The following is a 72,089-nucleotide window of genomic DNA, read 5'->3' on the forward strand; positions in this document are numbered from 1 at the left end:
AAAATAAAATAAAATAAAAATTATGGTTAATTAAAAAAAAAACCCCAAGATTTCATGCTTATTTCACTTTAAATCCTAATATTTCAATTTCAACAAATTAAACCATGAAATTTTATCCGTATTTCAATTTGTCTCCTCGGTCCATCTCCGTCTGTAAGGTAACAGAGGGGTTTAAAATGAAAAATGTATAAAACCTTGGCATTTTTTGTGTAAACAATCATTTTTTAAAAAAATTAAAGAACTAAAAATAAAAAGGATTATTTACAAAATAAATCCCAAATTTTATGTATTTTTCACTTTAAATTTCAGTATTTTTCATTTTAAACTTCATCTGTTATTGTACACAGAAGGAGATGGAGGGAGGGAGCACCTTGCAATACGTGGAACTTCATAATTTAATTTGTTGAAATTAAAATATTAGAATTTAAAGTGAAAACACCTAAAACTTCATAATTTTTTTTTTTCATAATTAACGCAAAAAATTATGAGTAGTTTAGTGAATGAGTCCTACAATTGATGTGCGGGTGAACACGTCACCAATTTTTTTTATTTTTTTTTATCAGCAAAAAAAGAACAACTTTATTGATGAAATTCAACAAAACAGATGAAACACATCAACAAAGCAGGGAAAATGTGATAACCCTACTCCGTATTACGCTGATTAATCTTAATTACGAATGTGATTATGTGTTTGATATGATTTTGAATGTCATTTATATGAATATATGTGGTTTTGAATTTCTATCTGTTCACTGTAGGAAAATTTGTTTGATTATCTGCTTTAGAATTTAAATTGAAGGCCTTATCGGCCACATAAATCGAAATTGACTACGCCATTGTGATTAACGTAATTTTTATAGCATATGGTGAAATTTAATTGAAAATTGATTTGGGTCGGAATAATTAGATTCAGAACGATTAATTAAGCACTATTATTAATCTTAATCAATTTGATTAAGTGAGAGACTATAAAAGGGGCACTATACACTCACCTTCATTTGGTTTTGAGCTCAAGTCTAAAATTGCATTCTAGAGAGAGAGTGTGTGCCGGTTAGAGAGAGAGAGGGAGCTCAAGTTGGTGAATTGCTCAAGAAGCTTGAAGATCTTGGAGTGTAACTCAAGAATTAGCTATAATTTGAAAGGTTTAAGCCCCTAGGTGAGTAATTGAGCAAAAACTTATGAGTTTAAATTTGTAGTTTTGTGAATTCAAAGTTATATGGCAATTGAGGATATAATTTGAGATGTAATTGATGAATATGGAGCTTGTATGTACATACATGTGCATAATTGCCATGAATTTGTATAATTGAGCATAAATTACATGATCCCTGTTGAATTTTGATTAAAGTTCATGCTTTTGATCATCCTTGCCACCATCAAAGTTAAGAATGGAAGTTACATTCCACATGCAAGCACAATCCATTAAGGTGTAAGCTGTAGTTGCATGAAATTGAAGTGTTGATGATGGGTTTGATATGAATCATGTGTGCATGTAATTGATTCATAGGAATTGAGCTTCATGATGTTGTAAATTTGGTATTTCCATCATATTAGAGCATGAACATGTGAGTTATGGACCATAAAATGCAAGCTATGTCAATTTGAATGCAAGTTGAAGCTCAAAATGGTTGCTGAAAAACCCAGAATTTGGCATGTCCACTAGAGCGAGGAAAGCGCCGCTCGAGCGTGAAATGTGAGCTCCCAGAATTTTTCCAGACATTGATGTCTGCTCGAGTGGAGACATTCACGCTCGAGCGGGGAGCCATATAGTGTGACTTCCAGCTCGAGCGTCCGAATTCACGCTCGAGCATAAAAATAAGGTAACCAGTACTTTTGTAGACCATGAGGGTCCGCTCGAGTGGCAGAACCCACGCTCGAGCGGGGACCCCTGTTTCAGAAATTTTGTAAAGGTGTTATATGTTTCATTTTCCGTTCTCTTTCATTTCTAAGCAATCTTAGGCATGCATTGAGCATCATAAATGAGTTAAAAGGATAAGAAAGAAGCCTAAGAGGGATGTATGAATTAAGAACGAATTGAATTGTTTATGACCCATTGTGTTCATGAAATGTGTAGGGTCGAGTTCCAGGGCAAATCCGCCGGCAGATCACTGTGAGTAATATCTTAGTAAAGATATTTTGAAGTATGTTATTTGTCCAATTGCTTATTCCTATATAAGTCTTATAAGTTTGTTAATTTGAATTATGGACAAATGTTTGTTATGCCATATGGTTGGGCCAAAGGCCATTGGGTACAATTGATTGGGCCGAAGGCCGTTTGATATGAAAGATAGGGCCGAAGGCCGTTTGACATGAATGATTGGGCCGAAGGCCGTTTGACATGAATGAATGGGCCAAAGGCCGTTTGACATTAATGAATGGGCCAAAGGCCGTTGACACGAATGAATGGGTCGAAGGCCGTTCGACACGAATGAATGAGCCAAAGGCCGTCGGACAGGAACGATTGGGCCAAAGGTCGTCGGATATTAATGAATTGGGCTCAAGGCCGTTTGATGTGTTTGGAACCGCAGTCACTTGACCTATATATATATACTAGATAGAAATATGAATTGGGCCCAAAGCCGTCTGATGTATGTTGTTCTAAGTACTGTTTGTGTATCTTCTTTATTTGATATTATTCACTGGACTTTTGCTCATGCTTATTCATGTGTTTGTAGGTGAGCCAAGAGAGGTCCAAACCCAGCCTCAGTGAAGTTTGTGTGAAACAGTCAAGGTTTTGAAGAGTCAGCCTATACGTCTCATGCACGAGACTTGTTTTCGCCCTTTTGCTATTTTGTTATATTTTTCTTTGTCATGTTGGAGAGAACTTTTGATTACGGTTGTATATAGTTTTGATTGGCTGACCATGACTTGAATGATCCTGTTATGTAAAACTTATATGTTAACTTTCCTTGATGTGAGTTATTAATGTATGTTTGTAAAATGTTATGGCGTGCCATGTAAGCACAGCTCAATGGACAAAAGTTTCAAATTGCTTCCGTTTGGCCCCTTAACTCTGTTAAAATATATCTGATTTGGTTTAAGGTCGTAGGTAATCTCATGATTACTGGTCAGTTATGTCCTTAACCCATGGGGGCGGGTTCGGTTAATGACAGAAAAGACCCCCAACAAACACACCAGAGAATGGTGAGATACCAACCAACAAGAAAACAAACAAGCAAAAAGATCAACACCCAAACAGAAAACTAGCAACCAAACTCCAAACAAGCAAAAGACTAGCACCAACACCAACACCAATCTAGTCCTAACACCCCTCATTCCCACCAACTTACAAAGAGAATACAAGCATCCCAAACACCACCAAAGCCCTCCAACCAGCACAACACAGCAGCATCAAGATAGAGACGCATACCTGATTTGTTGCAATTTCCGAATGATGTCCTAGACTGAATAGGAACACTCCTTTGAATGAGCTTTGACCCAAAAAGCCACTCTAGCCATAATCAACTCACAGAAATCTGCAAGGTAGAACTACTTCCCAGTAAAGGCCACTTCATTTCTGAGTTTCCAAGTAAACCATATGACTACCAAATGGAATAACTTTCCAAATTCTAGCTTCAATTTTTCTCCATTTAAATCCCATCCACCAATGTAGCAACCGTTCAACATTACCAGGCAGAACCCACTGTAGCCCCCACCAGTTCAACACTGTAGACCATACTTGCCATATAAAAGGGCACCAAAGAAGAACATGATTAATTGATTCAGCATCATTCCTACAAAGAACACAATTAATGGAAGCACTTTGATTTAGCACGCCAATCTTTTGCAGAAAAACAACTATTTTCAATCTTCTTTTCCATGCCAGCCAACCAAGGAATTGAACTTTCGGTGGAGCCAGATTGTACCATAACAGACCAGTGCTCACTACAAAAGGACTAGCCACAAAGACATTTAGAATGGAGGATATAGAAAATTGCTCTGATGAACTTGCAGCCACTTCAAACAATCTTCACTGTCCACTGCCCCCAACTCATGTTAATCAAATGGAATTAATTGCTAAAGAATTATCCAACGCTGATCACTCTTTGTCGGACAAGATGCAAGTAACAACCATACTTAATAGTCTTCCGTTGTCTTGGGATCATGTTATCACATCTCTAACTCATAGCGGACGAGAGATTTCAATAGTAACATTGCCTGTACTCTTAGTTTTGGAAGAAGAAAGAATGAAGTGCAGGCGTAAAGAAGGTTTGTCTTCTAATTTGTTGATGGCACAATCTTCACCACAACCACAGAATAATACCCACACTCCATTCAACAAGAAAAAGATGACTTTTTTCAAGAAAAAATGAAAGAAGGGATTTCAAAAAGGATGGAAGAAACCACAAGAATGACAAAAACAACAACATCACAAGAATCAAATTGGTCCATGTTACAAATGCGGCCAAAAAGGTCATATCAAAGCCAATTGTCCTCAAAAGAAGCAGACAAAGGAGCATAATCATGTTACAATGACAGTTTCTGAAGCAATGGTGCTTGAACCTTCATCAAATTCATGGTGGATTGATTCTGCTGCAACTAGGCATATTGTGCAAAATAAAGACATGTTCGTGGCATTTACTGAAAAGAAGGTTGGTGAACACAGAATCTACATGGGCAACAACTCCTATAGTGATGTTTTGGGCATCGGCAATTGTCAATTCTCTGTTGATGGAACTTCTATTATGCTTCATGATGTGCTTTATGTACCCAACATTCGGCGAAATTTAATTTCAATTCCGGTGTTAACACAAAAAGGTTTTGAGATTACTTTTAGGTTTCACATAGTATTGATTAAGAAAGGAAGTGTATTAGTGCAAGGTGTAAGAGTAAATGATATGTACTCTCTTCCTATTGATAATAAAGTATATATTTCTGATTATTTGCATGTTTCTACTCATAATAGTTCTTATTTGTGGCATTTAAGGTTAAGTCACATTAATAAAAATAAAATGTCTCGAATGTTTAAAAGTGGCTTATTGCCTAAAGTATGTTCTGATGATTTTGATATATGCGAACCATGTATCAAAGGTAAAATGACTAGCAAGCCATTTTTTAAACATTGGAAATCATCGGAATTACTTGAAATAATTCATTCGGACATTTGTGGGCCTTTAAGAACTAAAACTCATCGAGGCATGGAATACTTTATTACTTTCACTGATGATTTTTCAAGATATGGACATATCTACCTTCTTATACACAAATCAGAAGCAATTGAAAAGTTTAAGGAATATAAATTAGAGGTAGAAAATCAACTTGGTCAATCCATTAAACACTTGAACAATGATCGAGGTGGCGAATATGAAGCTATGGATTCTTTCTGCAAGGAGAATGGCATAAAACATTTGTTTACAATGCCATATACACCACAACAAAATGGGGTCGCAGAAAGACGAAATCGTACTCTCATGGAAATAACAAGGTCTATAATGGCTCATGCTGATCTTCCTATTCATTTTTTGGGGGAAGCCTTGTCCACTGCTGCGTACATCTTGAATAGAGTTGAAACAAAAGCCAAACCTCTAACTTCTTATGAATGCTAGCATGGCACTAAACCTAATATTCAAAATCTCAAAGTTTGGGGATGTAAGGCACATGTACCTATTCCCAAACCTTTAAGGGATAAATTGGGAAGCAAAACTTGGAAATGCAAGTTTATTGGTTATGTCGAAAATGGGAGTGGTTATTGTTTTTACCATCCCGAACGTGGATTGATAGAAAGTTGAGATGCTATTTTTCTTGAATCCACTAATCTTGTTACTCCTATTGAACAAATTGAATTACTCTCTAACGTATCTCTGGATTCTTCTTTTCCTGTTTTGTCATGCTTTACTAGGTCAAACATCAAAACAAGTTGAGAGACTCCATATATATAAAATCTTCAAGGATCTCTGTGAGCTAATCAAAGTTTGAGTGGCCCTTTGGATGAAAACTCACTCATTTGGGCAAGGATACGTGGTGGATGATTTTGTCTTCAATATTTATCAAGTTAGAAGCTACATTTAGTGTGTTTGGTAGGTCTATGTGCACTAGTTGTGCTTTGTTGATCGAATCTCTGCTACCAGTCCTGTTTTATGTGGTGTTGTTGTTGGTTTGTTTGGTGTGGTTTCTTGTTTTTTGTTCACTTTTCCTGGTTGGTTCTCACCAACTCTCTTGGCCTAAGCTAGCACATGATTATGTGTTACTTTTTGGTACCAATCTAGTTGGGATTAGGTTGTTTCACTATGATGTTTTTTACTCTTACCTCTTTTATTGATGTAATTCATATATCTTTCATTTGAGTTCATCAATAAAAGCTTTCTTTTTCTTATCAATATATATATATATATATATATATATAATCTTCAGCTAAACAACTTGGTGGTGATAAAAATTACAATAACTATTGAAAAAGCTGAGATGCGGAAAATTCGCTCTCTTTAAGAAAATTCAAGCCCTCTACGATTAAGTAAAGCCTCACACCGATGTAGCAGAAAAAACATTGACTTGTCTAGCCCAAGATGCAACAGCCCGACTAAAGTCGTATAGTTCACCAATACTGCACAATTGGTTGAACCCAAAGCTTCATCACATGTATCCTTTATTTCTTTGCCTGATAATCTTACACAAAAATAATAAAACAATAAACACTTCTTCTTTTTTTCAAGACAAGAGGTTAGCTCAATTTATAAGAGAGGAAACTTGGTGGGCAAGAAAAAGGGTTTACTTAGAGGAAAAGAAAAGAAAACTTGGAGGGAAAGAAACTTTTCTTAGAGGCAAAGAAAGGTAACTTGGAGAACAAGTTGCTTGGAGCCCAAACAAACAATATAATCTATAATACATTATAATATTAAAATATCTGCTAACACAACTGTTTATATATTCAGTGGTTCTTACTCTCCTTTCTTCGCTAGAATTCTCTCAATGAGCACTTGTAATATTACTTGTGTTATTAATAATAATAAAAGGAATAAGCTAATATCGTTATAGAATTATATAGAACTTTTTATCAAAATAATGTAACACTGGATGTGTAGTACTGTAATTTTAATTCAGAAACAGAAAAAATATCCCAATTTTTTGGGTGGATAGTTCACAATCAAATGGAGCATTATTTTGGGTGTTGGGAAGAGCTAAATATGTAAGAAATTATGAAAGGTGACAAACTCATCTTAATTGTAATAGTAGCTATGTAAAATAAATAAATAAAATTAACTTAAATAATAAAATTTACAATTTAAAAATTAATAAATATGATAAATTATTCATATATATATATATATATAAAGGAGCTTTATTTGAAATTTCTTCCAAGTCTCTAATTGGCGCTGTTTCCACTCATGTATGTTTGGATTGAGGATTAGAGGAGATATTTGGGAAGAGAAGAAAATGTAAAGCAAAGTGAAATCAAGAACTGACATGTATTAATTTAATACATGAAATTTCAAAATCGTGTCCATGTTATCTTTTAATTTTTTTGTATATTATCAATTTAATCCAATTAATTACTTAAAAAATTATAAAGAATGCCGTCCTTCAGTCACTTTGTGGAGAGTGAATGAACAATTTTATTTTACCTCTTAATATAATTAAAATTATAAAAACTTAATTGATAAAAAAGACAAATTACAAAAATTCATCTATAATTTGCCTATTAAAATAGCAAAATCAGAAATACTATAGCAGCATCTAAAACCTTTCCATTCAAGTAGATCTACCCAGTTAATTGCCAGAAAAGGAAGTGACGATCGAAAATGTTTCTTTCCAAAGAAAGGTTTTACATGTGTACGATGTTTACGTGTTCTGATTTTTCTATTACCAAGCCCTATATATTAAATCATTGATAACTATGTTGCGTGTTTTCAAAAAAACCAAAACAATTATGGGTTAATTATTTATTTTTTGTCTTTTTAATTTGATTTAAATTTCATTTTTTATTTTATTATTTTAATTTAAATAATTCAATTTTATTTAGCACATGATAGTTTTTTGAGTAAAATATCAATAAATCTCAAAATGTGATCTTGCGAACTGTTTAGTCTTCCATTTTTTCTAATGAACCTAAAAGTCCCATTAAAGTGAAAAATACAAAAAAAGTGTGGTTTAATTTTCTAAAGATAAAAGTGGGTTTTTTTAAATGTAAAATTACACATTTGGACAATTCGCATGATAGATGTTTTGGATTTTCCTTCCTAGATCAAATCTCACATTACGAAAAAAATCTAATACCGTAATGTAACACTAACGTAACATCCAATGTAAAACACTAAAAAACTCTTTGGTGCACTTTTTTCAAACATAACAACGTAACACTCTAAAAGAAAATTAATTAGTGTACTTTTTCTAAACCTAACACTCCAATATAACACATAAAAAGAACTCCTTAGTGTTTTTTTTTTTCCAAACGTAACATTCCAATCAATATAATCCCAAATGTAACACTCCAATGTAACACACAAAAATACTAAAAAATTCCTTAATATAATTTTTCAAAACGTAACACTCACAATTTGAAATTATACATTTGCTCAAAACTTACTAAGGAATTTTTGCACTTCTTTTGGAATAGTTTGAAAAATCTCACATCCTTCTGGAATGATTTGAAGAATCTCATATCCTTTTTTTGGAGTGTTACATATGGGAAAAGTACACAAAAGAGTTTTTTTTACATGTTACATTGGAATGTTACATTAAGAAATTTTTTTAGAGTATTATATTTGAGTGTTACATTTGGAAAACGTATATTAAGACTTTTTTTTGTTTTTAGTGTTATATTAAAGTGTTACGCTTAAGTGTTATATGAGAGTGTTACAATTTGAAATTATACATTTGCCAAAAGTTTACTAAGAGATTTTTGTACTCCTTTTAAAATATTTGAAAAATCACACATCCTTTTAGAATGTTTGAAGGATTCCACATTTCAAGTCATTTTTGTACTCATTTTGATATATTTTCCAAATAAAAAAAATTTCATATAAAAATTCATCCCAAATTTGATTCTCATAGATTGTGTACATTACATTTCTATCATAAAAGAAAAAAAAAATGAGAAAGAAACATAATAAGGGTATAATTGTGAATTTAATTTCTAAATAATATATTAAATCTATCTTTCCAAAATCAATAAGACTAATTAATCTATAAGAAAATCCTTGGGACTAAATAGATTATCATTCCTCAAAATGGGATTTATAGATAAATTTTTCTAATTTTTTATAATAATTTTATTAATATTACAATATTATAAATTTTATCTCAAATTTTACTAAAAAATATTAATATGCAATTTAGACCACATTATACTTCAGTCTCTACCGTACGACACAATATCACATTTTCACTCGCTACCTACCAGCCCTTTGAACCCAGCAATAGTCACACATAAACCAACGGTTAGAATAAATTTTCTTTTACTTTTCCTATTCAAAATTATTAATCAATTATCCTAGATTATGAGAGTTTTCAAAACTTAATTTTATCTTTATATTTGAATGTTATATTTGGTTTGAATTTTTAAATCATGATTCTAAATCAATTTCAAAATACATTTTGAAAACATGTTTGGTGAAGCAAAACAATTTTTGAATTTTTGGTCTATCCGGTCGTCCGCCCGGACATCCTTCCGGATGTCCAGCCAGTTGGCCAGAATAGTACAATTTTTTTTTTTGTGCAATTACCAATTGTCACCTGTTATTTGAAAAAAAAAGTGTATATTTGTTTTTGATATTTTTAAAATATACAAATTATTTTTTTAGATCAAAATGACCAATTATTTTTTTGAATTGAATTTTAAAAAGAGCTTTGTTATGAATTTTGAATAGAATTTTGAGTTATGTGTTTAGTTATTAGTTATAAGTTTTTGAATTAAGTTTTCAATTTTGAGTTATGTTTTTGAATTTTGAGTTATGAGTTTTGAAAATTCTTTTCAAAACTCATAACCAAACAACTTTTTTCATTTTGTATATCACATCAAAAATTCAAAACTCATAACCAAACAAATTTTCTCTTTTCAAATCATAATTCCAAAACTCACAAACTCAAAAGGATTGTTTGGGGTGTCTTAAATAAGGGCACTTTTTGTCTTTTTGTATTAAAAAGTAGAGGAAAAAAATATGAATGTTTTGGTTAACTTTTGACTTTTTATGGAAAAATGTGTATTAAAAAATTGTATAAAGAAGTGTGCAGAAGAAGATTAGAGATCTGTGTTGTATAGTCGTACAATTTGCACAGCCGAATTTATGGTAATAAATTATGGGCTATTTTGCAGGCATTGCCCTAGACGGTTTTGTTCGGCCCGTGGGGGCCATCACGGGTTCCATTTTGATAATCTGAACCGTGCAATGTGTAGAACTTGTCGAGCACTATATGCCTCTAAAAAATTACGTTGATCGGATATCAATAGCTATCTGATTAGGTTTGTTTTTTTTTCAATCGTTAATTATAACACCATCATTTTTTTTTACAAAACTGATTTGATCATGTAGTTATCGATATCTTATCAATGTAATTTTTTACAGACATATAGTACTCGACGAGTTCTACACATTGAATGGTTAAGATTATCAAAACGGGACCTGTGGTGGGCCCCTATGGGCCGAACAACAGTGTGTGAAAATTGCACCCAAACTGTGCAATGTTTCTTAATAAAATTGCTGAGTTGTACTTTTGTGTAAAAAATTAATTTTTTAATATTTTTTTTGAATAATGATAACTTTTTAACTTTTTGAGTAATTTTTTAATTTTTTATCTTTTTGAAGAGATGTCAAACTTGACCAAAATATAACTCTATTATCAAATCATAATTATAAGACTTTATCAAAAAACTACCATAATTTCTCCACCACACTAGTTTGGAAGCTGTATGACAGTTGACGATATAAAAACACTAAAAATTCCCGTTCTCCATTGCATCAGACACTTGATCCTCGAAGAGAAAATCTCAAACTATCATCCATCAATGGCTTCCCCGTTTGACATTGACGTGTGGAACTTCGTCAGCGACAGTCTCACCGGAAACAACTACCAACAATGGAGACAACAAATGCACAACCTCATTGAAGAACACGGTTTGGTTGGTTCCATCAACGGCACTATTGAGGCTTCACGTGAAAATCACTCTGAGCGTGAGAATTACATGTCCTGGAAAAGATCAGACGATGTGTTATTACAGAAATGGATCCGAGCCACACTTTCCAAAGGCATATGCAAAGAAGTAAAAAACTTCAAAACTGCTAGAGGGTTGTGGGAAATGTTGGAGAAATGGTTCGGTAAGCCAATTATCATCACTTCTTCAACGGCTTCTTCTTCTTCTTCCTCAAGAAATTCCTCATCTAACATTGTGGAATACCCAATAGTGTCGTTTGTGAAGAAAAGTCTGTCAGTCTCTGAAAACAATTACTCGGAGTGGAGACAACAGATGTACAACCTAATTAAGAGTGAAGGATTGGTGGGTTGGGTCAGCGGCGCGGTTGAGACTCCAGCGATGGAGAACAAGGATTACAGCTCATGGAACAGATCAGATGCTCAACTACGGGGATGGATCGGATCTACGCTATCCAGAGATATACCCGAACAAGTGGTGCAGAGTAGAACTGCTAAAGAGATGTGGACCGAGTTGGAGGAAATTTTCGGTATGCTCAACCTTACACCTAGTTTTCAACCATTAATACTATATATCCATAATTTTAACTCAGAAACGTCAATGTCTTTAAATTTGTTTTGTATACAACTTTTATAATATATAATTTAAATTTTAACCACACTTTTCCATTGATGGTAGTTATCTTTTGACAATTTTTCTGAGTTCAATGTAAATAACGGGTGATGCTAACAAAAATAAGAGGTCATGTTAATTACGGGAGATTAGTGACAAAAAAATTAAAATCTTAATATAAATTTTTACACATTTCAATATTTTTTATGCATTTTAATTTAATTATTTTTACTTGTTTGCCAACATTAATGATAACTAGCATTTGGTTACGTTGTGAGTAAGGGTAGGCTTCGTCGGGTCGGGTCGGGTCAGTTCGATACTACATAATAAGAGACTTTGCATTTGTCCAATTCCGACCTGGCCTAACATCGGGCCTCGACATTTACCCAAACCTGACTTAAAAAATAATTATAAATCCCAAGTTCAATTGGGTTATATGTTAAAAATTTAAAACATTTTATAATTAAATTCAATCATACATTATATTTATTAAATAAGTATATTGATATCATTATAAATTGAAATTTTTTTTTGTGTAAATTAAAAGATTTTTTTAAATAAATTCAATCATGCATCACTGTAAATGTGAATTCCAAAAAATCAACAACGATAAAGTTTAGATCCCAAAAGTATATATATTTTAATAAAATTAATTAATTAAATAGTGGTTCGGGCCAGACCGAGCCAAGCTGAGTTGAAAATATAAATCTCACATATCAGGCCAAAAATGTTTCCTGGCCCTATGGGATAAGATAACCTTTTCAAGCCCTTAAAAAAAAAAAGGATTAGGTCAGGCAACCAACGGGCCGATACCCACCCCTAGTTGTGTAGTTACGCATTGGTGGTTGATGTTATAAAACTTTATACTCCCTTCATTCCAAAATATTAGTCCCTTATTCTATTTTTCATTGTCCCAAAATATTAGTCCTTTTTCAAAAATCAAGAACTAAAATAATATGAATTTCCTATTTTATCATTCTTTTAAATTCATTAACAACACAAAAAATACAATTATGATAATTGATATTCTCCAAAAAAATGTACTATCAAAGGATAATTTTTAAAAATTAATTTTTTTAAAGTATAATAATTATACTATTAAAAAAAGTTAGATTCTCTAAAAGAGACTATTATTTTAAGATGAAAAGAGTTGTAAATTTATACATTTTGTGTTAAGATAGCATTTTCCAATAGATAGAAATACAGGTACATATTCAATTGTAATAAAAATAAATAATTAAATAAAGGGTAACTACCCTTTTCACATCCAAATTTTGACTTAAATTTTACTTCCATCACTCATCTTGTAATTACAACAATTAAATTATCAAATTTAAACTCTAGTTTCAATGTGATTCTCCTATCACTCCATATAAGCGAAAGTCAAAATATAAAGGGACTAAAAAAGTAAAATTTGGATGAAAGTTGGAGGGTAAAAGTAAGAACTTCAAATCATTCACTTGTCGTCCTTGTTCAATCTCATCCCATGAGATTCACAATAGACATTAATAATAATAATAATAATAATAACAATAATAATAATAAATGAAATTAAGACTTGTAATCTTTAAAATATGTATTTTGTATCCCTTTAGACACACAAAACTTACATTTAAAATTTCAAGAATGAAATTAAAATTTAAATACCAAAGTGGCACAAAAACATACTTCAGGAACTTTTGTCCATGTTTTACCCAAGGCATTTAAATATGAAGAGTAGGATTTCCAAATGGCGGTGCTACATGTCCCAATTAGTGTACGCATTAATGTATCAACTAGTGTTATGTCATTATTATTGGTCTCATTTCTTAAACAAATTACAAATATCCAAAACTTCAAAAATTATGCCACATCATCTGTTAGTACACTAGTTAGTATATTAATTAGTGCATATAACATTATTCTTTTCCAAAACAACCTCTTCTAGTGATCTGGGACTAGAGGCCAAAACAATAACCTTCTATTAAAGAGTGGAATGTCTCTATCATTAATAGAAAAATGATACATCTCCTAATTTTAGAGTTCTAATGATGCGGCAGAGAATAAAAAAAAATTAAATCAAGGCCAAAATATCACACCACAATTGAAAATAAAATTAAGAACCACTCCCATTAGAGCTCTTTTATTAAAGCTCCCAAGAGAGCATTTGTATGTGTCACCAATGAGATGGCATTCCACATCACAAATGGAAATTAAGCTTTAGCTGGGCTTCATTCATCTATCTAATGGAAATAGGCTATGTGTTCTTTCAGACCCAACAGATGATGTAATTCTAGGTTCGTCCTTGTGCCATAATGTAAAAAGTGAATTTGAAATGCACATTATTTATACCTAACAGCGAAAATTTGAGAATTCCTTGGGCAGGTCATTATGTGCCACTGCACAAAGCAGCAACCGAAGGTGACTGGGAGACAGCCAATGAATTTATAAGACGAGAACCAGATATTGCAATGAGGGCTGGCATAACAGAAGAGTCCGAAACAATGCTCATAGTTGCGGTGAAGTCGAAGCGAAGAAACAATTTTGTGAAGAACCTAGTGAAGCATATGTTACGAGAAGATCTAGCTCTTGGTGACACCAGAAAAAGGACAGCACTTCACAGGGCTGCAGGAGCTGGCAACATTGAGGCTGCCAAACTGTTAGTGAAAGAGAACCCGTACCTGCCAAATGCTCAAAACTACGATAAACAAATTCCTTTGTTTTATGCAGCTGCTCGTGGGGATAGAGAGATGTGTCTTTTCTTGTTAAGGGTCACTATTGTAAATGATGATGATGAGACAAAGCGTACCACCAGTCATTTGTCTCAATTCTTGTCTCGTTCTCTGACTAGTGCCAATCACTTATTGCAATATTCTCAAAATCCAAAACTAATGGAGGATGGTAAGGGGAAAGGGATAGATGATCTCTGGTGGAATCCTACACCGTTTGACGGTGAATCAGGTTTTAAAATTTTGCGTCAGCTGATCTATAGTGGACTTAATGGTGAGTACGTTGTTAACACGATAGGAGAGTTTTAAACCAGAATATATAACTTAATTTCAATTAACTAACTGTTATTTTCATTTTTGTTAATCCTACAGACATTGCTCTAGCTTTGCTTCAAGACAAACCTAAGTTAGCATTCTTCATTCCGGAGAAAGAAAATCATCGTCTTGACCAGAATTTTCTTATGGCAATTGCTCAAAAGCCTTCTTCATTCCGAAGTGGAGCATCCTTCAACTTCTTCCAAAACAAAATCTATTCGTGTTAGTGTATTTGGCCTCTTCACTCTCCTCTCTATGCATTACCTATTCTGCAATTTTTCTCTATTGCTGATTTATTTATTTAATTTTGGGTTACACTTAACATTCATTTTTATTGAAATTAATACACTTTTTTTTTTTAAAATACTTTCACGTATTTTCAAAACATTTCAGACTTTAATTTCAATATTAAACAATGTTCCAGCAACATTCTTTATCACTCATCATGTAATAACTTTTTTTTTTTTTTTTTTTTTTTTGGTTCTCTCTTTTAGGTGTTCCTCTGAAATTCGAAAACATCACAGAGCATAAAAGAAAACCGGATATTGAGAATGCTGCCAAAGGCTGCATTTATGGTGTCTACAGCGGTAAAGCTTTGAATCTCAAATCTCAATGTAGACTTTTTTTTTTTTTTTTTTTTTTTTTTTTTTTTTTTAAGCAAAGAAAAGAAACTTTATTGATGAACAGAAACCTATTACATCAATACAAGAAAAGAAGATGAGTGTAAAAGATCTAATCGAGTTGGTGAGGAGCCAACCACAACATCAAAAACAACCTCATCCAATGAAGAACTAACCATACCTGATACGGACCAAACACCCAAAACACCCAAAACAACCAAAAAGCATAAACATAGAGAGATAAACAAACCGAAACATATTGACAGAACAAAGCTTGAGAAATAAACAAACCACCACAGAGTAGAAACTTTGACAGACCAAACCTGCCCCACACCTCACTCCTTTTATTAGTAGCCCATAGCCCAGCACCTCACTCCTTTTATTAGTAGCCCATAGCCCAGCACCAGTACAAATTAGATTAGCCCAGCAAGACAAACACCCCAACCGTCCACACTGCAGCAGCTCAGGCTAACAGAACAATTCAGCCAGCTTATTAGTTATTTTTAGAAGGCTAACAAAACAATTTAGACTTTTTTAGTTATTTTTAAATGACTAGGGTCAAGTATTCTAAGGTCAAATAATATTGGATAAAGTGAATTTTGCCCTAAAATTTAAACAAACGCAGTCATGAACTTAATACAAGAAAGTCCAAAAGACTAACCTAGACAAAACTCTATAACTAGTGTGGAGCTAATGCAATTCGTGAGTTTATGGTACTAGTAAAGAAACATCTCTAACCTCTCACATGAATAAGAGATAAAATTTCTATATTTTTCAAGTCCATATAAACTACCCAAAAAAAAAAAAAAAACACATTTGGAAAGAAGTTTTTTTTGGCTTTTTAGGTAAAAAAATACTATTAGAAGACAAAATAAATTAAAATAATTAATAAGACAAAATATCATATCAAATCCATAATCATTTCACTTTTTCTCTCACAAATATTATATTCAATTACGAAAAAATTCAATCGTCTTTCCAAACTCAACTATTTTAACCTATGAAAATAATCAAAAACTAAAATAGTTTATGAAAATAGCCAATTTCTCAAACAAGGCCAGTAAAGATTGGGAATTTTGTGAACAGGCATAATAATGATTCAAATACAAATTTAAGATACGTAAATGTTAATTCTCCCTTAGCATCATTAACAATGATCCATCAAAACAATCAAGCCTTTCACAAGCCTGAAAGTAACTTTTATTTTCACTTCTTTTTTCAGGATGCTACAATTAAATCCTACATATAAGAATTGATCATTTAGTGTGTGATTCAAAGATGATAATGTTCTTAAGGGATTGTGTGAGGTATTCTAAATAAGTATACTTTTTGATTTTTATAAAATATGAGTTAGGTATGAATTAGATTTAAAGTGATATGATAGAGAGATAGTTTTTAACTTTTTAATTTTATTAGAAGATGACAAATAAGGCCTAAATATGCAAAAAAATATATATATATATCACAAGAAACACTCACCTTCTTTGATGGTTGAGGCTGAGAAGCAAAAGATGAATCTCTGACACATTTGGATCACCAATCAAATTATTCCCAAACACAACCACCGCCTCAAGAAGCCAATCTACCACCGCACTGCCACCGGGACTTCCGGTTCACAATTCGCCTCAAAGACTCGTTGGACCACACAATTACGTGTTTGAAATCCGCTCCATTTCTGATTGGGTCGGGTCTCCAACTCATTTGGGGTGGTGAAGAAAAGGAGGTAGGAGGCGACGCTTAGGGTGGCTGAGGAGGGCGGGCGGCGTAGGAGTTCATTCGATTCAATCATAATCGCCTCAAGAACTTGGACGGGACTTGTGGTTTCGAGAAATTATTTGGTCGTCATACAACAATACTTTAATTATTTACATTGTCACACTTATTTAATAAATTTTTAAAAACTAATAAAAAAAATAAAATTTATTATCTAAATTAATAATAAAAAAAATTAGGACTCTAATAGATTCCCTTCGTCCAAATCAAAGGCCAAAATATTAAATTTATAAGGATAAACTCACGCAAAATAGTCAAATTATCTTATATATATATATATGTGTGTGTGTGTGTATTTTCGTTTGAAAAAATGAGTTGATTTTTTTGATTTTTTAATTATTTCAGTTTGGGATTAAGAAGTTCCGTTTGGGATGAACTTTTTGATTTTTGAATTATTTTAATTTGGGATTAAAAAATCTCATTTAAGATGAACTTTTTGATTTTTTAAACTTTTGTAAAAGAAATAATGTAATGATTATGAGTTGAAAGTGATATTTTATCTTATTAAACTAAAAAATTTATTTATTTATTTATTTATTTATTTTGACTAAAGTAATCTCAAATCCAACCCAACCCAAGTTGTCTTGCCTTTTGACTTTTTAATTTTTTTAAGCCAAGTTTGGCATATTGCAAAAAAGTCAAAAAGTTACTTAAAAAGTTAAAAAGTTAACACTATTCACCAAAAGTTAACAATTACGACTGCACAATTCTCAATCTTAATTTTTTCCTTCAAATCAATTTTTACAATTTTTTATTACACATTTTTTCATAAAAAAGTCAAAAAAATAACCCAAACATCTATATTTTCTTCCTCAATTTTTTAGTCCAAAAAGATAAAAAATATACTTATTTACGACACTGCAAACAATCCCTTAATCTGGGTTAAAAAGTCTCTTTTGGAAAGGACTTTTACCTTTTTAACTTTTTTGTAAAAGAAAAAAATATAATAATTATAGGTCAAATATGATGTAAAAAATCTATTTTAACTTTTCTGACTATCTTAACTAAAAAAATGCCCAACTTTTTTCTTCCCAACTTTTTTCTTACTATGTTTTATCATATATTTTGCTAGTGTTACGTATCATAAAAAAAATATCATGAAAGATTCTTTATCGTAAGATTATACATACAAAAAAAATATTACACCCTAATCAAAAGAAAAAAAATCTTCATAAAAAATTTCATGACATTACTTTCATGATCCCTAAGACCATCTCCAACGCTTCAGCAAACGTGATATCAAATTCAAAATTTGATGAAAAAGTCACTTTTTTGAGCTCCAACCGTTTCACCAAATCGATATCAAATCCAGAATTCAGCAAATCTTGTACCAAAATGAGAACAGGCGAAGCATTTTACCAAATCACTGTTCCTAACCGTTGGAAGAGACCAACCGATCAACTAGCTGGTTGCCCGGCCGGTTGACCAACCGGTTGACCGCCTAAAGGTTCAAACGGTTCGGAAAAAAGGTTCAAACAGTAAAAAAATAAAAAAATAAATTTTTTTTTTGCCTAACCGGTCGACCAGCCGGTTGACCAGCCGGTCGATCACTAAAAGGTTCAAAAAGTTCAAAAAAAAAAAAAAAAATCAAAAAAAAAAAAAAAAATTCACTTAACCGGTCGACCAACCGGTTGTCCCTGGCACAAATTTGATGAAAGTGCACCGTTGGAGCGAGGGGTATCAAATTGGTAAAATGAGTCATTTTTTACTCAAATTTAATGAAAAATCTGAGTAACCGTTGCAGATGCTATAATATTATTGGATTTGCAAACCAAAGCCTAGAGCAGCCGCTCTCATCTCTCACCCGCTCGTTTATATATATATATATATATATATCTCTTTCCTCCTCCCTCTCCAAATTTGATCAGAGCCTATGACGTGGATGGTTCGTCCTCGACGCCACCGTCCTCAACTCCTCCCTCTACACCGTCGACGGTGGCCAACACGCCGATCGATTTCGCGGCGTCATCGTCGAACTGCCGACCATGGACCACCCAAACATCGTCGATCCGGCTGTTGCTGCGTGTTGGCCTCCATTTTCCTGGCCCCTCCTTCCCATTGTCTCGACCAGAACCATCACCTGCACTGCCCTATCAACTCGAATCCGGTTTTGGGTCCCCAACCTGACCCGAGCTTTCTGGTCGCCGCTGGGCTGATCCATGATTTTCACCGCAGAGAGAGAGAGAGAGAGAGAAATGATTGTCCTCGTCACGGAGAGGTGAGACGGAGCGTAAGGCGGGGCGTGGGGCTTGGGCTTCCAGCTCTCTTATTTTTGGATTTTTAATTTAAATAAGTAGGAATAAAAGAAAATAATAATGAAATTAATAATATAATGTGTACTTAGCTTAAGTGGTATGAGTCCTCGTACTTTAACCCATGGTCATGGGTTCAAGCCTTGCTTATCTCTTTGTTTAACTTTTTTTTTAAAAATAAAAAATACTGCCACATGGCATGAGGAGAGTAAAGCTTTAAGACACCATAAGAGTTTGTGTTCACTTTATAATAGTATAGATAGATATAGATGATTTGGATTACAAAAAAAAAAAAAAAAAAAATTAAAATTGTTTGGTTAACAAATTTTTAAAAGTTCAATTTTTTGTCCTCTCTCCTTTTCTTTTCTTTTTTTTGTTATTTATTATTAATAAATCTATTACTCCCTCCGTCCCAAAATAATGGTCCCTTTTGGGGAATCTAACTTTTTTTGGTAGTACAATTATTACATTTGAAAAAATTTGATTTTCCAAAAATATCCTTTTGATAGTATATTTTTTGGGAATATCAATGCATAATTGTACTTTTTATGTTGTTTATTAATTTAAAAGAAGGACAAAATAGGAAATTTATATTATTTTGTACTTGATTTTTGAAGAGGGACTAATATTTTGGGACAATGAAAAATGGAATAAGGGACTAATATTTTGGGACGGAGGGAGTAATCACTTTTGTATGCTCTTTCATCACTACAAGAAAAAACGTTTTTGACGATTCAAACTTCATTTTTTGTCGCTGAAAGTAGTAGAATTGGCGACTAAAATGGCATTAGTCGCCAAAATTGAACACTTTTGCCGACTAAAAGAGTTTAGTCGCCGAATACAGGGGTTTTAGCGACTAAAAGGCAGTTTAGTTGCCTAATGTAGGGGTTTTAGCGACTAAAGGTTGTTTAGTAGCCAAAAGTGACGGTTTTTGGAGACAAAAAAACATTTTCGTCGCCGATTATAGGTGTTTTGCCGACTAAAAACAGATTGGTCGCTGAAAATGAAGCTTTTTTGCTACAAAAAAAAATTAGTAGCTAAAAACAGTCAATTGGCGACTAAAATTCAGTTTAATAGCCAAAAGGAGACGTTTTTGGCGACTAAAAACAGATTCAGTTGCCAAAACTGCTTATTTTTAATTTGAACTTATTTTTTTAGCGACAAAAAATTAATTAGTAGCCTAAAATAATAGAATTGGCGACTAAATAATGGATTTAGTCGCCAAAAGTGGCCTAAGTTTTTTTTTTAATAAATAATTTATTTTTTACATAAATTATATTGAATAAAAATAATTATATTTATATATATAGTTTTGTATTAATACCGGTCAATATACTATATAAATAATATATATTGCATATATATTCATGTGATGTTGAAGTGGCATAGTGGAGGGAGCCTTTTTGCTAAAGGTGTTGGCGGTTTGAATTTGAGAAAGGTTGGTGGTTCGAATCTTAGAAAAGGCAAAGAAATTGGTTTTTTTTTTTTTTATTTTTATTTTTATTACGGAAGGACCTTTGGCGACGAAAATTTTAGTCGCCAAAAGTGTTTATTTTGGGCGACTAAACCGTTTAGTCGGCAATTCATGGACTATTGGCGACTAAAAGATTAGTCGCCAAATGTGATTTTAAAAAGTGTAAATCACTATTGGCGATTAAAAAGTTGGTCGCTAAAGAGCTATTTTTTGCCGACTAAAAAAATTTTAGTCGCCAATACCTCCGGCGACCATATACAAGCGACAAAAGGAGCGACTAAAAAAATTAGTCGCTGAAAATAAAAACTCGATTTTCGGCGACTAAAAACGGACTACTAAAAATTTAGTCGCCAAAAATGTTTTTTTCTTGTAGTGCATTCTCTTACATTATACATATCAATCAATTAAATTTTTTTTTACATCTATCTATTCAACAAAATAAATAAAAAAAATTACAAATCATTTCAAAATTATTATCAAAATTCATAGTGAAATAATTTTTTAACTTTCAAAACTTTTTTTAACAATTTATCTTTCAAACTTAAAATTCATTTCAAAAACTAAATCGAACGTGGTGGTTGATGAATGTGTGTTATTTTGTTTGTTTGTTCTTTACACAAATCGGTGGTTTGGCTCTTTATTTGATGATGATGATGATAATGTCGTCATACGGATCTGGAAAGGATTGGAAGGATTTGAGTGAGGAAGAGTAGATTAGGAAGGTGTCGAATGAACATTGGGATCATGGAGATTTTTTTTTTCTAGTTATTGTTATTATTGATTATTGTTGATGTGGTACATCTGGATCTCAGATTAGATCTTTTTTTTAGTTTTTTATTACTATTATTATTATTGTTGTTGTTGTTGATGACGACGATGATGAAGAAGAAAAAACGAATTGAAACAAATAAGGGCAGATAGGGAGATAACAGATGATAGTCACAAAAAAAATTGAGGAGCTTAGATCTATTTCAACAGATTAGATCTGTTTAAATAAATAAACAAATTGAAATGCTATTTCAACAAATAAAAAAATTGAACAAATAAGAAATAAACAAACATGAAAAATTGGCTTGGTATTTTAACATATCACTCTTTGAATTTCAACAAATAGCTTTATATTTCAACACAATACAAAATATTTCAATAGATAAGGGAAATTTGAATTGAAAAGATTAAAAAATTAAACAAATAGGGTAAAAAAATTGAATAGATAGGAACAAATTTGAATAGATAGGAATTTTTTTTGAATAGATAGGAAAATTTTAACAGATAGTCAACAAATGTCAACAGATAAATTAAAGAGTAAAATTGGAAACAAAATATTTTCAAAACAAATATAAGGACTTCTCACCAAACTATTTCACAAGGGTGGATTTCTCACCCACAAAAAATATTCACTAAACCTAATACATTATGTCCTCGTTAGCTTGGATTTATCGCCAATTTATTCAAAAATAAATAAATAAATTATTAATTAACATATTAAATGTGCTTGCCTCAAATCCACTACATAATTTCCCAAATAAATTAGGAATTTTGAAATTTCTAATTTTTATTTAAACTTCCAAATGGTTACATTTTTTTTTTAAATGAGATTTTTTATGTGATTTCAGTTGCATAAGTAATCATGATTTAGTTTCTTATTTACAGTTCACTAAAAATAATAAAATGGGATTACAGGCATTAGGTATTGAGCCCTAGGAATGAAGTAGCTTCAATTTGACATTTTAATGAGTAATGATAGATAAATTCTGTCTAAATGATAAAAGCTTGAAATTGAAGTCTTTCAAAGTAAATGTTTCAACACAAAACATCCTTCAAACTCAGTCTTTGAATGAAATTGTCAAAACAAAATGATTAAGACTATCTCAAAATTGGGTAAGAATTGGGAAAAAGTCAGGGAAAATGACAAAAATCGAAATTATTTTTTATTTCTTTCATTTTTTTCGTTCTTTCTATTCATAAATCTCTCTTTAAATGTAAAATCCAAACACAATTTAAAAAATTACTAGACATTTGTTCATCACCATTGTTTTTCCTCTCCGTTTTTGACAAATTTAGTATCATGTACAGTGAAGAAAAGATTTCATGCAACCTTTTGGGAAGTCATAGAAAATTTTGGTAAGAAGTGAATACTATTATATGTTCATACTAGACTATTATCATTATTATTATTACTACATCCTTAAAAAGTCATTTTAATTACAGTGCCATGTATCAAGCACATCCGAGAGAAAAAAATGATACATCATGATGCACATGAGCTTGTCAAATTCATTTGCAAGGAAATCGTACAATCAAATTACTCAAGTGCAGAAAAGATATTTTCACCACCATTATTCCAAGCAGTATCGTCTGGGATTCATGAAATTACCAAAGCGATTTTAAGGTCATACCCTAATGCAATTTATCTTCGAAACCAGAAGAAGCAATCCATATTCCATCATGCAATTGTGTGTCGTTGTGAAAATGTGTTCAACGACCTCATACATCAAGTTGAGGAGTCTAAGACTATATTTTTGTCACAATGGGATGAATCGAAGAACAATGCTTTGCATTTGGCTGGATATTTGGCATCTCCACAACAACTCTATCTTAGAGCCGGTGCAGCTCTTCAGATGCAGCGGGAATTGCAATGGTTTAAGGTAATCTTCCCAAACTCCATGCTAAGTAAATAAAATGATTACCAATAACTTATTACAAGTGTGTAATGCCATATGAAGAGAATTGCTTTATAAAATTATTATACAGAATGATGAATCTATCCAAGTTTGTTGTAAGTCAGAAACTTGTACATGTGACATTTTTTTTTTCAAAAAACATTTTCAAACAATAGATCCATCACGTGCGTTCAAAGTATAAAAAATGTCCCTGCCACATTATTGTTAATGACATGAAAATCATGTTAGCGTTTCATTTTATTTTAAATTATGAAATACTATGTTCATATAGTTTTTTTTTTTTTTTTTAAAAAAATAAAATAAATTATACAGGAAGTGGAAAAACATATTTTGCCTAGAAACAAAGAAGAGAGGAACAATAAGGAAATGACACCTGCAGAAGTATTTACTGATACACATAAGGACTTGGTGAAAGAAGGGGAGCAGTGGATGAAAGGCACAGCCAATGCATGCTCAATTGTAGCAGCTCTCATTGCCACTGTGGTGTTTGCGGCTGCAATTACAGTACCAGGTGGAAACAACGGCAATGGTAGTCCAATTTTTAACAAAAGAGCGTCCTTCTTAATCTTCGGTATATTTGATGCATTCGCTCTTTTCTCATCCATAACTTCTGTGCTGTTGTTCTTGTCCATCCTTACTTCTCGCTATGCAGAAGATGATTTTCTTGTTACCCTTCCAAGAAGATTAATTTTTGGTCTCCTAACCCTATTTCTCTCCATATTATCTACCATGATAGCCTTTGGTGCCACACTCTATCTTGTGTTTGAGGAAAGTTACAAGGCATGGATTATTATCCCTGTTTTTGTATTGCCAGTCATACCTGTGGGTTTTTTTGTATTCTTGCAATCTCCTCTCCTCCTAGACATGTTCAAATCCACTTATTGTAGCATTTTTCTGAAGCAAAGTGATGGAATGCTCTACTAGGTCATAGGCCTGCAAATAAGGAGTCTTTTCCCAATCCCATTTGTGTGAAACAGTGGTGCCAGTGTGTGGATCAAAGCTGCGGGTCAGAATAAGGTGCTCCTTGCTAGTGTGGAGTGGGGTGTTTTTTTTTTTTTGGTAATTAATGCAAGTAATGTGTGTGAGCAAGGTGCTCTTATGTCTGTAAATCATAAACAAGCTTAGAGTGAGCACCTGTAATTTTATTCAAGTATACCTGTGTTACTAGTATTAAATGGAAAATGATATTTTTTTATAAAAGAAATCATATATAATTACTGATTAAAATGATGTGAAAGTGACTTTTTAAAAGTATTAGGAACCTTGTAGATTTGTAAAATTAAAAAAAAAAATCATATCATTCTATATTAATTTTATGTAATATTTTTATTTATATAATAATAGTCGTAATAAAAATGTAATTTTAGAGTGCTGAATTTAAATGTGGGTGGATCATCACTTGAGAGTCGAGCACTAGAAGTTATGTTGGCCATTGGATTGTTGGCTACTACACGGGGACGTGCAACCCTAAGGGGAGTGGATTGTAAGGTCCTAGTGTACTACATCGGGAATGGATGAGGAGTTTCTAGGCTATAAAAGTAAAACCTAGACCCTTATGTAGCATCGAGGCCTTTTCTCGAGTGGTGAAATCCCTAAAAGAACTCCCTAGTTAAGCGTGCTAAGGCTGGAGTAGTTCTGAGATGGGTGACCCACTAGGAAAAACAAATTCGTACTGGGGTGGCCAAAGCGGACAATATTGATGACATGTGAAGAGTTAGGGCGTTACACATATTTCTTTTGAGAAATAAATACGCTATCTTCAACTTGATAGATTTCAATTCCAAGAAAATGATTCAACACACCCATGTCACTCATTTCATATCTTCTCATAATGTCATTTCTAAATTCTTCAATCATTATCTCAGCATTACCGAAAAATAAAAAATCATCAACATACAAGGCAACAATAAGAATTGACATACCTTGATTTTTCACATACCATGAGACTACGTGCTTATTCCAAATACCTCTTTGAATGCCTGTGGATGAAGGATATTTCTCTTATGTTCGGATGATATTGATTAATGTATATATGAGCTTGTTTTTTCAAGTAGCATATATTCAAAACACTTTTTAAGCAAACATGAAATCAAAGCATTCCAAAGTGAGTGACATAGTCTATACTTGAGTGCTTCACATAGTAAGTTAGCATAATAATCAGAACATGAGCATATACTGTCCATAAAAATCACATCATGATTAGTAAAGGTCGATCTTTGATCGGTTGAATGGGGTGCTTAGTTCATGACCTTCCCCCTCTCATACGTAAGTTCCCGAGCCAAGACACTTTGGTTATGATAGACAAGTAGCCTTTGGCACGAGTCAGGGGTTTCCTAAATTTTTCAAAAATATTGAGGTGGCAACTCTGAAATCTGGCAGTGCAGTCCATTTTTGGCATCTCTGATGATTAAATGAATTTTCTAAGATTTGTTAGATTCGGACTCTCATTTTTGTTTTTCTATTTCACGTTGCACTTGTGAAACCAGATTCAGAACCACAGGAATCTGAACTGTAGGACTAGCGTATCTGAGGAGACTAAACCCCTCCAAGGAGCACGAGAAACACCATGTGTCCCGTTCCCAAGGAGTGTGAGCCTTTTTTCACCGAAGGAGTTCTTGATGCAGAGTGTCATCCTGTCCTAGATGCGAAGGGACGACCTGTTACAAGGCAAGCACGCAACTCCCTCCCTCGCATCTCCAAATGATCTGGTATTGGCACTAATAGGCCTTTTGTGGATTACATTGATCATGTAGAGAACTATATGTTCCACCCTTTTACCCAGGCTTTTGCAGGCATTTATGTTGTCCCCTTTTACTTCTTTGAGGCTCACCATGTCAACTTCTCTCTTGGCAGTGTCCAGGCAAACTCTCTCCTTGTGGCCGCTGTAGCTAGTTTTTCGTTGCTCCTCGAAGGGGATTAGTCTCCTCGGATACAATAGCCCTATAGAACGGACTCCTATGGTTCTAAATCTGATTTCATAAGTGCAATATGAAATAGAAATAAATAAAATAAAATAATGAGTCCCGATCCAACCAATCTTTTAGAAAAATCCATTTATAATTAGAAATGCCAAAAATGGATTGCATTGCCAGATTTCAGAGTCGCCACCTAAATATTTTAGGAAAATTTAGGAAACCTGTGACTCGTGCCAAAGGCTACTTGTCCGTCATAACCAAAGTGTCTCGGCTAGGGAACTTAGGTATGAAAAGGGAAGGTCATAAATTGAGCACCCCACTCATCCGATCAAAGATCGGCCTCTACTAATCATGATGTGATTCTTATGTACAGTATATGCTCTTGTTCTGATTATTATGCTATCTTTACTATGTGATGCATACAAGTATAGACTACATCGCCCATTTCGAAATGTTTTGATTTCATGTTTGTTTTGAAAAGAGTTGTGAATATGTGCTACTTGAAAAAGTAAGCTCACATGTACACTAATCAAATCATCCCAACTTAAGCAAAAAAAAAAAGCCTTCATCCACCGGCATTCAAGAGGTATATCAACTAAGCACTTTAGCCTTGTGGTAAACATGCTTGATATGGCAACACTAACACACATACAATATGCTAAAGCAAGAAATGCTCACCTAGTACTCAACCGAGGCAAGCCAAAAGAAATGGAACCATTAGAAAAATGCATGCTCTACTATGCAAGTGACTAATGCAACACATACAAAATGCAACTACGAGGTTTGATCTATTAACATGGCACATGGCTCAACTCAAAGCATGCGATTAATGCACGTATTCAAGCAAGAAATAACAATATGGTTAGAATGATGAACCAAACCCAATGCATGCAAAAATGGGTATTTACACATCATAATGATTTGAAATCAAAATATAGATGCAACCATCGTAAGCGAGTAAATAAAAGGGAGAAAGCAATGGGAGTTAGAAGACATACACAATATTACGAGTTTTCCCTTATGCAAGAGGGTCCGAATAAATGTCCTAATTAGCTAAATATTACAAACACCAAGTGAATGAATAATCCCAATTTAACTAATTATTACAAATTCGAAGGAATTTAATTAACTAGTTACAATACACTAATTGCCAGATTTTGTTATGTTACAACACACTATAACGTCCGATTGAATCCAATTTAATTTTATTACATCTTTCACCACTTTAGGTCCATTTTATTAGCCCTTTTTATTACCTTTCCATTCTTTATTCATTTTTCTCCAAAAGTGATGATTACGTCCACTAATAAAGAGAGTGTCAAAGAAGAAGTTGTCCTTAGCATGAGAAAGATGTAATGCCCTAGTAATGAACCTCTGAAGAGATTAAACAATTAAGCATGAAACATCTCTTTCTCATGCCTTAAACAATGATCCATTATTTGAAACCACTCTTAAACAAAGAAAACCAAGAAAGGATGGAGGTTGCAGAGATGATTATTATAATTGTGAGTATATGTATGAAAACTATGGAATAAAAAAGCTATCAACTCAAATAAATTAGTGTCTAAGGCTTAAACCACCAAATCTATGAGGACTTACAACAATAAGAGCATGATATTCAAAGTATAAACAAAGCAAACAATTAAAATAGCCCCAAAAATAGCAAAAATAGTGCAGAAATTACTTTTGAAAAAGCTAAGAAAAAAAAATAAACAAAATGGAATAGAACAAAAACTAGTAAGCCACCCCTCCACTTTTTGGACCTTAAAACCACATGTTTTAGAATCTAAGAACTCTAAAAATCAGTAGCTAAAAGTTGAGAAATAAGTGGGAAACACAAAGATAAAAGCTATGTAATGAGATTCAAGAAAGGGTGGTTAACCCCTCCACCTGGAGTAGCTTTTAAATCACAAGTTCCAGCCCACATAAATAGTCCAAAACAGAGTGTAAATAGCAATAAAAAGAGGAGTGAAGAGTAGGCAAAAGATGGCAAGAATTATACCTTTGAAGAGAATACATTCTTTTGTTCACAAACCACAAGGTGCTCACTCTCAATGGGCTGAAATTTTAGCTCAATAATCTCAGCAAGGAGCCTCAAAATATTGGTTTAAGAAGTGTATGTATAGTGTATGTGTATTGCAAGATAGAGGGGGAGAGTGCTCAACAAGATTTGGGCACTTGGAGAATTTTTCTAACCTAAAACCATAAGGGATGGTCCAGTATTTATAGAAAAAAAAGTTCGTCAGTCGAAAATATCTGTATTGAGCCAGCTGGTGCAATGCATGACCATGGAGGGATAGCTGGCAGCAAAATATCTACCAGTCGGGAAACATTGTCGGCCGGCCATATAGGAGGATGACCGACCACTAAAAATTGGCCTGCCGGCCACCTGTTGGCCAGCAGGCCTCTGAGTAGTCAAGCTAGAAAAAATTAGGTTTAGCTCCAAAGGAGATTCAAGGTTTAAGGCTCTGAAACTCAAAACCGAAGCTCTTTGCTAAAGAAATTGAATGGTTTTGCATAGCGTACTAATTCATCATTGAGTGTTCACCATGAGGCGCCCAAGTCTTAAGGGCGGTCAAAAATGGAGTGTCTACAGTTGCCTCTCTTTGACAGAGCTTGAAGTCATAAAATGACGTGAGTGAATGTCAAAACCAGAAGACGACCCATTTTGACAAGGCCGCAAGACTTGGGCAAGAAATCAAAATGTAAATGCAATTAGTTGAACTTGAAAGTTGCCTACGTATCCCTTTACAAGGGATCAAACTAGCGTAGTTCATAAGCAAGATGCAAATGACGTGCGCAAAGAATACAGTTGAAAAGTTGGACTTACATGCTACGTGAAGCCGGTTATTTTGAAAATCCATGATCATGCAAGACAGTGCGATAAGCAATAATCAAGATGACAATATATGAATGAAAAACCTCAAGGTTGAATCAAAATAAACCTAACTGTGCCTCACACGGAAAGGAGTAAGAAAATAACAATTCCAAACACGTTTCATGTGTAATGAGGAAAATGGCGCAACGAATAGGCGTATAAGGAAAGGTTGTAACCAAGGAAGGCGACGTCCTAACGCGTTTCACGCGAAAGGACGAGAGGGTAGTGTAACCAACAGGTGTATCTCACTATATTTCATACAGAGAATGGGAAGGTTTTAACCAAAGATAGAGTGGTGTAACTAACAGGCATATCTCTCTGTATTTCATACAAAGAGAGGAAAGGTTTTAACCAAGAAAAGTGACATAACACGTTTCACGCGAAAGGACGGGAGGGTGGTGTAACCAATAGGCGTATCTCTTTGTATTTCATACTGAGAGATAAAAAGGTTTTAACCGAGGAACAAAACTGGTGCCAAACTACGCTTCACGTAGAGAGGAGGTGATACAAAAGGTACACTATGCCTCGCATACAAGCCAAATCACACTCGTGTAACAAGGGTGAACACAACAAATAAAAAAACACGATGCACATGAATGCAACATAATACGATATAATTGGTGCGAAATACAATACGATGCGTGTTCCATGCAATATAATAGGCAACATGTTTGAAAAGATAAACAAAGCGGTATTAAAACACCTCATAAAGATCTTCGACTTACAGCACAGAGGTTCTCAAATGCTCAAAAAAAAAAAGGATAAAACTTGCTCAAGCTTGAGATCGGAGCACTTCCTACTTCAGAGAAATGACGGGACTTGAAACGGCATATCCAGAACCATATTTCGAATTTTCTGTAATAGAAACAAACCCAATTTCTTCAATTTTTCACTTTAGGTTGCATACAAGACTCCCCATGCACGGAATAGGCAAGGCCTCAGCAAAAACTAGTCTTGGACCAACTAAGGAGTTGGCCGGCCAGCACCACAACTAGCCAGCTAGCCACCCGATTGTTATACGAGGGAAGTTTTGAGTTTTTACACCTAAAACTCTTTAAACATATTTTTGGCTTCATTTATTCATACCTTGGCATCCGAAAATCATCCCTTTCCCTCTCTAGGCTCTCTCTCTCTCTAGATTTTCACCCCATGCGCATTGCCCAACGTCCCACGCGACTTTTTTTTTCGCAAAACCAACTTGGCCCTCTTCACTTTGAATTGATTGGATTTTGTTTTCGTTGAGTTTTTCAAATTTTCATTGCTTTGGGCTCATTTCTCTCGTGTTTTTCTTAGTTTTCGCACTTTTTTCCCGAGTTTTGACTTTTTTTCCTCTTTTTCTCTCTCATAGGGTTTGACTTTTTGGGGTTTTCACATATTTTCCTCATTTTTCTCTCATCTTCACTCACCACTGCTATATTTCACATGGCAGATGTCATTCCTCATGACGGTACCCCTTCCGAGGTACTGATACTTCCACCTGCTGTCGAGGTTGAGGAGCCTATAATTGGCAAGGCTGACAGGCCGGCAGAGGACACCGACACCGACACCAACATTGAGGCGGAGGAGATCTACCCTCTAGGGCCTAGGTCTGAGTCACTACCACTGAGGGTGAGGCCATTCAGCCCTGCCACTTATCACCCTCAGACACAAGCGATGGCCCTCGGTGGCATGTTGCGGTTTGAGAACTTTGCCCTGGGTGCACCTGAGGACTTTCTGTTGAGGGAGAGTGACTTTCACCTTTCTCATGACGCTGCTGAGGTAAGAACCTTTTCTTTCATGCACTCTGCTTGTTCTACCTTTTCATTAGAGCATTTCCTTCTATTATGTATCTGACATATTCTCTTTTTTCAAGACAGGGTGATGCTCTCTCCTGGAGAGGCTACAGGGCGGTGACAGCCAGAGAGTGATACTAGGAGCTCCCTGCTCGAGTTCAGAAGCTAGTCGATGAGACGGGCTTCAGCATATTTTGTTCAGGGCTCGCGCGATTAATGGTCAGCCGGGCCTTGCTCGATAACTTGGTGGAGAGGTAGTGGGACACCACCAACTCCTTCCACTTCTCCTCCACCGGGAAGATAGCGATGAATCCCTACGACTTCTTGATGATCACTGGCTTAAGAGTAGGGTTGATCTGATTTCTTTCAACATGAACATGGGCCAATGGAAGGCTACTTGGATTCACTTGCTCGGCGCACGCCCTCCTCTGGACAGGCCAGCTATAGTCAAATACAGCTGGTTTTACGATCACTTCCATAGGAGCCATCCAGAGACCCAGAAGAAGATTGAGTAGTACACCAGAGGCTTCTTGATATATCTCCTTGGTACCACCTTGTTTGCGAACAGGTGGAATATTGTAGGCCTGTACGTGCTGAGCGCCATAGTGGTATTGCCCCGATTTCGGTTCTACGATTGGGGTGGTGCTGGCCTCGCCACCCTATATGGCTACATGAGCTCCGGTTCCCAAAAAGGGAAACATGGTTGGAAGCTACTGGAGAGCTTGGGAAGTACACACGACACTTCCTGTTTGTTCCTTATGCTTTTGCTTTGCACTTTCTGTCTTTATCTCTGTTTCTACTTTGTGATTTCTACTTTGCACTTTCTATCTTCATCTATGTTCATACATGTTGACTCACACAAACTGATCTCTTCTTGCAGCTATGGGTATACGCATATTTCCCTGCCCTTGCCCTGGTTCGGAGAGATGAGGTAGAGGCGGTTGTGCCTTACTCCCGGTGGTATGAAGGTTGGTGTCACCCCAGGCATCGCGACGATACCACCTTTGCTTATTACTGCCGATTCTTTGACATAGTAATGACGCGTGAAGTAACCTAAAACTCATACCCATTCCATTTCGTTACACTGCTTTGATCTACTCTTTGACAACTGATGACAACTAACAACTGTGAATTCTCTATTTGCAAATCACGTGGCAACCATGGACAGCAATGCCGGCCGGGACGAGAGAAGACTAAGCAGAGTCGTGGGACACCTCTTGGATGTGGATCCTACTAAAGAGCCCTTTTGTCGGTCCTGGTATCTCAAGGAGAGGTTCATGTGCCAAACCCAGGGACTACCTGCCCCTGTTATTCCTGCTCCACCTCCACCTCTACCATCCATGAGGACAGCCAATGGTCTCCCAATTGAGGCCATCGTACAATACATGGCGGGGCAGGATATCGATATCTTCCGAGGAATCGGAGACTATGCAGCCTTTATCAAGACTCATCTGATGCCACCCATGACCAGAACTCGCATGGGAAATGTAAAGATGCTGCTCATGCTACCGAACTTAGTGTTGGAGGGCTTGCTTCTACTGTTGCTCATGTAGCCAGTCTGTCAGTGATCCTGACCGTGATCCCATGTTGGCGGCCGAGTGGGACGGCCTATCAGATTTTGGTCGATCCGCCGGAAGGGGAGCATGGGTACGTCAGGGACCTTGACGTGCAGCAGGTATGTACTTTCCCTCGCAGTTTATATATCACATTCCCTTTTTCTGTATACTGATGTTCAAACTCATTTACAGGTACCATTGAAGTATGTGGATGACTTTCTTATATTGGTTGCCTCTCTGGTCCAGATGGTGTAGAAGAGGGAGACATTGCTTACCCTCCACAATTATTAAGTATTCTACCTTTCTTATTCCTCTGACTTGCACTGATTCTCTTTTTCTATATTCATTTTGTTCTGCACCCCACTATACTAATTTGCCATATTCATGCTGATTCTGCACTGATACTGTTCTGACACTCTGTACTACTCTGTACTAATTCTACACTGTTTTATACTGATTCTACAATGTTCTGTACTGATTTCTTATTTCTTATTTCTTATTTTCAGCCTCCACCTGTGCCAGTAGCATCGGCGGTGCCAACGGCACCTCCTCCAGTGGTGGAGGGGAGAGGCAGATTGGCCCCAGCACGCAGCAGGGATGAAAGTTGAGGTCGGGGTAGAGGTAGGGGTGCCTAGACTCGAAGTAGAGAGTCTCAGGCAGAGGAGACTTCCTCCTCCTCAGAGCCGATTTTAAGTGGGGATGATGATGAGACTAACGGCACCGAGGAGACAGCGAGCAGGCACTACGAGTCTGAGAGCAAGGATAATGATGCGAGTGGAGAGGAGGCTGAGACTGGCTCTGGGTCCGAGAGTGAAGAGGATGACCGCAACTCGAAGTCTTATTCTTTTGATGATAGCGGTGCTGATAGCAATAGTGCCCTTGAGTACCCTCTGCGGAAGAGGATGAAGAGGGCCTCTCGAGCCTAATATGATCGATACTGACTTTTGTACTTTCTTTTTCTCTATTTTTTCTTTGGTAGTTTTGGAACTTTGTATAGCATCAGATAGGTCTGTACTTTTGTTTTAAAACACTTGTATTCCCTCTTTTGTAAAAACTATGATCGAGGTAAAACCCTGTAGTTTTATAAAAGGAGTTTTATTTTGCATCTCGAGAATGGCACCACACTTGCATAAAATTGATTGTGCTTTGAATTTGAGACTGAAAATGCTTGTATTTGAACAATGTTCGTAACTGGCTATTAAGCCGACAACTGACCCAAAATGCAAAATACAACTCAATAAATGAAAAACAAAGCAAAAACAACCTAAACACAACTATTTACAGTTGTTAGAAACAAAAGACTCAAAACAAGACCTCAAAGCAAAGAGGGGCCAAACATAACACTGCTACCAACTGCTTGGCCAACATATATGGTCGGCCGGCCACTTGAATGGATAGCCGACTAGGAAAAGTGACCGGCCGGCCAGCCAAGGCATGTGGCTGGACAGCTGGCAACAGCTGTCAGCCACTCATACAACCTTATCCTCTATAAAGGCCTTCTCCTACTGTTTCTTCGACATAATATCATATTTGTTGTTGTTTTCTCTAAATGTGGAGATATTTCTTACTGAGAGGCTCAAGGATTGGATAGTCACTTTAGATGGCACAGAAAAGGTAAATTTCCACGATTTCAGTATAAATGCGCTTTTTCCATTGAGCCGTACTTCGATTTGTTTTCCGTTCCTTCATGTCGCAGTTCGATACTGGAACCCGGTTACACATGTATTTCATTTAGAAGCACAAGAGACGTGTCCAACCCTTGAAGAGTTTCAAGCTTTAATGGAGTCCCAACGCGATGAGGAGATTATACCTCATCCCCATTTTGTCTATGCACGGGCTCTTGAATGGATGTGTGGGCTTACTTTACACGAGACTCGGTCCTTGTCTTATGACGGGGAGTTGGATATACCTGGCTTGATTGATCAATTTTTTGGCATCGGAGACTGAAGTGACCTTCTCTAGCGAGGTTATCATCAACAAGCCCTCTGTTTATGTTTTCTTGCACACTTCCTTCTTGCCCCTAGTTACGGCGGTGCCAGCATTAGTTTAATTGAAGTGACCCAATGCCTCAAGGAAGATAAGAGCTGCATAGGTTTGGCATTGGCCAAAACTTTGACGGGTTTGGGCGCTTTTCATTGGCAAAAGACTACTCGGTTTACAGGGAGTCCACTACTTCTCCATGTATTGTTTCCCACCCTTTCTTCTTCATGATTTCTCACATCACTTGGCACTCACTCTCTATTTTTCCTCTCAAAGCCCTTTCCATACTTTTCTCTCAATGTACATCTCTCTATTCTTTAATCTCTCTTATTTTTCATCCCTTCCCAGGTGTGGTTGATGGATAAGCTAAATGTGGTGGACCCTTGTCCGGAGTATTCGGCTAGAGCCTACTTCTTTCACCAGCGGCTAGTGGACTTTCCTTCAAAAGGATTATGGTGGGACTGGATGTGCAGCAGATCCGCGGCTGACATCACTTGGCTTTGCCCTAGCTTAATTTGGTTGAGATGGGCTACAGCATATCCCGACAGCCAGGTATTAAGTTGATTGGCCTCACGCATTGTGCGTTCTATTTTCCATTCAGGTTCAGATGCCAGTTTGGACATGATCAGACCTGTCCTGAGGAAGGGGTGGAGTACCCAGCTCCATTTCCCATTCGTGCTTCGCACTTGGCCTGGTACCTCACTGCTTGGAGGACGAGAGAGCTTCTGATTCCTGCCGCTAGCTTCAGTTACACCTTTTCTGGCGAATGCTTGGCTTGGATCGAGGATGAGACACATGTTGGGCCAACCTTGGCGCCAGAGACTTCCACGAGCTTAAGTAGAAAACATAGGACCACCTGACTTATCTATGCCCCTAGTTTATTGCTTTGACTTTTCTTTTCGAGTTTTATGATGTAAAAGTGTAGACCGCTCGAACTTCCTCTGCGCGCCCCCCTTTTCGGAGAGGGCGCGAATTGGTTCATGCTACTTACAGTTCGGACTCCTGTCACGGTTCTGTATCTAGTCTCACAAAGTGCAATGTAAGACTGATAAATCACCAAAGAGACCAAATTCGATAAATCATTTTGGAAAATAGATTTTAATTAAGAAGTGCCAAACATGGACTGCTTTGCCAGATTACAGAGTCGCTACCTAAATATTTTATTTTGAAAAATTTAGGAAACCCTGACTCGTGCCTAAGGCCACGTGTTCGTCATCACCAAAGTTGCCTTGGCTCGGGAACTTGGGTACGAGAGGGGAAGGTCCTGAAATGAGCACCCCCACCGCCCGATCAAAGGATCGGCCTCTACTAAGTATGATATGTTGTTTTGAAAACACATGTTCTTATTCCGGTTATTTAGCTAACTTACTACGTGATGCGCACAGCATACAAGTATAGACTAGATCGCTTAAACTGGAACAAAACAATTCAATGTTTGTTTTTGAAAATGGTTTGAATTTGCTACCCTCGAGTGGAATTAGAAATGCGGATTTACCACCAAACAAGGTGGGCTTAAAACATGATGATTTGCCACTCCAAGTGGGCTTAAAACTCACATTTTGATGAATTGTTCCAATTCAAGTAATGAAGCCTTCATCCACAGGCATTCATGCAGTTTAGTATTTAAGCAAATAGCCTCATGGCAAGCATGCTATCATGGCAACACTCACACACACGCAAGTATGCTAAAGCGTAAACACTTAAAGTGTACTCCAAGCCAAAACAAAGAACTAGTTAGAAATCAATGCATGAATCTAACTATGTGAAATGCCTAATGCAACATATGCAAAAATGCAACTAAATAGGCTCGGCTACCTAATATTGCATATGAAATGCAACATTTTGATGCACGTATTCAAATAGGTATTCAAAGTCAATGCAGTTTGAATGATGCGCCGAGCCCGGTGCATGCAAGACAAATGAATGATGCAAACATGCAAGCATAAGGTATGCTAATTGAAAATGACCCTAAACTAACCATCGAAAGCAGTTAAGTAAAAGGGAGAAAGACATGGGGTTGGAAGACATTCACATACACACGCACACTTATTACAACATTTGCCCTCTCGACAGAGGGTCCGAATAATAAGCTAACTAGCTATGCTAAGCTAAGCTACTTAACTAATCTAATTTAAGCTAATTAGACTAATTATTACACAACAAAACGAATAACTAGTAAACTACTTACTAATTATTACAACACTTAATTAATTAACAAACTAATTAGTTAAACTACAAATTTAAGCTAACTAACAAGTAAAGCTAATTACAAAGTACACCGCCTCAGCTCTGTTCCAAAAGGTTGAAGATGCATGCTCGGTTGGCATTCTCTCGGAAATCCATTACCATGCTGTCAATTGCCTCTGTTTGCATTTGCCTTGATCTCTGAAAATTGTGCCAACCTCCAGATTACCTTTACTTTAAAACAGGAATCTGCTGGTGGGCTACCAGCCAGAAAAAATGAGTCCGGATCCTCTCCAGCCATACCCTGCAGCCTTTTCTCCTGTCAAGGGCCAGGATTTGGCCACGTCACCAGGGCCAAAACCTGCGGCTCAGATCAAGTTTAGTTTTAAAAAAAAAAATTGAATTGTTTTTGATTCAACACAGTAGTAGAACTTCTCTCCCTTTCACTTTTTCCCCTCTCCCTCTTTGAAGCACTAGTGAATGACGATCGGTTCGAAGCTCTAGTTAACGACGATTAGCGGCGAACATCAACGAGTCTCTCCCTCTCTCCCTTTGTCTTGCTCTGAAGATTTGAGCCACGATTTGAGCCTCTCTCCCTCTGTCTAAGAGTTGCTCCCATGTCATATATATATATACACACACACATACACACACACATTTATATATATAGTCTAATCTATAATGTGATTCTACAAGATCATTTGGTAAGAGTTGCTCCCAGAGAAGAGAGTGACACCAGGCAAACCAAAAACTATGAAATTTGGTCTGAAATGGTTTTTTTATTCATTAAATTGGCTCACTTTGTAGTCTGAAATGTACTCCCTTTATAGTCTGAAATGGTTTTTTTATTCATGAAATTGGATATAGTTGAATGTTGGAGGATTCTGCTGTTGTATTTAATGAAAACAAAATTCAAATTTGTTTTTTAAAAAAACCAAACTTGATCTGAGCTTCGAAGAGAGAGGAGAGAAAAAGTGAAAGGGAGAGAAGTTCTGCTGCTGTGATAAATCAAAAACAATTCAATTTTTTATTTTTTTTATTTTTAAAACCAAACTTGATCTGAGCTTTGAAGAGGGAGGAGAGAAAAAGTGAAAGGGAGAGAAGTTCTGCTGCTGTGTTGAATCAAAATTTTTTTTTTTCTTTTTTTTTTTAAAAACCAAACTTGATCTGAGCCGCAGGTTTTGGCCCTGGTGACGTGCTAAATCCTGGCCCTTGACAGGATGAAAGGTTGGAGAGTATGGCTGGAAAGGATCCGGACTCAGAAAAAGTGGTTGCCAGCCACTAAAACTGGCCAGTCGGCTAGTAAAACTGGCTGGTCGGCTAGTTGCTTCTCCAAGCTTCTGGTTTTGCTGCAACAGAGAACAATAGAGGCACAACAATGTATTTGCAAGACAATGTAGGCACTGCCACTCTCCCAATCATGTCTCAAGCTCAAAGGAGCATGGCACTCGGCTCTCAAGCCACCAACCAAGCATTTTCAATGCATGGTGGCCAAGAACCAAGCTTATACCATGTTTATGAATGCACAAACAACACACAAAGAACCTCCACCCTGTCATGCTTGATCAATGGTGTTAGCGACCAAGAAACATGACACGTTTCATCACTTCAAGTATGAAACGTCCCATATATCTTGTGATTGGATTAACATCCGATCCAAACACATGCAATGCAACACACATATGTTATCTTGGCATGTTTTAGTTGACTCAATTCTTGTTTACACATTTTACATTACCAATCCATTCTTTAATTGGTTAAGTCCAATATGCAAGTCCTCTAAGGAGAGGAGGTCAACCAGAAGAATGGTTTAAGGCATAGAAGAGACCATGCCTTTGACTAGGAGGAACCCTCAAAAGAGGATTAAAGCCATTTAAGCATAAGTCTCAATCCCAAGCTCAAACATAATCTCAAGGCCATGCCCTCAAATGAAATGGAAGAATGAAGAAATGAGGGAGGTGGCAGATGTTTAGTGCTGAAATGGCATGCTAAAGACCTTAAAGCATGCAAGCAATGCAAACATGGCATGTTGAGGACCAAAAACATCAAAGCTAGTAAAGAGAAATACACAAGAGGCATGCAATACATAGCACAAATGTCCAAACCAACCCTAGGCAGAGCTCAATCATGCCAAAATAATGGCCTAAACATGCTGAAATGAAAGCTCAAAATACTAGAAGAACATACACACATGTTGGCCTATAAGCAAAGCATAATACGCAACCCTCAAAAGCTATAAAGAAGTGAAATATATGAGAGTGCGACTACACTATATACACTGAAATTACATGCCAAATGGTGTCATACCATGCAAACATCACATGCATAACATGTTAAACGCCTCAAAACTCAAAGCTAGTCAAGGTCCTTTATACTACAACCATACTAAGCAAAGCTCAAATGGCCTTAACCACTCAAAACAGACCTAAGGCAGGTCGAAACAGTAGCAAGAACATGCTAGACTTGCAGCATGGATGGCAAGAAAAATAAGCTCATGTATTTGCTCGCAAACAAGGCATAAGGTTCAACTTCTTAAAAGCATTGAAAGAGTGATACATGTGAGAGTATGACAGTGATATATGCTCTGAAATCACGTATTAAATGATGCCATATCATGCAAACAACCCAAGCAAAGCATGCTAGAGGACTCAAAACACAAAGCTATCAAAGCCTATCATGCTATAGCCATACAAAGCAAGCCTCAAAGAGCCAAGACCACTCAAAACAGAGTTCAAGCATGCTAAAATATGAGCAAAAACATGCTGGAGTGTAGCCAAAATAAGCTAGAATGATGGGCTAAAAGAGCAAGCATGCAAAGCTAGTGAGCAAGGTTACACTACAAGTGTAAAGAGCAAGCAACCAATGATCAAACAAACCAAAAACAGAGTTATTGTAGGTCTAAAAAGTCACAAAAATATGCTTGAACAAAGCCACAAAGAAGTAGAAACACATGCTCATTTGGTAGGCCATCAACACATGCAAGCAAGACAAGAGGAGAGGGGACCACCCCTTCCTATTTGGGACCTCAAAAGCACCTTTCCATCACTGAAATTCCTCTGGAATTCAGTGTTTAAAAGGCCAAAAAGAGATAGTTTGGATAGCCTTAAAAGGTCGTACAAAAGCTTAGCAAATAAGCAACCAAAGAGGGTAGACCACCCCTAACCCCAACAAGGACTCAAACCAACATTTTTAACACCTAAAAATAGAGCTTTTTGTAGTTAACAACCAAGCCTAAAACAGCATGCAAAGGTGGCTAAGATGGTATACACAAATAAGCTTAAAAAGGGAATATGCTCACCCTTGAAGCACAACAGCAAAAGGACAACTTCTAAGCCAAAAACCAGCTTTAGGAGGCCCAAACAAGTCCTAAGGAATCTCAACTCCAAGGTCAAGATGTTTGGCTAAGAGGGTTGTGTGCAAATATGTCAAGAACACTCACTTTCAAGCACTACAGAGCATAATATATATATATATATATAGAGAGAGAGAGAGAGAGAGAATTCAAGAGAGAGAGTCAAAATTTGTTTCCAAAATTTCTGAACCTCAAACAAGGGGGAGGGACCTCCCCTTATATAGGCAATGCAGCAAAAGCTTGCTTGACTAGCTTACAGCTTGTCTCCATCCCTCCATACACGTGTATGGAGGATAGCATCAACGCTCAACAACTGGCTCAAAATATTTGAAAATGTTAGAAAAAGGAGAAAAATGGCTGCCAGCCAGTTCAAATGGTCGACCGGCCACTTAAACTAGCTGACTGACCACCCCAACTGCCTGGCAAGGATAAAAAGTGGCTGGCAAATGCCAAAAGTGGCCGGCAGGGCCTCACTCTCCTTCAGCCAAGAGGCACCAAGGTTTGGCCTAACAACAAGGCCAAAACACAGAGGGTTTAGAGGCTCAAAGACAAGGCTCTCGGTCGAGACCTTCGAGCACTCAAAACTAGCACAAACATGCGCAATCATCGAGTGCACAGACGATGACGTCTGAGTCTTAAAGTCGGTCAAAAATGGGGTGTCTACAAAAAGTAACTTTGATTTAATCAGAGAGTTAGAGAATGTACTTGTGTTGAAGTCGTGGAATTAAAGTTTTAAGTACTGAAAATTTCCCTTTTTGGACTAAAATGGTATGTTGTTGTAAAAGGTAAAATTTTAAGAAAACTAACCTCATTAAAACTTTTCAAAACAATTTTTAGAAGCGGTCACTACCTGATGCACATGGAATCAGTTCTTAAGATGTGCAACCCCAAATCAAAAAATCATAACTGCATTTACCATCATTGCTTTATCTTGTAACTAGCCCTTCTACCAAATGGAGGTAACACAACCAAGCTAACAAATGATGGAAAAAGATGGACCGATCAAACAAAATGGATAGGACATTGGATTTGGAGATGGTTATGGCCGAACTTCAGGATGAAGTTGCCTACATATCCCAAAGATGGGAATCAAGCCTTAAGTAGTTCGGTTGGGGTTCACTCGAGTATTAACACTCTCCTTTTGCGTTCTAACTTTTGCCAAAGCCGCCTTTTCGAGTTTTCGACCTTGCAAGCTCTATTTTTCTTATTTTTAATTTTTCATGCTCTAACTTTTGCCTAGGTCGCCCTTTTAGGTTTTCGGCCTACCGAACCTCTCAGGGATAGTATTTCTTCAACTTGTCCATATTGATCAATTATGAGAACTCCAGGTTATCTAAATCCATAAGAATAATCGCTCCTCCTGACCAGATAGATTTGATGATACAAGGACAAGTCCAATTGGGTTTGAACTTGCCCCTAGGGTCATGGATGGGAGCTCAGTTGTCTTTCAGCTCCATATCTCCTTCCTTGAGGTTTCTGGATTTGACTTTCTTGTTGAAGGCCCTGGCAATTCTACATTGATATCCTTTGATGTGATATAACGCTTTTAACCTTCTTTCATCAAACAACATCAATTTTTTGAATCTGTTCTTCTGCCAATCTGCATCTGTTATCTAACACTCAACCATGATTCTCAGCAATGATTCTTCAATCTTAATTGGCAGAACAGCTTTTAACCCATACAATAGAGAGTAGGGGGTGTCCCCCATAGATGTTTGAATTGACATTCTATAACCCCAAAGTACAAAAGGCAATTTATCCAGCCAGTCCTTATAGGTCTCCACTATATTCTGTAGGATGTTCTTAACATTTTTGTTTGCAGCTTCAACGGCTCTGTTGGTCTGCGGTCTATATGTTGATGATGACTTATGAAAAGCCACGTTGTATATCTCTAGCAAATCCACCCTCTTTCTTGAAGTGTGAGCCATTATTTGATATGATCTCGTTCAGCACCCCTTACCTGCAAATGATGTTGTTCATGATGAATTTGGCCACATGCAACGCCTTCAACACAAAGTATGACTGAGCTTTCACCCATTCGGTAAAATAGTCGATCGCCACTAGAATGAACTCATGTCTGTTTGAGCCCTTCTATAAGACTGCCCTAATTGCATCAATTCCCCAGACTAAGAAAGACCATGGCGAAGTCATGTTGTATAGTTTTGACGGCGGGATGTTCATGCGATTGGCATGGATTTGACATCTGTGGCATTGCCGCACAAAGCTAATACAATCTTTCTCCATAGTTGACCAATAATAACCTTGCCTGAGGATCCTCTTGGCCAGCATCACACCGTTCATGTGTGCTTCACACTTTCCTCCATGGATGGCCTCTATGAGACATTTCGACTCTTCTTGTTCGACGCAGAGCTTATGCATTCCTAGATGTCCTTTCTTAGACAACTTGTTTCTACAGATGATGAACTAGACGGCCAGACGCCGTATTTGCCGTTCATCCTTGGCATTAGCGCCTGGTGGATACGCATCCTTCTCTAGAAAGTTCCAAATGTCGTAATACCAGGGGTTCTTATCTTGAACCTCGTCTATTATGGATTTCATCTCATAAGCAGGTGTATACTTCTGTTCAATGATGATCGGACATATCTTAACCCCGAGTGGTATGTCTACCATGGAGGATAGAGTTGCCAGTGCATCAGCAAACCGGTTGTTCTCTCTTAGTAGATGTGTGAATGTTAGTTTTTCAAACCTTGGAATCAGAATGTCTAAGGTCTGATGATAAACCTTCATTTTCTCTTCGTTGACCCTCCAATCTCCATTGGCTTGAGAAATGACCAGGTTTTAGTCTCCAATGACGTCCAACCTTATTGTTCCTAGTTCTAGGGCGACTTCCAAACCTGCAATACACACCTCGTATTCTACTTCATTGTTGGACACTTTGAACCAGAGTTTGAAATTTAGGGGTGTATGGGAATCATCAGGTGCTATGAGCAACACACTTATCCCATAACCGTATTGATTAATGGCTTCCTCAAAGTACATTATCCATGTTTCCTCTTCTACTTGTCGAATCTCCTCATCTAGGAACAGATACTCTACTGCCTCATCTCCTTCTATTGGGTGGTCTTCTAGAAATTCTGCTACCGCTCTCCTTTTAACAGACTTGCGAGTGACATACTTGAGGTTTAACTCAGAGAGGAGAAGCAACTAACGAGCTAGCCTACCTGTAAGTGCCGGTTTCTCAAAGAGATATTTGATGAGATCTAATCTTGAAACTAGAATTACGAAGTGAGCTAACAGATAGTGTCTCAGCTTCCTAGTTGCCTAAACCAATGCTAAGCAAGCTTTCTCCAGGGGAGTATAACGGGTCTCGTAATCTAGCATCTTCTTGCTTAGATAATAGATGGCCATCTCCACTTTAGCTTTTGATTCTTGAGCTAGCATGCACCCCATGGTCGAATCTGTCACGAACAAATGCATAATCAGTGACTTCCTTAGCTCTGGCGGCAACAATACAAGTGGATTATGGAGGTACTGCTTGACCTGTTCAAAAGTGAACTGGCATCCATCATTCCATCGGACTTCTTCCCCTTTTTCAAGAGAACAAATAGTTCACAAGTCAAGGTTAATTTTGAGATAAACTGTCTTATGAATTGCACTTTCCCCAGAAAGTCGCGCACCTCCTTTTCAGTCCTTGATGTTGGCATTTCTAAGATGGCCTTGATCTTAGACGGATCTACTTCAATTCTCCTATGTGTGATAAAAAATCCTAGCATTTTCCCTGCAATCACCCCAAATGTGCATTTTTGTGGGTTCAACCTCAGTCTGTACTCCTTGATCCGTTTAAAGAATTTTTCCAATGCAGTGTAGTGGCCTTCTCGCTCTTTGGACTTTACAATCATATCATCCACATACACCTCAACTTCTTTATGGATCATGTCGTGCAAGATTGTGGTTGTAGCCCTAGGATATGTAGCCCCAACGTTCTTCAACCCAAAAGGCATAACTTTGTGGCAATAGGTACCCCCGGTGTGGTGAATGCAGTCTTCTCTCTGTCCTCTAGTGCCAAAAGAATCTGATTATACCCAGAAAACCCATCCATAAATGATAGCAACACATGGCCTGCGATAGAGTCTACCAACTCATGAATGTGCGGCAATGGAATGTCGTCTTTTGGACTAGCTCTGTTCAGATCCTAGAAGTCGACGTAAACCCTGATTCTGCCATCCTTCTTTGGAACTGGAACGATATTGGCCAACCAAGACGGGTACTCAGACACCATCAAGAAACCCTCATCAATCTACTTGGTGACTTCCTCTTTAATCTTCAACACCTAATCTGGACGAATTCTGCACAGTTTCTGCTTGACTGGTCAGGCTTCGGGGTCAAGAGGGATCCGGTGTTGTTCAATCTCAAGATCGATTCCAAGCATGTCTTCGTAGGATCACGTGAAAACATCTTTGAAATCTTTTAATAAAGCGATTAACCACTCGCATTCCTCCGAAGACAACGTGGACTCGATCTGGACTAAGCGGGATCCTTCTCCATGCCCACATTAATTGCAATGATTTCATCTATGAAGGGCTTTGCACACCTCTCCTCCTCTCAATCAATCAAGTTTTTCAAAGCCTGAGGAATTTCTTCGTCTTCGTTTTCATTAAAATTTTGAAAATCTTGGTCAATGTAATAAATCAACACAAAGAAGTAAACGGAATCTGCAGTATTCTCATTCATAAGTTCTGGCTCTTTGGCTACAACATACTCAAAAGAGAAAGCCAAAGAGGACCTAGGCAGGACCTTGGCATCTGGGTTGCCACCCCCAAAAATGCTAGACTTAGACTCCCTAGACTGACTCAAATCTAATTCCGACTCAATAGACTTTGTGGAATCAAATTTTGGCTCATCATCCGATTCAAAACTGGAAATAAGGCCTTTCTCCATCTGCCAAGTAAGGCATGGTGGAATCCACAACCAGTTCCTCTCTGATCATAGAAATAGTAAAGATATCCCTCAAGTTCTTCGTATTGGTCACGAGATCTATCAGGAGATCGGTCGATGCTGCCCCTACTCTAGCCTTACTGTTGTCTGAATCATCTTCTTTGCTCTGGCCAGCGTTGATGCTTGGTTCAACCCTTTCTTCATCACTGTCTAGCAGCTGATGGTCAAAAAAGATCTCAAATTCAGGGAAGCGTTTCTTCATCAAGGAATCTGCCTAAGGTTCAGGAAAGCCACAAAAGGGAAAATCCTCTCATTCCCTAACAAAACGCCCATTCAATGTTTCCCAGATTCTCCTATGGACCAACTCATAGTGCTTCCCGACTTTTGTGGCCTTGGCTCTGTCTCTCATTACTTTCCCTTTTCTTCTCCAGTCCTTTATGGTAGGTACATAGCCCAACCCAAGGGCATGCGGATTATATGGCACATCAGCTAGTGTCGTCATACCTTTTCGCCCGCTCCTTCCAAGCCCCATTCCTAGAATATGCCACAACTTGTTCATGAAATAAATGGACTGAGCACTGACATACATGCCTTCATCCGCGGCTAAGATTGTCTACACCACTCGAGCTTCCGCTAGAGTGAATCCTAAGAGAAATACATCCACGTTGCCGTGATTGATTTCCAACAACGATTTAGTTACCTCTGGCGGTGGATGAATGGATAAGTTCCCAAAAACGGTTGTCACTCCTCCCTCATGAGGGTATTTCAGCATTTGATGGAGGGTGAAGGACACAGCCTTTATGTGATGTAACCAGGGCCCCTCTAGGAGTAGGTTAAAGGTAGCTGGCACATCAAGTATATGGAACTCGATCTCATGCTTGGAAGGTCCCACTTGGACTTGCACTTTCACCGTCCCATAACTTCTTTACTCGTGTTGTCATAGGCCCGTATCACCTGGGCTGTGGGGACAAAATTTGTCAGTTTCAGGCTTATCGCATAGGCAGTGCGAGAAGGATAGACATTGATAGCAGAGTCGGTGTCCACTAAAACCACTGGCACCCAATTCTCTCTGCACTCAATAGATATGTACAATAGCATGTTATGAGCCGATCCTTCCGGCGGCGGCACTTTATCAGAGAAAGTGAGCAGTGGCTTGGTGCTACTTGGGAAGATCAGGCCCACAAGCTGCTCTGGCATAGTATCAATGGACAATTTAGCCTTATCCATTGCTGACAATACTGTCTGTCGATGTACCCTCGAAGCCATGAGGAGGCCCCAGATGGAGATATCAGCTCGGATCCTTTTGAGTTGTTTCAGAACCAGCTCCTCTTCTAGCTTCTTTTCCTTTTCCTTCTCAACTTCCCAGTCCTTTCTTGATGGTTCTACCTAATCCAAGTGTGGAGGTTTAAAATACCATCCACTTCTGGTGAGATGGTCTATTTCTTCAAAATACCATGTACTGTCTGGGATATGATCTCCCCAATCTTCGTCGGTATGGGCAAGATGAAGATCGCTATCTTTCTACCATTCACCATCAGCTGTCGACAAATAGGTGTCTGACTCAATTCGAATCACTCCTACAGGACAAGTAGCCTCCTTCGGGCAACAAGATGCCATGGCCTTCTAGCTATCCTCGATCCTCTCCCTTTCAAATTGCACCAATACGGCTTCCTGTTCAGCATTTGTAGTTTCCATAACGCCCAATTCTTGGGTTGGTTTTCTCGCACAAGTATCCTCTGGCAGTTTCCCTTTTTCTTCAATCTTCTCAGCTACCACAGCTACCCCAACTTGCTTTCTCTCTAGTTTAACTCCAATTTCTTTTTCCTTGTCAGATTCATCACTCAACCATCCTGCATTATCAGTTGACCTATTCAGATCAAACCAATCAATCTACACATTACCTTCATCTAGTTCGTCGAAGAATTGTAGGTTGTCCAAATCTTCTTCAAGATCTTCAAGGTCATCTAACCCTTTGCTTGGGTCGTCTTCCTGAACCACATTAATGTCAACTGAGGCTGGCAGTACTACCTCAGGCCTGGGTTGAGCAGCATGAACAATATAGTGGCTCGGGTCATACTCCCCCTCAAATAAGTCCCCGGGACATTCTGACTACAAACCAGTACCTCCTTCTAAGGTCAACACCTCCTCTACTATAGATGTTGTCACCACTAATTTGTGAGGTTCAAGTTGTGGACGGGATGTGTCCATCATGCACAAGTCTGTGCCTTCAGGCTTTAGTAGGTTGGAGGGGGTGATATAGATGTTGGGGTCATAGGAGGTGGGTAGTGTATGGATAAGGTGGATGTTTCTGGGTAGGGGACTTGGTTGTGGGTAGGGAGGGGGTTAGTGATCACATTTGGCTTTTGGGATAGAGCTATGACCTTGTTGTCGATGAGATCTTGAAACTCATGACGTAAGCAGAAGCATCGGTCGATGTCATGGCTGTGTTGTTGATAAAAAACAGAGTATTTGGTGGGATCGTGCTTGGGTGGAAGAGGGTCCGGAAGTGGTCGAGGTTCTAGGGGTTTCAGGTGCCCCTTTTTTATTAGCACTTGCATAGCTCAAGATAGGGTCATGTAGAGCTAGTTGAAAATTCTAACCAGAGGTCGGGTATGGTTGGAAGTTTGTGGGCCCATGTTGGCGAAGGGGTCGGCAGTTTTGGTTATCATGACAACACTCACTTTTGACGGCCTTGCAATTGTGCTACCCCCAGCAGCATTGGAACTGCGAACAAATGGCCTCTTGGCCAGCTCCTTGTCATCAGTGATGATCCCCTGCTTCATGGCGTCTTCAATTTGGACCCCTATTTCATAAAGTTCTTTGAATGTAAATAAGGGGAGAACAATCATTTTCTGCAGTAGCTAGCCATGCAAGTTCTGGACAACCATTCTAATCTGGTCTTTCTCTGAAGGTCGAGTGGTCATCATTAACACTTTGGCCCACCATTTAGTTACAAACTCGAAGAAACCTTCCTTTCGCTCCTGACGCGTCGCTTCAAGATCACAAGTTGTGATCTCGATCTACGTATTGTAGGAGTATTGAGCAATGGACTTGGCCAATTCCTCCTAGTTCTACCTCACAGAATCTTCTAACTTAGCGTACCAGATGGCATCTTTACCCAACATAGTTTGGCTGAAGAGGGATAACTTCTGCAGTCTAGTCAAACCCATTGGTCCTAAGACAACTAAAAACAGTCGTAGATGTACCATTGGGTCTCCGATACCATCAAAGCGGTCAATATACGGCATTTTGAACCACTATGGTAACGTAAGTACAGATTTGGTGTACCCATCCTCTATATTTGGAATGGAGTTAACCCCTTGTGCTTTCTTAAACAATTTTTTGAGTTTGTTAATTTTAAGCGCAGTTGGGTCAACCTCGGATTCAAACGGTGCCTCGGCCTGGTAAACCGGAGCTCTAGAAGTCTGTATTGGAATGGGTTCTGTTGGGACGAGAAAAATCTAAACACCCTCAGACTGTGGATCTTGAGTCGTAGTAGCATTGGTTGTGGTACTGGGCACAGGAATAGCCACGGTGGGTACATTCGATGCAGAAGCTGCAAATGGCTGTTGTTGTTGTTGCTGTAACCTAGTTGTGACCTCAGCTTGGCGAGCCATATCATGTTGGAGTGAGTCGACTGATTGCTATAGACGGATTAGCAGGTCCTCCAAATTTGATGAAGGGTATTGTGCCATTCCTGGAGTAAATGACTGTTCTTGAGGTAGACTGAGTATGGGTAAGCTGAGGGGTGATTGCTACAAGAACTGAACTGGTGAACTTTGTTTGATCCTCCTTCACCTTGTAACTGATGATAGTGAGGCAAACACAGGCTGTCCCCAAATACAATCTCCGACCTTGCAAAGTCTTCCAACACGGATCCAGAGTACTTAGGGGATATCAGAACTTTCTGAAGCTATGGTTTTATACCACCTTGCAAAAGAAATAAAGAAAGAGCAAAACAAAATCAGAAATCAAACAACACCTTAGCTAAGATGTCATTAGAACAGATATGATCAAAGTTGTAGGACTATACTCCCCACTGCATTCTACCCGAAAATAGATACCAATTGTGCCACTAATATGAGCATTCTTGTACAGTTTTCACTACAAAACACATACCAGTTAAAGAGAGCCAAAACACCTCTATGAGGGGGGTAGGGTTACCCTATCCTAGTTTGGATATGAACTATAGAAATGAAAGGAGGATCAAGTGGTACGATGGTCATTCAAATCCGAAGGTTGTGTTTCCAACATGACAGAGCCCACAACCGGCCAGCTTTTTCGTAAGCTTTTTAGGCAAGCCGTCCAGGAATAGAAGATGAAAAACATAGTGACTTAGACTAACGATGCAGATGCAATGCAAAGAACATATATCTGTAAATAAATTTCCCGTCATGAAGTCCAAGTCAAGTTCCCTAGTTTCCCCAACAAAATCGCTAGAAACTATAGCTGGTTTTTAGTTGCTCCTCGGAAGGGTTTAGTCTCCTCGGATATGATAACCCTATAGTTCGGACTCCTGTGATTCTGAATTTGATTTCACAAGTGCAATGTGAAACAGAGAAAAAAAAAACACAAATGAGTCCAAATCCGACAAATCTTTTAAAAAATCCATTTATAATCAGAAATACCAAAAATGGACAGCATTACCAGATTTCAGAGTTGCCACCAAAATATTTTTGGGAAATTTAGGAAACCCATGACTCATGCCAAAGGCCACTTTTCTGTCATAAGCAAAGTGTCTTAGCTCAGGAACTTAGGTATGAGAAAGGAAGGTCTTGAATTGAGCACCCCACTCACCTGATCAAAGATTGACCTCTACTAATCATGATGTGATTACCTGATTATTATGCTATCTTTACTATGTGATGCACACAAATATAGACTAATTCGCCCATTTTTGGAACGTTTTGATTTCATGTTTCAAGAAAGGGTGGTTAACCCCTCCACCTTGAGTAGCTTTTAAATCACAAGTTTCAACCCACAAAACAGTCCAAAACAGAGTATAAATACCAAGAAAAAGAGGAGTGAAGAGTAGGCAAAGATGGCAAGAGTAATACCTTTGAAGAGAAGACACTCTTTTGTTCACAAACCACAAGGTGGTCACTCTAAAGGACTGAAATTTTAGCTCCATAATCTCAGCAAGGAGCCTCAAAATATTGGTTTAGGAAGTGTATATATAGTGTATGTATATTGCAAGATAGAGAAGGAGAGTGTTTAGCAGGATTTGGGCACTTGGAGAATTTTTCTAACCTAAAACCATAAGGGATGGTCAAGTATTTATAGAAAAATAGGTTCCTCAGTCGGAAATATCTATGTTGACCCAGCTGGTGTAGTGCATGACCATGGAGAGATAGCTGGCAGCAAAATATCTACCAGTCTGGAAACATTGTCGGCCGGCCATGTAGGAGGACGGCTGGCCACTAAAAATTGGCCTGCCAGCCACCTGTTGGCCAGCAGGCCTTTGAGTGGTCATGCTAGAAACAATTAGGTTTTGGTCCACAGGAGGTGCAAGGTTTTAGGCTCTAAAACTCAAAACCGAATCTCTTTGCTGAAGAAATTAAACAATTTGTACAGCGTACTAATTCATCATTGAGTGTTCACCATGAGGCGTCCAAGTCTTAAAGGCGATCAAAAATGGGGTGTCTACAGTCGCCATGATACGCCCTAGATTCTTGTCGGTATGGAACGAAGAGGGCATGTCCAGCGTTGTCTATTGACCAAATAGGGTCCTTAGGCAATTTAGCATGGACCAAGGTATCTCACATGCTCTTCTACTCCAAACAGACTTCCATCAGAGTTTCCAGCGATTTGCTCGTGATTACACCGCCTTAGCAACAGACTATTTTGGCATCGCAACCTCAACTCTTTTTTCCAATTTTTATAACAGTGATCCAGTTGTCCCTACAGTGGAACCCATTCCACAACTTTACTTATCTTTTCGTCTCCTTTCTGGTCGCGAGGAACAGACCAGTCGGTTTTGTCATTTCAAATTTTTATCTTTGCCTATCGTAGAGGAGTCTTATCTATTTGGGGCGATGTCTGTCCAACCTTTACAAGTCGTTCTTCCATCTATCGGTACAACAGCATGTATGACTCGCTCTCAGCTAAGGGCAATCCAGGAGGCAGTGCCATCAGTTGCTGAGGCTCGTGCCTCGCCAACTAGGAAAAGACTTCGTAAGGTACCTATACTTAGAACATATTCTGCATTCTTCTATACCTCCTTGGGCTTTTCATCTTTATTTTAATAGTTACATTGTCTCTTTCTTTTCACGGCCTATTGGTCTCAAGACATGGTACTATTTCGACCATACCACCTTTGGGCCTTCGAGGTCCTTCGACTGCCATTGGACTTTCCTCGAATTCAAACAATGACGACAACCTTCCTATCACTTCAAGGATTACCAAACTTAGAACCCATAGATTGATACTCCTGGATGTTGAGGAAGAACCAACTGTTGAGGCTGAGCTAGTCGATGAGGCTGAGACAATTATTGAGGCTAAGCCAGTGATTGAAGCTGAGCCAATGGTTGAGGCTGAACCAGTGATTGAGGCTGAGCCAATGGTTGAGGCTGAGCCGATTGCTAAGGCTAAAGATATGGAAAAAGGTCATGATATCTCTCCTATTGAAAGTGGGTAAGTCCCCCTTACTGCGGAAGTTACAGAGGGTGGTATGATTGTTGAGGGTGTTGAGGCTCCAAACCTTGTCGATCCCATTCATTCTGACTATTCCTCCGTTGGTGGGGAAGATTTTGTTCCTGAAACTCCAAGAGGCGAGCATGGAGTAAAAGAGCAACTTGAAGTTGGGCCACCCCCAATGGAAACCAAATCTGGGAATTCTTCTCAATCCACTGAGTCTCCTCTAGTCCAACAAACCATAACTTTTGGTATCCCAGTTGCTGAGGGAGGTGAAGATGTAGCAGTTGCTCCTAATGTGGGCCCCTCAAGTTTGACTCAACTTGCAGAGGCAGCTGTCAACTTGGCCACTCCTGGTGCTACTGTAGCCGTTGGTACTTCTAACCCAATTACCTCAACAACTTCTGAGTAACTTGTTGATCTATACCCCACTTACTTTCCTAGGGTGCCAGCTAATCTTGGGGAATCACAAGACTTCTCTACAGGGATGGACACCACGACTGTGCCAGATTTGAATGTTGGGGACTACCACATGGATGATCTTTTTTCGGAGCGGCAGGGCGATGTGAGCATTTTTGGCATATCCCGCGAGATCAGTCCACCTAGCCACCTCCCAACATCTACCCACTCCAATGCTGCTGAGCAGTCATCTTCAGGGAAGGTGCGTCACCTTTAGACTTTTGGTCGCTCTACAAGTCTCATTCGCATAATTCAAGTTGGCAGTGGTATAAGAGAGTCTTCACAGCCTTCAGTGAAAGTTTCTTTTCTGAACTATTAGGTCTCCGCTGAAATTGCTCCCATCCTTGTCCACATCCAGGCATTGTACCCTAGTACCTTTACTGCTTTCAATGTCCCAGGTTCGATTATGCAGACAGTGCTGTTAGAGTCCTTTGCCAATTTTATTCACAACCTCGCCACGAAGAAGGTTCTGACAACTTCTGGCAAGTTTGTAGAGAGTGCTAAGGCAAATCTTAGTGGCTTTGAAAGGAATGGTTTGGACTTATCGTAGATGAGGGCTAGGCTCCAAGCAGTTGATGGTTTTCTCGAGCATGCGAATATTGTGGCTATGATTACTTTCTTAGAAGAGACCATTAGAGACTATGAGGGTGCTTTAGAGCAACATCGTCCGAACCTAGCTCGGTTCAGGGAGAAAGACTCCGCTCTTGTTGCTCAGTTTCCTTGGGAAGTGACTTTGATGGACTCCCTGATGAAGGGTTTAATTTGATGTATTGTGACCCGTTATGGTTTTTTCTTCCTCTTTTTTTTTTTTTTTTAACACTCCTGCTATCTTTTTCTTTCTTCTCTTTTCCTTTGAACATTGTAATCATGCTTTGGAAAACTTGATTTCTATGAGAAGTAAAGATATTAAGTAGTTGAATTCCACTTCGTTGCCTTCCTTTCATTGTCTTTACATAACTTCTCAAGACAACTAGTACTTTTGCCATGAATAGGATTACATTGTGACTAAGTGTTTACAAGAGTAACAAGTTCACTAAGTGTATGACACTTTCTTTACACTTTGCTTTGGAAATATTAACAAGAGAAACTTACAACTTTTTTCTGGACAAAAAAGAAATCAAGGAAAATGTTCCTTTACATACTTAGCTTTGATAGGGCCAGTTCTGAACCCGTCATCTACTCTTGTCAACTTGTAATACGCACTGCTGCTTGCCTCAGCAACTTTGTAAGGGCCATCCCACCTTGGTGAGAACTTGGGGATTGGTTGCCCCCGCATAATTGCGTCCACCATCTTCCATACCAAGTCCCCCTCTTTAAACTCCTTGTGTTGAATAAACTGATTGTAGGTGCGGGCTATGGACTAATGATACTTTTCCATTGCCTGCGAGGCCCGATCTCTTCTTTCTTTGGCTGCCTCTATGTCGTTCATTCTGCTATTTGGAAGTACGTGTGTCGTCATAGCCATTCTTGCTGAGGGTACTAGCAACTCAACTGGTAACACAGCTTTAGACCTATACACTAGGGAAAATGGGGTTGCCTGGGTCAGCTTCCTCCTTGATGTTCTATATGCCCAGAGTGCTACAAGGAGTTATTTAGAACATGTGTCCCCTGCTTCATCCATCATTTTGCTCACTATTCAGATGAGGGTTCTGTTGATTGCCTCAGCTTGTCCATTCCCCTGAGGATAGTATGGAGTAGACTTGTAATGCTTGATTTGGTAGGTATCCAGCAACCTTCCCACATGGCGATTTACAAAGGGAGTTCCATTATCAGACAACATCACTTTGGGTATGTCAAACCTATAGATGATGTTTTCCTTAATGAAGTTGGCCACTCCTGTTCCGTCTGCTGAATTGTACTTGCATGTGGGATATAATCTCCATTCTCAACTTAAATGATGAAGAGATGATCAAAAGCATGAACTTCAATCGAATTTCAATATGGATCATATACTTCATGCTCAAATATACAAATTCATGGCAATTTCTTGCATGCATGCTTATAATGATTTCATAATCATGAAATTCAACTCATTTTATGTTCTTGATCACCATCTAACTTTGAATCCACAAAATTACAAACTCAAACTCATGAATTTACTCACCTAGGAGCTCCAATCTTTACAAATGTAGTTAAATCTTGAGTTAATCTTCAAGATCACCAAGCTCCTTGATCAATTCTCTATCTTGAGTTCCCTCCCTCTCTAAATTTGGCACTCTCACTCTCTCTAGAGTGTAATCTCAGCCAAAGGAGAGAAATGAGCTCAAAACAATGCTCAAAAATGCAAATAGGCCACTTATATATGTTGGCCTAATCAAGTTTGATTAAGGCTAAGTAATTAATCCAAATTTAATCATTCTGAATCTAATTATTTTGATCCGAATCAATTTCTAATTAAATTTCACCGTAGGCTCTAAAAATTACGTTAATCACAATGGCGTAATCAATTTCGGTTTCTGTGGCCGATAGGGCCTTCAATTTAAATTCTAAAGCAGAAAGTCAAATAGATTTTCCTACGATGAACAGATAGAGATTCGAAAATACATATAATCATGTAATTATTACTCAAAACCATATCAAGTATATAATCACAATCATAATCAAGATCAATTAGCATAATGCGAAACAGGGTTATCACACTACTGGTGTTCTTCTTTTCTCGATGACGATGGCTATACTATCATCTGGTATGTCCACCTTTGCCCCCAGTGCAGCCAAGGCATCGGGGAAACAGTTGTGTGTTTGAGGAGTGTGCTGGATTTAGACATCATCAAACTAAGTGAGCAACTTCTGAACTATGGTGCGGTATGGGCCAAAAAAGGCTCATTCAAGGCGAAATCACCCAGTGTTTGCTTGACAACTAACTTGGAGTAGCCCCAAATTTTCAACTTGCAGAGGCCTTTCTTTTGGGCAGCAATCAAACCCAATATCAGCGCCTCATATTCAGCCTCGTTGTTTAAACATTCAAAGTCAAGCTTATATGATAAATGGAACTTCTCCCCCTCTTAACTGGTTAGTGTTATGCCAGCTCTACCTTTCCCAGCCCCAGAGGCCCCATCAAATTTCAAATCCTAATAAGTCTCAATCACAGTTTGCTGAGACATGGACCTCACCAGGTAGAGGTACCTCTACAGGTTCATGTTCACCAAATAGGAATTGTGCTAGCAAGTCTGCAAGTGCTTGGCTCTTAATAGCCTTGGGTGTAATGCAAGTAATGTCATATTCAGCTAGAGTCAAAAACCATCTTGCCATTCTCCCAGTCAGAGTGGGCTTGCTCAGTAGGTAGCGGAGTGGATCACTCCTGGTCACAACCTAGATCAGGTGTGCCAAAAAATAATGGCCAACTCCTGTGCTGTGAAGATTAAGGCCAAACAATGCCTCTAAATTGGAGTATACAATGATTCAGCACCATTGATCTTGTGACTAATGTAATAGATTGGCTTCTCAACGCCATCTATGTCTTGGACAAGTAAAGCTCCAATAGACCAAGGTGTAGAGGTAAGGTACAGTAGCAGAGGCTTTTCAAGCTGTGGGGTAATCATTGTAAGTGGTGAGGTAAGTGCTTTCTTCACCATATCAAATGCCTGTTGGTGTTCTTGTAACCATTCAAACTTGTGATTCCCATTCAACTATGTCCCAAAGGAAAAGGTTATCTCAGCAAGGGCTAGAATGAATCTCCTGAGGTATGACACTTTGCCTAAGAATTTCTTCAAGGCGTTTTGAGAGTATGGCAGTGGCATCTTGTAGACACCCCATTTTTGACCGTCCTCAAGACTTGGAAGTCACCGTTTGAACACTCGGTGATCATCTATGTTTGTGTTCGTCTTGAGTTCTTGGAGGTCTCGGCCACGCGCCTTGCCTCAAGACCTCTCGACTTGCCCGTTTTGTGTTTGGTTTTGGACCAAACACTTGTGTTTTGCTTTTGAGGAGCAGGGAATGGCTTGTTGGCCATCCCCACATCTCACCGGCCATGGCTTGAGGCCACCAGCCATTGTTTTGTTGCCATCGGCCAAATGTTTGGTCGGTCGGCACTCTTTGTGGTCGGTCGACCATTTATTTGGTCAATTTGACATTTTTGGTTGGCCGACCACTGTGCATCTGCTTTTGGCAGATATTTTGTGCCAGCTGTGATAGCTGGCACCCACTTTGCACCCTCTCCATACACATGTATAGAGGGATTTCACTCTTGCTTAGCTTGTTTTGTAAGCTTTGCAAGAGTGAATCTCTTTAAGAGGAGGCCTTCTCCTCCCTCCTCTAGGGTTCCAGAAGTTCAAAGGGAGGGTCTGAGATTAGGGTTAGGGTTGTGTATCTATTATATCTCTATATCTTCCTCTCTTTGTGTATTTGTGTGTGTTTGTCCTTACTATTGTGCACAAACACTTAGTGTTACACTTTCCTTTAGCTACTAAGGTACTAAGGAGTGATTTCCAGAGTTTTTGAGTGGATTCAAGCTTGAGGAAGCGACTGGAGCTCAGTTCTTGAAAGGGGTCTTCAAGGGTAAGAACTTTGCTCTTTATTCCCCATTTTTGCATAGGCTTTTAGTCATCCTTGCATCTATATTTAAGCTTAACTTATAACATATAAAAGTTCTGATTTTAAGTGCTTAAAATAGTTGTTTAAGGTTGTTTTTGTGTTTGGGGTTGTTTGACCCCTCTTAGGCCTTGTTTGGCCCCCATTTTGTGCTACTTTGGTGAGCTTCGGGACCACCTTGTTTGGGTCTCCTCACCACTGAAATCCAGAGGGATTTTAGTGATGGGGATGGTGCTTTAAGGTCCTAAGAAGGAGAGGGCCATCCCCTCTCCTTGTTGCCTTCAATGTTGGCCATTTTAGCCTCATGTGTGAGCATCTCGTTTAAGTGCATGTTGGCCATGTCTTAAGTGTTATTTGTGCTTATTTTTCCATGATATAGCACTGTTTTTAATTGGTTTAGACACACCATGCATGCTTAGCATACTTGTCTTGTAATGCCATGAATTGCCTTAACATGTGCCTAGCATTTAGACCACCATGCTTACTTGTTTTGGCCTAGCTTTGTGAAGCTTTTATGCATGTTTTAGTGTGCCCAAGGTCTTTTTTTGGTTGTTCGGGTCATCCATACTTTGGTTTGTATAGCTACCATGTAATCCCCCTTGTGAGCCTTGAGTGTTGACCCCTCTAGCATGCTTTACTTGCTTGTTTTAGTGGTTTGGCACCACTTATAGCATCATTTTAGTCCTTGTGGTATGCTTGTATACTTGCATTTGATGCCCCTTTAATGCTTTAAAAGGCTTGTGTCTTATGCTCCATGTTTAGACCTTTATGTATGCTTCCATGTTTAGACCATTTAGACGCCATCTAGGTGCGTCTTTGGTCTTGTTTAGACCTGCATTGGACCTGTTTTAGGTCCTCCTGGCCCTTTGGGGCTTTCTTCATATAGCTTTGGTTTAAGCCCCCTCTTGAGTCTTGGACATTGTTGCATGCTTGGCTTGTCTTGTTTACTTGGTTTGGCACCTTTATAACATGATTTTCAGAGCTTAGTATGCATGCCATATGTCCATGTTTGTCCCTTTTAAGTGCGCTTAAAAGTTGCTCTTTGATGCTTAAGTTTTGAACCATTGGTGCATGCATGTTTGTGTGTGTTTTGGCCTTCATTTCCTTAGCATTCGGCCACTGTTTTGGGCTTATTTGAGAGCTGCCCAAACTAGTCTAAGGCCCTCATTCGCGTGTTGTTGCATGCTAGCCTTGCATGTTGTTACATACTTGGCCTATCGCATGTGTTGCATGTTTGAATCAAATTGCATTTGGCATGCATTTCCTCTTGTTTTGATTGCTTAACATGTTATATGTCTTGCATGTTTGCATGTTCACATTGCATCTTTGCATGCTTGTTAACTTGCATACTTGTTACATATTTGCATCTTAGCATGCCTGTTTGCATCCTCATGTTGCATGTTTAGCTTGCATGCCTAGGTTGCATTTCACTAAGCATGTATGCCTTGCCTCCTGAATTGATTATAATAGAGGTTAGGCCTCCATTGTTTGTTTATGTGCATTTTATTCCACACCAAAATGCATAACTTGGTTTCTTGGGCCATCACGCATTGAAATGCGCGATTGGTGATCCGAGAATCGAGTACCATACCCCTTTGAGTCATAAACATGATAAGGGGTGTAGTGGTACAAACATTGCTTTGAAATGCATTGCCATACCTTGTTTTGCCCTCTGCTGCTGTCAAAACAGGTTCCTGCAGGAAGATATGGCCAGTCGGCCATCTCCAGTGCTGGCCGGCTATCCGTTTCTAGCCGATGGCTTTATAGATGGTCGATGACCACTTACCTTTGGCTGGTGACCATTCCTCATGGTCGGTGGCATTTCCCAGTGTTCAGAGAGTGTACCTTGGGACTTGTGCAGTCTTCAGAGGAGGAAAACAGTGAAAACAGAGGCAACTTGTGCATGGCAGTGGGTTTCCGAGCGAGGCCGAGCCTACGTGCATTGGGCCCTCTTCCCGAAGTGGTTTTATCGCTTTATTAGCTTAGTTAATTTGCTTAACTAGTTAATTGGTCTGTAATTAATTAATTAGCTTGTAGGTTAATTAATTTGTATTATTCTTTCGGACCCTCCGAGCGAGGGCAATTGTGTAATAAGCGTGTGTGAGTGTGTGTATGTCTTCGAACCCCACTCTTTCTCCCTTTATTTACCAGCTTTTGATGGTTAGTATTAGGGCATATTCAATTTAGCATACCTTATGCTATGCATGCGTGCGTCATTCATCAGCATTGCATGCACCGGGCTCGGCGCATCATGCTAACTGCATAGTATTTCAACTCTAACTTGAATATATGTTATCTGGCACATTTCACATGCCATCCATAGATTAGCCGAGCCTATTCTAGTGACATTTTGTATGCGATGCACTAGCCACTTTAACATGAACTAGGATCATGCATGATTACTAACTAGTTTCTTGTTTTGGCTTGGAGTACACTGTGAGCGTTTTATACTTTAGCATCTCGCATGAGTGTGAATGTTAAACATGACAGCATGCTTACCATGTGGCTATATGCTTATGTGATATAAACTGCCTGAATGCCTGTGGATGAAGGTTGGATTGTTTGAGTTGGAACAACTCATTGAAATCCGTGTTTTAGCGCGCGCCTACAGTTTCTGGCGACTCTGCTGGGGAGTTAGAGAACTTGACTCGAACTCATGATATCTTGTTTTACTACACTTATGTGTTTCTTTGCATTGTATTTGCATCGGTGCGCCTAGGACACCTTGTTTGTCGTCTGCCATTCCTGAACGGTTTGCCGGAGGCTCACTTTGAGAAGCGTGCCATAAGGCTGATCGGTTACGGGCTCTGCCACGATGGGAACACAAACCCCGGTTGTCACCGGGGCACCCTTCTTGACCATTCGACCTAGTGCATATTCGGAATCCATAGTGACCATTCCAAGCTAGGATAGGTTGCTTACCCGATTATAGGTTGTTCGAAACCGCTTCGTGCGTAGTGAAACCCTAGCTCCTGACAAAATAGGACAGTGAAACCCTACCCCAACATAGGGGTGTTTTGGCTCTCATTTACTTGCTATGTGCTTTTAGAGTGTGTCTCTACAGGGAATGCGCATGTCAGTTTGCAAGTTTGAATACTAGGCTTGAGGGTATCAGTATCAGTGTTTTGGGGAATCAATTATATCTGCGGGTATCAGATTCAGTTTTTGGGGCAGTGATTTTGGGGAATAGTGATCAGTAGTAGAGTACAGTTATTCAGCTATGCTTGTGTCTGTTCTGATTGGGCCGAAATGCTGCGTGTTTTCTCTTTTAGTTCAGAGATTTAGTACAGAATAGCCAGTGTTCTCCTTTGTTGAGACAAGACAGACATCTGATCCATCAGTCACCGTTCAGTCCAGCATACTTATGATGACGCAAAGTTCAGAGGAAATTATGGTTATGGCAGCCGCATTAGACCAAGGAATCATCTTGCAGGATGAGACCAATGTTGATGTACCGCATCCGCCCAGGTCGCCTGTCGCACACCCGATCTAGACACCCCAGTTGTTTCAAGCTCGTGAGCCCACCACGTTTGAGTTAATGGGAATGATCGGCGACCTCCAGAGATCTGTGGCCGATCTGGCCTATGGGATGTCGGTTTCGCCACCAGCTGCACCATATGCCGGGAATTTCATATCGCAAGAGCCCTCGCTACTGGGATGAATTGTGATCAAGCTGGCAATGACATGTCAACAACAACCGGGTTTCGCTCTGATATAGCAACCCAAACCCTCGATCAGGCTGAGGCTAGAGGTAAGAACAAAGTGGGAACAGATGCTGATCCGGTTGAGCAACTAATGTGGGAAGTCGAGGCTTTGAAAGCCGGGGGAATAAATAAGCAGCAGGTATTCGCAGTTGTGGCTTAGACTGTGGATAATGCTTTCCCCACTCCAACCAAAGGTAGTTCAAGCCAGGCTGAAGATCGGGATAGGCCCCGTCATGCCAGAACAGTTCCTTCCATTCCCAACTTTGCACCTGGGAAAGATCAGAAAGCCAAGGCAGTGCCTGCCGACCCTTTCGCTAGTGCGTCTAGCAAGAATCCTCAGACTTCGAAGTATCTGCCTCGAGGGCGCAGAGTCTTTCATGCCCTCTACATGCCTTTGTCTAGGGCATTTCAAATTTTGGCTAAAAAGGGGCATCTTAAACCCCTCGAGCCTCGACCGCTCCCAAAGAATCTTCCTCTCACACATGATGCTGCCTTGTACTGTGCGTACCACCAGCAAACCGGTCACAGCACTGACGGTTGTTTCTGCCTTCGCCACGAAGTGCAAGATTTGATCGACAATGAGGTCATCCTCTCACCCACCTCAGCAAAGTCTGTTACCACTGAGCTGTTGGACTTCGAGGATACTACAAGTATGTGATCAGGGGTTGGACCACCTACGGGCGACACTCGGTGTATTTCAGATGTGGCATTTGGCACGCACTATTGGGAGCATTTGCGAATGTAGTTTTGTAATTTCTGGCTTGGGTTTTGAGTCATCTCTTTGTTTTTGTTTTGAATCTGTCTCATTGTCTTGAGTCAGTCTTTTTGCTCAAAGGTCTGTCTTGTTGTATCGAGTCAGTCCCATTGTATAGAATGTCAGGTGATTCCGGGGTTGTTGCCTCGAACACCATTTTGTTTTGCAATTATCTTTTTGCTTTCTTTTTGAGTCTGTCTCTGCTGTGGAGCCAGTTGCAACCAGGGAAATCTAAATGAAATGGCTGCGGCTATCATGTTTTCTGTGTTTATTACTACCTTGAGCTAGTTGTGCTAGAGGATTTGAATGAAACGGCGGAGCATCTCACTTACTCTTCTGCACCCCAAACTCATTGCATTGACCTAAGTTTTTCAAAACGTTTTGAACACTGCGGTGATGAAAACGAAGAGGAAGGAATTCCTCGGGTTTTGCAAAAATTTGATCAATTGAAAGAAAGAGAGGCTTGCTAAGCCCTTAATGAATGAAATCACGTTTGTTAACATGAGTACTGAGAAGGACCCTGCCTTGATCCAGATTGGTTCCGCACTATCTTCAGCGCGAGCAATTTGTCGCTTTCTTAAAAAAAAAAAACTTTCAAAAACAAAATGTTTTGTGCATTCCTGCGGAGACCTGTGTGGAATCGCTCTTGAGATTGTGCAGCTTAGGATCGCTCTCAGCCTCAAGATTCAATCCCTTTGCTCTCAAAACCTTGACCTTGAATTCAGAATGATCAACAGTCAATCGCAATGTGAGGCCTATGTGGCCAGATTTGAAGCAGCCCTCGAGCAAGAGGCAAGGAAAGTCAGATCAAGAAGATCAGACCTCATCAGAAGAAGCTTGCAAAGCTAAATCAGAAGCGCCCTCGAACTAGGGGCAAAAATGTCCGATGTGCTCGAAGAGTCGAAGATGGATCTTTCTGTAAATCAATACAACAGCCACTCTCCTGATTACAGATGGCTTCAAAACCCTAAAACCATTTGGCATGGACTTGTTACACTTTTACCCTTTAAGAGGCTCGTTGGGCCGAAAACCTGGAAGGGCGACCCAGGCAAAAGTTAGAGCAAGAGAAAAATACAAAAAAAAAAAGGGAAAAAAAATGCAAAAGAAAAGAGAAGAGAAAAAATGAAAAAAAAAAAGAAAAAGGAGTGAAAAGATACAAAAAGAGAAGAGTTGAAAAGAAAAAAAAAACAAAGCTTGCAAGGTTGAAAACCCAGAAGGGCGGCCTTGGCAAAAGTTAGAGCGTAAAAAAGTGAGGGTTAATACAAGAGTGTACCTTAACCTGAACTACGTGAGGCTTGATTCCCATGTTTGGGATACGTAGGCAACTTCATCCTGAAGTCCAGCCACACGCACTTTCAAAGTGACTGTGTCCATATATTAGTTTTGACCATCTTCGTCTTCTCTGTATCCGAGAGTTCGGTTGCGATCATCACTAATGAGGACTGACTATAGTATGCTGCGACGTTATCCAGACAAGGGACAACTTTCTGTTGCCATGAGTCGCCATCCAAACCAGGGGCAACTTTCCGTTGTCGTGCTGTGCCCTTTGAGACAAGGGGCAATTTTCCATTGCCTCCGATCCGCGGTTATGCATCTCGAGAGTAGGTTCCGTGCTCATTGAGCAATGGCCCTTTGCAAAAACAGTTTTTGAGAATTTTTACTGAGGTTGACTAATTTTCGCGAAAATTATTCTATCTTTTCCAAAACTGGACCATTTCTTGGACCCAACTCATAGCCTGACTTACATGATTTTAAATCAAAAATCAAACAGGTATGTTAATCTAACTCTTATTTTGGTTAAAATTGTTTTAGTAGAAAACCAAAACAAAAAAAATGGTCAAAATGATGAACTAAGGGCACAGTTGAGTCAGGCTTCCTATCTTTCCCCCATCGCCAGCATACTTGCCAAAAAGGGCACAGTTGAAGCTGTCATTAAAGGGTTAAAATCTCTCTCAACCTCCGAGCAACGAGGTATCGAGCCAAGTGCGAAGCGCGAACCGGAATGGATCAAGATACTCTACTCCCTTATCAGGAACATCGACTAAACGTCACCAGAGGAAATAGCTGCGAGCTAACAGTGTTGGGCATGAACCCACAACCTCTTGTTTATTCACCAACCATATCTAGGGAGGGATGAAAAATGAGAGATTGAAGAACAGAGAGATGTGCGATGAAAGAAAAGTGAGCAGAAGGGTTTTGAGAGAAAAAACCGAGCCTGAGGGCCGAGTGATGTGAGAATCACAAATAAGAAGGGTGGGAAACAATACTCGAAGAAACTGGCTCTTTGTGATCTGAGGTCTCTTGTCTTTGTAACACGAAATAAGATTAGGCTAATAACCGGAATAGTAAGATTAGGCTAATAACCGGAATAAGAATACATAACGTTTTCAAAACAAGATATCATGGTTAGTAGAGCCGATCTTCGGATCGGGCGAGCGGGGCTACTCATAGCTGACCTTCCCCAATCATACCCAAGTTCCCGAGCCGAGGCAACTTTGGTGATAACGGACACGTGACCTTAGGCAACGAGTCAGGGTTTCCTAAATTTCCCCAAAATAAAATATTTAGGTGGCGACTCTGTATCTGGCAAAGCAGTCCATGTTTGGCACTTCTTTCTAAAAAATCTGTTTTCCAAAATGATTTGCCGAATTTGGACTCTTTGGTGATTTATCAATCTCACATTGCACATTGTAAGATCAGATTAAGAACCGACACACAAATCGAGTCCGAACTATAGCATGGGGCCCAAGGGCGCGTCTACGCATCTCTATGATTGACTTGATTTTATCTGTGTCTACTTCAATCCCACGCTGGTGTACTAAGAAACCAAGGAACTTTCCTGTAACTCTGAAGGCACATTTGAGAGGATTCATCTTTAAGCTGAATTTTTGGCAACGTTGAAAAACTTTTTCCAAGTCGCGGAGATGTCGGTTTGCCTCGGTAAACTTTACTACCAAATCATCCGCATACACTTCTACTTCATGATGTAACATATCATGGAACACTGTAGTCATAGCCCATTGATAGGTTGCCCCCGCGTTTTTCAAACCAAAGAGCATCATTGTATAGAAAAAAATTTCCAAGGGCATTCTGAAAGCTATCTTTTTTATATCTTCTGGTGCCATTTTTATCTGGTTATAACCACTGAACCCATCTATGAAGGAGAACATCTGGTGGCCCACAGTAGAATCAACAAGTGTGTCGACATGGGGCAATGGAAACTCATCTTTCGGGCAGGCCTTGTTCAAGTTGCGAAAGTCTACGCTAACCCTGATTTGGTCATTCTTCTTCTTCACAGGCACAATATTTACCAACCAAGTTGGGTACTGTATAGGCTCAATGAACTTGGCCCTCTGCAACTTTTCTGCCTCTTCTTTAATCTTTGCCTCAAGCTCAAGGTGGTACTTTCGAGCATGCTACTTTATTAGTTCAGAATTAGGGTGTCAAGGTGATGGGTGACAAGAGACAGGTCAAGGCCAAGTATTCATCATATGTCCAAGCAAAGACGTCACTGTACCGCTTCAGTAGTGTTATCAATTCTTCCTTAGCTGCTAAAGTCATTATATCGCTAATAAACACAAGCTTGCTTTGTCCTGGTAAGTCACTGAGGTTTACCTCAGCAAGTATTTCTTGTTGCGGTTTGGGCCTGTCATGCATGCACTCATTGGCGGGTTCAGGCATCTCCACCAACCCTTCTTGGGACTCATCGCCATCACACTTGTTTGTCTCGGGGCCATTCTCCCAGAGTATGAAGTCTGGTCCCCAAGACCGTCATAGGTAGTAAACTATCTTGCCACCCTCGCCACCTTAACAATCTTTGGCGAGGGACTTGTGGACTTGCTACTCCTCTTTTGCCCACTACTTTTTGGAGCAACCTTTTCATCTCGAATGACTTTCCACTTTGGCAACTTTATTACTGCAACTTTGCCAGTCCTTAGGGTTTCATCTGTTAACAATTCAACAAAGAAGACTGCATCAAAATAGTGTGCCTCCTTTACTCCAAATGGCTTTTCAGACGCATTTATAGTCACTATTCGCTTTCCCAATTTTGCCTTGACATATTGGTGATAACTCGATGGGGTAGCCCTATATCGATGCATCCATGCCCTGCCGAGTATCATGTGGTAATTTATGTCTGCTTCAATCACATGAAACAGGGTTTTGAAGCGGATCTCGCCAATCGCTAAGTCCACTACAACATGGCCCTTAGTAACTTTTTTCTCACCACCAAAGCTCGTCACAGTAATGGATTGGCAAACCATCCTAGACTCTGGGATACCAACTTTCGCAAAGATATCAGTAGTGATAATGTTTATGGACTCTCCATCATGAAGGAAAGTGTAGACACCCCATTTTTGACCGTCCTCAAGACTTGGACGTCATTGTTTGAACACTCAATGATCATCCATGTTCGTGTTTGTCTTGAGTTCTCGGAGGTCTCGGTCACGCGCCTTGCCTCAAGATCTCTCGACTTATTTGTTTTGTGCTTTGTTGGACCAAGGACTTGTGGTCTTTGCACCTGAGGGCGGGAAATGGCTTGTTGGCTATCCCCACACATCACCGGCCATGGCCTGAGGCCACCGGCCCTGTTTTATTGCTACCGGCCAAACGTGATGGCCGGTCGACAATGTATTTAGTCGGCCGGCCCTTTGTGTTGGTCGATCGGCCTTTTCTGCTGGCTAAACCCCGTTCATCTACTTTATTCAGATATTTAGTGCCAGGGGGCACAAACCCTGCCCTCCATATACGGGTATGGAGGATTTACACCCTTTGTTTTAGCTTCTTGAGGAAGCTTGAACCTTTTGAACCCTTGTTTTAAGCTTCTTGAGGAAGCTTGAACCTTTTGAACCTTTGTTTTAGCTTCTTGAGGAAGCTTGAATCGTTTGAACCTTTTTAGCTTCTTGAAGAAACTTGAACCTCTTTAGCTTCTCCAAGAAGCTTGAACCTCTTTAGCTTCTCCAACAAGCTTGAACCCTCTTGTTTCTCTATAAGAGAGGGCCTCCCTCTCCTTTAGAGAGGTTCCAAAAATTTGTTTAAGGCAAGAAGCATATATCTCTCTTTGTCTCTATAATTTAGGCTTAGAAAGTGTTTGTTCTTGGCCTTTAGCACCACACCTCATAGCCATACACCTCCACCATTGACCTAAGGTTCTTGGAGGGTCTTGAGAGGCCTCAAAGAGCTGGTTTTTGGTCCAAGAAGCTGTTGGTCTTGTTTAGCTTCAAGGGTAATCTCTTTTCCCCCTTTATTTCCCATTTTTGCACAAGCTTTTACCCTATCTTGCATGCTGTTTTGAGCTTAGTGTATAACTGATAAAATTTCTGTTTTTGCATGTTTTTAAAGTTTGTTTAAGATCACTTTTGTGTTTGGGGTTGTTTCCCCCCTCTTAGGCCTTGTTTGGCCTCATTTTTGTGCCTTTTTTTGTGAGCTTCGGGACCACCTTGTATTGGCCTTCTCACCACTGTGGGGATGGTGTTTTGAGGTCCTAAGAGGGAGAGGGCCATCCCCTCTCCTTGTTGTCTTTAATACTTGTCATATTTGCCTCATATGTGAGCACCTTTGTTAAGTTCATGTTGGCCATGTCTTAGCTGGTATTTGTGGTTATTTTTTTGTCATATGCCACTGTTTTTGCCTATCTTGGTCAATCCATGCTTGGTTTATGCACTTGTAGTGTAAATTTTGCAAACTAGTCTTGTTTGCTTCATGTTTGAGCATGTCTTTCTAGCTCATGTTGGCCTCATTTCAGTGGGTTTTTGGTCATATTTTGGCATGCCATGAATCTTTTTTTGGTTGGTTTTGTGGCCCTTCACATGCTTCATAGGCTTGTAGTGTAACTCATGCTTACTAGCTTACATTGCATGTTGTTTTCGCCCTCCATTCTAGCACATTTTAACCTTGCTCTAAACTGATTTTGTTCATGATTTGGGCTACCTCAGCTCTGTTTTGTGGCCTCATGGTCGAAAAATGCTTGCCATACATACTTGTTGTGTAATAGCATTGACTAGCTTTGAGTTTTGAGCACTCTTGCATGCCTAACTTGAAGTATTTGCATATGTTGGCATCATTGAGCATGATATTTCAGAGCTTATAGGGGTGCTACACTTCCATATTTTCCATGTTTTAAGTGCTCCTTAGAGTTGTGCTTGTATGGCCCATTTTTGAGCCATTGCAATAGCTTCATGTAAATGCATTCTGAGCCACCATCCCAACACATTTTGCCACTGATTTTGGCATGCTTGAGAGCAACCCATGTTAGTGTAAGTCCATCTCACCATGTTGTTGCATGCTTGTTTCATTTTGCATGTTGTTGCATGCTATACATGTCCACATATTTAGGTTGTATGCCTATTGCATATTGTGGGGGCCGAATACATGGAAAAATCAGATGGTGCGTACCATTGGAAGACTGATATTAATCGGCTATATCCTACGAGGGTGGGGAGCCGAATATAATATATGTGCCGAATAAGTGTAAGTCCTTCGGGCCGAATAAAAGAAAGGACACTGATTAAAAAGTAGGCCCTGGCCCCGAGGATCAAAAAGAACAGGTATAAATACAGGAACAACGGATATAGAAAGGTATGTAAGAATCACTTCACAAAACTTAGTAAAGAAGGTACCCTGAGTGTCTGAACTAACTTGTCCATCGGAGTGCTAATTCCGGCACCCCCGACCGGAGTGTTTGTTTCTTTTTAGGTGACTAGCTGAGGATCACTAGCGTCTCCCAAGATCCGAAGAGTATTTCCAAACCACTTCTCCAAAATTGGCGCCGTCTGTGGGAATACTCAAATACATCCATGGCAGGCGTGACTGAAGATCCTCCGGTAGCCATTCACAAGACCGCACAGGGAGATGACCTCACTCCAGCAAATATGCTAGGAAAAGAAACCATTGCTGCAAGACGCGCCTTGAACTTCGACTCACCAACGACCTCAGCGCAAGAGACAATGCAGGTGATCATCGAACAAGCAAAGCAGAATAAACAAAGGCTGCAGAACATGATTGCTGAAAATGAACGTCTCCGTCAAGATTTGGCCCTTGAAGTCGCAAAATCAAGAGAAGCCATGCGCCAAGATCCCGAACGACCTCCGAGGGCCAGTGGACAACGACCTCGAGCCCGACCAAAGGATACCGATAGCGACTCCAACTCATTAACCACGGAGCTCAACAAGAAGGGACGATCCGAAACTTCCAGCTCCTCCGAAAAGAGTCTATATGCAAGGAACAAGCGCATGAGGAGCAGTTTAGACGAAGAGGACCAGCACGATCCTTTTGTCTGACGGATTGCATGGGTGACCCTGCCCAAGAAGTTCAAAGCTCCGTCATTCACTCTCTATGATGGAAAATCAGACCCCACTGACCATTCCATCACTACAAGCAGGCCATGACATTATATGCAGACAACGAAGCCCTCATGTACTGAATATTCCCCAGCAGCCTGGGGCCATTAGCTGTCAAGTGGTATTACAAGCTGGAGCCGGCTTCGATCAAAAGCTTCCATCAATTACAGAAATCCTTCAGGGCCAGGTTCATCACCAACGAGGTACAGCCGAAACAGGCCGACTCTCTCTGGGCTATGCAGATCCAGTCAGGAGAAACGCTTAGAGCGTATTTGGCGCGCTATTGGGACTGCTTCAACCTCGTCGACGACGCTTGCAATGACTCCATGGCCATCACCACCTTCAAAATGGGACTACATCCTGACAGTCCTCTTCACAGTTCCCTGACTAGAAGACCCCCCAAAACAATCTGGGCGTTGATGAAGAAAGTTGAAGAGTATTGCAAAGTGGAAGATGATGCCTTGAGAATAAAAGCCGGCCAAATGTCCAACAAAACGGCCCCCCCTGAAATTGCTCAACCAATAAGTTCCGCACCACCTCCTAGCCCAGAGCCTCGGTAACGCGCTAAACGAGACAAAAGGCAAGATACTCACCGATCAAGCGATCAATGCTCCCACCGGACGAATGAATAACTGTAAGTCGACAGCAGGCGTTCGAGGCGTGCCGACAAGAAGTACACAGAGTTGTCAGAACCAATCGCTGCAATAATGACCAAAGTCCAACACTTTCCATTCTTCAAATGGCCGTCAAAGATGGTAGGGCCACCTGACACGCGAAGGAGGGATAGGCGGTACGAATATCACAAAGATCACGGCCACGAAACGGAAAGTTGTTACGCATTAAAAGATCACCTAGAAGAACTGGTGCAAGACGGCCGACTGCAACAGTATGTGAGAAAGGGAAAGCCAACCAAGGCACTGGCCTTGAGGCAGGACTCACCTCCACTTGGTGTAACCCATATGATCTACAGCCTACCTGCACCCCCAACCGTGCACACAATTTAGTTGCATCCAATCCCCCAAAAGCAATGTATTCCGACTGAATGGCCCAAAAAAGCTCCGACAATTACTTACAATGACTCCAATCTTAGCGGCACAACAGCTTCCCACATCAATCCGTTGGTCATTAAATTATGCATAAATCGGTTCACCATTGAACACATTCTCATAGACCCGGGGAGTACTTCAGAGGTTATGTATTACCAAACTTTCATCAAACTCAGCCTCAACGAGTCAGATCTGTCTCCGGCGCCTCGCCCATTGTTCAGCTTTAATATGAATCCTGAATACCCATTAGGAAAGATCATACTACTTGTTCGAGCGGGCTCCAGAACGGTCGAAGTAGAATTCCTGGTCGTAAAGCTCCCTTCGCCGTATAATGTCATCATGGGGCGAACCTGGATACATATTATGAAGGCCGTTCCAAGCACTTATCATCACCTTGGGCGCTTCCCGACAGCCCATGGCATTGAAGAGATCCGTGGCTCCCCCCAATCGGCACAAACAGAGATTTAACGAAAACCCTATCACTGACCCGACCTGTGGGTTTTGATACTTGTATATATATCACTTCTGCAATGCAAACCATTTTTCTTCGTGGCTCCATTCATTTCTCAAAGCCCCCTTGGGTGCATGACACCTTAGGGCCGATTAAAGTCTCCGGATTCGGAGCCCGCTTTGGTGCATGACACCTTAGGGCCAATTAAAGTCTCCGGATTTGGAGCGCCCTTCGTGGATATCACGATTGGCCAAACTAAGTCTCCAGATTCGGAGCCCCCTTGGGTGCATGACACCTTAGGGCCGATTAAAGTCTCCGAATTCGGAGCGCCCTTCGTGGATATCACGATTGGTGAAACTAAGTCTCCGGATTCAGAGCCCCCCTTTGGTGCATGACACCTTAGGGTCGACTAAGTCTCCGGATTCGGAGCCCCCTGGGGTGCATGACACCTTAGGGCTGATTAAAGTCTCCGGATTCGGAGCGCCCTTCGTGGATATCACAATTGGCTAAATTAAGTCTCTAGATTCGGAGCCCCCCTTGGGTGCATGACACCTTAGGGCCAAACTAAGTCTCCGAATTTGAAGCCCCCTTGGGTGCATGACACCTTAGGGCCGATTAAAGTCTCCGGATTCGGAGCGCCCTTCGTGGATATCACGATTGGCCAAACTAAGTCTCCAGACTCGGAGCCCCCCTTTGGTGCATAACACCTTAGGGCCGACTAAGTCTCCGGATTCGGAGCCCCCTAGGGTGCATGACACCTTAGGGCCGATTAAAGTCTCCGGATTCGGAGCGCCCTTCATGGATATCACGATTGGCCAAACTAAGTCTCCGGATTCGGAGCCCCCTTGGGTGCATGACACCTTAGGGCCGATTAAAGTCTCCCAATTCAAAGCGCCCTTCGTGGATATCACGATTGGCCAAACTAAGTCTCTGGATTCGGAGCCCCCTTGGGTGCATGACACCTTAGGGCCAATTAAAGTATCCAGATTCGGAGCACCCTTCGTGGATATCACGATTGGCCAAACCAAGTTTCTGGATTCGGAGCCCCCCCTTTGCTGTATGACACCTTAGGGTCGACTAAGTCTCTGGATTCGGAGCCCCCTGGGGTGCATGACATCTTAGGGCCAATTAAAGTCTCAGAATTCGGAGCACCCTTCGTGGATATCACGATTGGCTAAACTAAGTCTCCGGATTCGGAGCCTCCCTGGGGTGCATTACACCTTAGGGCCGATTAAAGTCTCCGGATTCGGAGCGCGCTTCGTGGATATCACGATTGGCCAAACTAAGTCTCTGGATTCGGAGCCCCCTTGGGTGCATGACACCTTAGGGCCGATTAAAGTCTCTGGATTCGGAGGGCGCTTCATGGATATCACGATTGGCCAAACTAAGTCTACGGATTCGGAGCCCCCCCTTTGGTGCATCACACCTTAGGGCTGACTAAGTCTCCGGATTCGGAGCCCCCTGGGGTGCATGACACCTTAGGACCGATTAAAATCTCCCGATTCGGAGCGCCATTCATGGATATCACGATTGGCCAAACTAAGTCACCGGATTCGGAGCCCCCTTGGGTGCATGACACCTTAGGGCCGATTAAAGTCTCCGGATTCGGAGCGCCCTTCGTGGATATCACGATTGGCCAAACTAAGTCGCCGGATTCGGAGTTCCCTTGGGTGCATGACATCTTAGGGCCGATTAAAGTCTCCGGATTCGGAGCGCCCTTCGTGGATACCACGATTGGCCAAAGTAAGTCTCCAGATTCGGAGCCCCTCCCCTCCTTTGGTGCATGACACCTTAGGGCCGACTAAGTCTCCGGATTCGGAGCCCCTTGGGGTGCATGACACCTTAAGGCCGATTAAAGTCTCCGGATTCGGAGCGCCCTTTGTGGATATCATGATTGGCCAAACTAAGTCTCCGGATTCGGAGCCCCCTTGGGTGCATGACACCTTAGGGCCGATTAAAGTCTCCAGATTCGGAGCACCCTTCGTGGATATCACGATTGGCCAAACCAAGTCTCCGGATTCGGAGCCCCCCCTTTGGTGCATGACACCTTAGGGCCAACTAAGTCTTCGGATTCGGAGCCCCCTGGGGTGCATGACACCTTTCGGCGGATTAAAGTCTCCG

At 39.5% G+C, this 72,089-nt stretch overlaps 2 protein-coding genes across 2 annotated transcripts; one reads left to right on the plus strand and one right to left on the minus strand.

Annotated features, from left to right (window-relative positions):
• Positions 1-10,905: 10,905 nt before the first annotated feature.
• Positions 10,906-24,742, plus strand: LOC114268784 (uncharacterized). The gene is made up of 7 exons (XM_082894190.1): positions 10,906-11,249; positions 11,337-11,612; positions 14,060-14,677; positions 14,776-14,940; positions 15,213-15,305; positions 23,049-23,485; positions 23,834-24,742. Exons 1-7 carry the CDS (start codon positions 10,940-10,942, stop codon positions 24,443-24,445), a joined length of 2,511 nt encoding a protein of 836 aa, XP_082750316.1. The 5' UTR covers positions 10,906-10,939; the 3' UTR covers positions 24,446-24,742.
• A 17,029-nt stretch (positions 24,743-41,771) lies between these two features.
• Positions 41,772-42,086, minus strand: LOC145802467 (uncharacterized). The gene has a single exon (XM_082895189.1). It carries the CDS (start codon positions 42,084-42,086, stop codon positions 41,772-41,774), a length of 315 nt encoding a protein of 104 aa, XP_082751315.1.
• Between the last annotated feature and the right edge of the window lie 30,003 nt (positions 42,087-72,089).

The sequence above is a fragment of the Camellia sinensis genome, chromosome 11 (genome assembly GCF_055761805.1).
Source record: "Camellia sinensis isolate YWXY chromosome 11, ASM5576180v1, whole genome shotgun sequence".
NCBI lineage: Eukaryota > Viridiplantae > Streptophyta > Magnoliopsida > Ericales > Theaceae > Camellia > Camellia sinensis.

Excerpts from the sequence above, each read along its gene's own strand:
- LOC114268784 (XM_082894190.1), top strand. The coding sequence starts at position 10,940 with ATGGCTTCCCCGTTTGACATTGACGTGTGGAACTTCGTCAGCGACAGT. Across the intron at positions 11,613-14,059 it reads CGAGTTGGAGGAAATTTTCG|GTCATTATGTGCCACTGCAC; the intron begins GTATGCTCAACC and ends TTCCTTGGGCAG. Across the intron at positions 14,941-15,212 it reads CCAAAACAAAATCTATTCGT|GTGTTCCTCTGAAATTCGAA; the intron begins GTTAGTGTATTT and ends TCTCTCTTTTAG.
- LOC145802467 (XM_082895189.1), bottom strand. The coding sequence starts at position 42,086 with ATGGCTCACACTTCAAGAAAGAGGGTGGATTTGCTAGAGATATACAAC.